Genomic DNA, 68,601 nt, shown 5'->3' on the forward strand with positions numbered 1-68,601 from the left:
ACCTCGGCGCTGGGCGCGGGCGACGTGCGGGCGCTGGGGCTGCAGCTGGCGCTGGAGCTGCTGGCGGCCCGGGAGCAGCGGGATTCCATCTCCGGCCTCCGGAGCCGCACCCGGCCCGGCCGGCCCGACTGGGACAAGGTCAGGGAGTGCGGGAGCCGCGGAGCGGGAATGCTGCGCGGGCCGGAGAGCGTGAGCGGAGCCAAGGGAGGGAGCGCGGAATCGGGGAATGGAGCGGGGAATCGGGGAATGGAGAGCGGAATCGGGGAATGGAGTGGGGAATCGGGGAATGGAGCGGGGAATCGGGGAATGGAGGATGGAATTGGGGAATGGAGTGGGGAATCGGGGAATGGAGTGGGGAATCGGGGAATGGAGGATGGAATACGGGAATGGAGGAGGGAATTGGGGAATGGAGGATGGAATCGGGGAATGGAGCATGGAATACGGGAATGGAGGAGGGAATCGGGGAATGGAGGATGGAATCGGGGAATGGAGCATGGAATCGGGGAATGGAGCATGGAATCGGGGAATGGAGCATGGAATCGGGGAATGGAGCATGGAATCGGGGAATGGAGCATGGAATTGGGGAATGGAGCATGGAATTGGGGAATGGAGCATGGAATTGGGGAATGGATCATGGAATTGGGGAATGGGATCAGAGAACCAGGGAATGGGCTGGGAGAGAATGGGAAGATGATCTCATTCCAAGCCTCTCATTCTGGGTCAGATTCTGGAATCATGGAATGGGATCATGGGCTCGTGGAATGGGGTCAGAAAATCATGGAATGGGATGAGAGAATCATGGAATGGGGTCAGAGAATTGGAGGATGGGATCAGAGAACTGGGGAATGGGATCACAAAATCATGGAATGGGATCACAATCATGGAATGGGTTGGGCTGGAAAGGACTGCAGAGATGGCCTCGTCCCAAGTGTCTCCTCTAGCCCGGGATGACGGGATGGGATCCGGGATGATGGGATGGGATCCGGGATGACGGGACGGGATCCCGGATGACGGGATGGAATTCTGGGATGACGGGATGGGATCCGGGATGACGGGATGGGATCCGGGATGACGGGATGGGATCCGGGATGACGGGACAGGATCTGGGATGATGGGACAGGATCCGGGGTGGGATCCAGGATGACGGGATGGGATCCGGGATGACAGGATGGAATTCCGGGATAACGGGATGGGATCCGGGATGACGGGACGGGATCCGGGATGGGATCCGGGATGACAGGATGGAATTCCGGGATGATGGGATGGGATCTGGGATGATGGGACGGGATCTGGGGTGGGATCCGGGATGACAGGATGGAATTCCGGGATGACATGACGGGATCCGGGATGACGGGACGGGATCCGGGATGACGGGATGGGCAGGGAGGGGAGGGAGCGGCAGATCCCGGCGCTCCCGCCGCAGGTGTTCGGGAAGGTGGCGGCGGAGCGGCGCGGGAACGTCTCCGTGTTCTTCTGCGGCCCCGCGGCGCTGGCCGGGCTCGTCCGCCGGCACTGCCGCGCCTTCGGCTTCCGCTTCTCCAGGGAAAACTTCTGAGCCCAGCCCGGAGCCGCCGGGGCCGGGAGCGAGGGACGGGCTGGGCCACGGAGCCCTGGGAATGTTTCCTTTGGATCCGAGAATAAACTGGGAAAAGACGGGAATGTTTCCATTGGATATGAAAATAAATCAGCAAAAGATGGGAATGTTTCCATTGGATAAGAAAATAAATCAGCAAAAGATGGGAAACTTCACTCTGGATCTGAGGAATAAATCAGGAAAAGATGGGAATGTTTCCTTTGGATTCCAAGAATAAACCAGGGAAAGACAGGAATGTTTCCTTTGGATCTGAGAATAAACCGGGAAAAGATGGGAATGTTTCCTTTGGATCCGAGAATAAACCGGGAAAAGATGGGAAACTTCCCTTTGGATCTGAGGAATAAATCAGCAAAAGATGGGAATGTTTCCTTTGGATATGAGGAATAAATTGGGAAAAAATGGGAAACTTCCCTTTGGATTTGAGGAAAAGATGGGAAACTTTCCTTTGGATCTGAGAATAAATCAGGAAAAGATGGGAATGTTTCCTTTGGATCTGAGAATAAATCAGGAAAAGATGGGAATGCTTCCATTGGATATGAAAATAAATCAGGAAAGGATGGGAATGTTTCCTTTGGATCGGAGGAATAAATCAGGAAAAGGTGGGAATGTTTCCTTTGGATCTCAGGAAAAGATGGGAATGTTTCCTTTGGATCTGAGGAATAAATCAGGAAAAGATAGGAAACTTCGCTTTGGATCTGGGGAAGAATTGAGGAAAAGATGGGAAAGTTGTCTTGGATCCGAGGAATAATTGAGGGAAAGATGGGAATGTTGAGGTTGATGGAAGCAATTCCAGCTCCTTGGCAAAACCAAGGAAAAAGCGGGATGGGAATCGGTGTCCGAGAGGTGCTGCTGCCTCCAACGTGGAATCGGCGCTGGATTGGGATTGGTTTTCCTGGTAAATCGAGGGAATCCAGGAATCAGGAGCTGGCGAGGCCGTGGATAACAATTCCTTGGGAGATTCCCGATTTTCCAGCCTTTTCCAGGCCTGGGATCCGCTCCGAAGCTGCAGCTCCTGGTGGGCAGGGTGCAGAATTCCCGGGGCTAGCGATGGATTGGGATTGAACCGCGTCCATCCTGGCTCTGTCGGGTTTATCCCGAGCTGGGCGGTTTTTAGGGATGGAGGATCCGGAATTTGTCCGGAATCATGGAATTCTTCCTGTTGGAAAAACCCTCGGAGCTCCTGGACTCCAACCAAGCCGCTGTCCCCAGGTGCCACATCCAAAGGGTTTCAATCCCTCTGGGATTCGACTCCAGCCCTGCCTGGCGGCTCTTCCACGCCTGGAGCTTTTTCCAGGTGGGAATTTTCCAGGCGGGAATTTTCCAGGTGGGAATTATCCCGACATTCCCAAACCTCCCCTGGCGCAGCCGCTCCCCCAGCCCCGCCGCTCTCCCGGCTCCTTCCATCCATTATCCATCGATTATGCATCGATTGCTCATTAATTATTCATTAATTAATTATTCATTAACCCGCGTTAATTGCCACCACCCAAGCCGGCGGCTCCCGCCCCACGCGGCCCTGCCACGTGACCGCGCAGTGGGCGCGGCCCCCGCCAGCCAATCAGCGCCGCGCGCCGCCCGCAAGCCCCGCCCATTAAACGCGCGCTTCTGATTGGCCGCCGCCGCTCTCGCGGGAATCCGGGGCGGGGCCGCCCCCGCCGCTCCCCCCCCCGGTACCACCGGAGGCCGCGCCGGTGCCAGCGGGGCCTGCGGCGCTGCCGGGGCCCCGCGCGGGTGCGAGCGGCGCCCGCAGCGCTCCCGGAGCCGCCCCGGGGTGGCGGCGGCGGCGGCGGCGCCTCCTCCTTCCCGCCCCGCCCTACCCGGCGCCGTTATGGCGGCGGCACCGCCGCGCCGCGCTCTCCTATTGGCCGGCGCCCGCCCCCGCCGCGCGCTCCCATTGGCCGCGGCGCGCGAGGGCGGGGCCTCCGGCGCGCGCCCTCCGTGCTCCCCCCGCTGCCCCGCGCGGGTGGTTCCGCCGCCCGCCAGGCCCCGGGTAAAGGGAGCGGGGCCGGGAATTCCCGGGAATTCCCGGGATAACGGGAGCGGCGGGGATAGCGGCACTGCTGGGGATCATGGCGGCGGCGGGGACACGGGGCAGCGCGATTAGCCGGGGGCCGGGCGTGCTCGGAGCGCCTCGGGGCTGCTGCCGGAGCCTGGGATGAGGGAATGGGAGCGCTGGGAATTATTTGGGAATGCGGGCCGGGAATGTGGGTTGGGAATGTGCGGGAATGCGGGATACGGGCTGGGGGAATGTGGAGTGCTGGAATCCCGGCTCTGGGATTCGGGAATACGGGATCTGGAATTTCCTGGGATCCCCTGAGGGTTTTCCTGGAATTCTGAAGCGTTTCCTGGGAATACCAGGATTTCCCTGGGCATGTCAGGATTTTCCTGGAATTCTGAGGAGTTTCCTGGGAATACCAGGATTTCCCAGGAAAAGCTCCATCTGGCGCTGCTCCAGCTCCGTTTTTCCCGGTTTTCCCTGCAGGAATCCCTAGAGGAATCCGTAAATCCCGGGATTTTTGCCTCTGGAAGCTCGAGATGCGTTAGGATTCCCAGAATTCCCAGAATTCCCTTTCCCTAAGGTAAGAGCAACGCTGCTTTTCCCCATTCCCGTTTCTTCCCGGCTCTGCTGGGATCCCTGGAGTTCCTCTCCCAGCTTGGATCCCACATTTCCCTGATTCCCAGGAATCAGGGGCGCCGTTCCCAGCTGGGAAATCCCAAATCCTTGTCCTGATCCCATTTTTCCGTTGTTTTCCCAGGAATATTCCCCCATGAGTGCCCTTCCCATCCAGGAAATCCCAAATCCCCATCCTGATCCCGTTTTTCCCAGGCCCGCAGGACCGCATGCTGACCTTTCCCATCCAGAACATCCCAAAATCCCTTTCCTGATCCCATTTTTCCGTGTTTTCCCAGGACTGCTGACCATGTGCTGACCATTCCCATCTGGGAAAGCCCAAATCCCTGTTCTGATCCAGTTTTTCTGTATTTTCCCCAAGAATGCTGACCATTCCCATCCAGAACATCCCAAATCCATCTTCTGACCCTGTTTTTCCATATTTTTCCCTATTTTTTCCCAGGAATGCAGCACCATGCGCTGCCTGGCTGTGTAACTCTGACCATTCCCACCTGGGAAATCCCAAATCTATGTTCTGACCCCATTTTTCCATGTTTTTCCCCATTTTCCCCAGGAATGCTGCCCCATGCGCTCCCTGGCCCTGTCACCCTGACCATTCCCATCGAGAACATCCCAAATCCATGTTCTGACCCCATTTCTCCCCGTTTTTCCATGTTTTCCCCAGGAATGCAGCACCATGTGCTGCCTGGCCCATCGAGAACATCCCAAATCCATGTTCTGACCCCATTTTCCCCTGTTTTTTTTCCCAGGAATGCAGCACCATGCGCTGCCTGGCCCATCCAGAACATCCCAAATCCATGTTCTCATCCCATTTTTTTCCCCAGGAATGCAGCACCATGCGCTGCCTGGCCCATCGAGAACATCCCAAATCCATGTTCTGACCCCGTTTTCCCCCGTTTTTTTCCCCAGGAATGCAGCACCATGCGCTGCCTGGCCCGCCTCAGCTCCAAGGCTCTCCTGGTGCTCTGCTCCCTCCTGGCTCTGCTCTCGCTCCTGCTCTGGGCCCGCTGCTCCCATCCCGCCCCGGAACGCCGCGGCGGCGCCGCCGGAATTCCCGAGGGCGAGGAGGCGTCGCCGGGCAGGGTGGCGGGGCCCAGGTACGAGGAGATCGACTGCGTCATCAACGAGGAGCAGACGGTGAAGGGGCGGCGCGAGGGCGCCGAGGTGTTCCTGCCCTTCAGCTGGCTGGAGAAATACTTCCAGGTGTACGGGCGCATCGCGCAGGCCGAGGGCCGCGAGCGCTTCGAGTTCTCGCACAGCTACTCCAAGGTGTACGCGCAGCGCGCGCCCTACCGCCCGCACGGCGTCTTCATGTCCTTCGAGGGCTACAACGTCGAGCTGCGCGACCGCGTCAAGTGCATCAGCGGCGTGGAAGGTGTGAGCACGGGAGTCACGGGGGTTCCAGGGGGTTCCTGGGGGTTCCTGGGGGTGGGATGGTCCTTGGAATGTGCTGGAAGTGTGGAGTGAGCTGGATGTCCTGGTGGGAATGTGGGAATGGCGGTAGGGTCAAGTGCATCAGCGGCATGGAAGGTGTGGGGCACGGGAGTCATGGGGGTTCCAGGGGGTTCCAGGGGGTGGGATGGTCCTTGGAATGTGCTGGAAGTGTGGAGTGAACTGGATGTCCTGGTGGGAATGTGGGAATGGCATCAGCGGCGTGGAAGTTGTGGGAGCACGGGAGTCATGGGGATTCATGGGAGTCATGGGAGTCACAGGAATTCCAGGGGGTTCCAGGGGGTGGGATGGTCCTTAAAATGTGCTGGAAGCGCTTAGTGAAGTGTGCTGGAAGTGTGGAGTGAGCTGGATGTCCTGGTGGGAATGTGGGAATGGCGGTAGGGTCAAGTGCGAAGCATGGGAGTCACGGGGACTCATGGGAGTCACGGGAGTCATGGGAATTCCAGGGGGTTCCTGGGGGTGGGGTGGTCCTTGGAATGTTCTGGAATGGGAGTGGGATGGTCCTTGGAATGTGCTGGAAGTGTGGAGTGAGCTGGATGTTCTGGTGGGAATGTGGGAACGGCGGTAGGGTCAAGTGCATCAGCGGCGTGGAAGGTGTGAGCATGGGAGTCACGGGGATTCACGGGGATTCCAGGGGGTTCCTGGGGGTGGGATGATCCTTGAAGTCTCCTGGAAGCGCTCTGTGAAATGTGCTGGAAGTGTGGAGTGACCTGGATGTCCTGGTGGGAATGTGGGAATGGCGGTAGGGTCAAGTGCATCAGCGGCATGGAAGGTGTGGGAGCATGGGAGTCATGGGAATTCACGGGAGTCATGGGAGTCACAGGAATTCCAGGGAGTTCCTGGGGGTGGGATGATCCTTGGAATGTGCTGGAAGCGCTCAGTGAAGTGTGCTGGAAGTGTGGAGTGAGCTGGATGTCCTGGTGGGAATGTGGGAATGGCGGTAGGGTCAAGTGCGGAGCATGGGAGTCACGGGGATTCATGGGAGTCATGGGAGTCATGGGGATTCCAGGGGGTTCCAGGGGGTTCCCAGTCTTGGGATGATTCTTAAAGGCTCCTGGAAGTGCTCCAAGAAATGTGCTGGAAGTGCAGAGTGACCTGGATGTCCTGGTGGGAATGTGGGAATGGCAGTAGGGTCAAGTGCATCAGCGGCATGGAAGGTGTGGGAGCATGGGAGTCATGGGAATTCCAGGGGGTTCCCGGGGCTGGGATGATCCTTAAAACGTGCTGGAAGCGCTCAGTGAAGTGTGCTGGAAGTGTGGAATGAGCTGGATGTCCTGGTGGGAATCCTGGGGATTCCCAAGGTTGGGATGATCCTTAAAGGCTCCTGGAAGCGCTCTGTGAAATGCGCTGGAAGTGCAGAGCAAGCTGGATGTCCTGGTGGAAATGTGGGAATGAGGGAAAGTGGGAATGGGGTTTTGTGGTGGCACCTCCAGCCTTGGGATCATCAAGGATGGGAGGGATGGGACACAGGGAATGGCTCCCAGTGCTGGAGGGCAGGGATGGACGGGATCTTGGGAAGGAATTCTGGCTGGGCCGGAATTCCCGGAGAAGCTGGGGCTGCCCCTGCATCCTGGGAATGTCCAAGGCCAGCTTGGAGGACTCTGGGATGATGGAAGTAGCCCTGCCCTTGGAAGGGCTGGAATAGGATGAGGTTCCCCTGCACCCAGCCCATCCCACAATTCCATAAAAGTCAGGGAGACCACGCCAGGAATTCCTCTGCCACCTAAACCCACAGAATTCCCGATTTTAGTGGGAAAAGACCCAACCCCCTCCTTCCCCAGGACTTCCCTCTCGCCTCCAACCGCGTCGATGGCGCTCCGGGAATTCTGGGGCGCAGAGGAGGAGTTTCCCCCTCATTCCAACGCCTTTTTCCATGTTTTTTTCCGGGCAGGAGTTCCTCTCTCCACGCAGTGGGGCCCTCAGGGCTACTTCTACCCCATCCAGATCGCCCAGTACGGGCTGAGCCACTACAGCAAGAACCTGACGGAGAAGCCGCCGCACGTGGAGGTGTACGAGACGGCGGGAGACGGCAACGGCAACGGGAACGGGAACGGGGAGTGGACGGTGCCCAAGGGCTGCTCCCTCACCACCGTCTGGGACAAGTCCCGCCTCACCAGAGTCAAGCAGTTCTCCTGCCCAGGTGGGTGTCGGGAATTCCGGAGCAGGGAATGGGAGTTGTTGGGGGGCTGGCGTTTCGTTCGGCGTTTGTTCCCAATCCTTGATTCCGGTCTTTCGTTCCCAGTCCTTCGTTCCCAATCTTTTTCATTCCCAAGCCTTCACTGCCAGTCCTTTGTTCCCCATCCTTTCAATTTCCAGTCCTTCATTCCCAGTCCTTCGTTCCCAATCCTTTTTGTTCCTTATGCTTCATTTCCCGTCCTCTTCACTCTTCATCCTTTTCATTCTCCATCCTTTTCCTTCCCCATCCTTTTCCTTCCCAGTCCCTTCATTCCCAATCCTTCATTCCCAATCAATTCTCCATATCCCATCCTTTTCATTTCCCATCCTTTCTTTCTCAATCCTTCATTCCCAGTCATTCCTTCCCCATCCTTTTCATTCCCAGTCCTTCATTCCCCATCCTTTTCATTCCCAGTTCTTCATTCCCAGTCCTTCATTCCCCATCCTTTTCATTCCCAGTCCTTCATTCCCCATAATTTTCATTCCCAATTTTTCATTCCCAGTCCTGCATTCCCAATCCTTCATTCCCCATCCTTTTCATTCCCAATTTTTCATTCCCAGTCCTTCATTCCTCATCCTTTAAATTCCATATCCTTCATTCCCCATCATTTTCATTCCCAGTCCTTCATTCTCCATCCTTTTAATTCTCAATCCTTCGTTCATGGTCCTTCATTCCCCATCCTTTTCATTCCCAATTCTCCATTCCCCATCATTTTCATTCCCAGTCCTCCATTCCCCATCCTTTTCATTCTCAGTTTTTCATTCCCAGTCCTTAATTTCCCATCCTTTTGATTCCCAATCCTCCATTCCCATTCCTTTCATTCCCAGTCCTTCATTCCCCATCCCTTCCATTCCCAATTCTCCATTCCCCATCATTTTCATCCCCATCCTTTTCATTCTCAATTTTTCATTCCCAGTCCTTCATTTCCCATCCTTTTAATTCCCAATCCTTCATTCCCCATCCTTTTCATTCCCGATTTTTCATTCCCAGTCCTTCATTCCCCATCCTTTTCATTCTCAATTTCTCATTCCCAGTCCTTCATTCCCCATCCCTTCCATTCCCAATCCTTCATTCCCAGTCCAGAACGCCGAATTATTGAAGGGCTGCTCTAAAAACCTTTGGAATCCCTCCCGGGAGCGGGGATGGCCTCTGGAATCCTCCCCGACCCTTGGGAAAGGAGAATCCTCCCCAACCCTTGGGAATGGAGAATCCTCCCCAACCCTTGGGAAAGGAGGAATCCTCCCCAACCCTTGGGAATGGAGAATCCTCCCCAACCCTTGGGAAAGGAGAATCCTCCCGCGCTGAGCCGGCCTTCTCCCGGGCTTTCCTTTTTCCGCAGAAAGCTCCGAGGGCGTCTCCCTGGAGCTGAACAACGGCCGGGATTTCGTCATCTCCTTCGACCTGAAGCTGCTGAGCAACGGCAGCGTGTCCGTGGTGCTGGAGACCACGGAGAGGAACCAGCTCTTCACCGTGCACTACGTGTCCAGCACGCAGCTCATCGCCCTCAGGGACCGGGACATCTTCTACGGCGTCGGCGCGCGCGGCAGCTGGAGCACGCTGACCCGCGACCTGCTGACGGACCTCCGCAAGGGCGTGGGGCTCTCCAACACCAAGGCGGTCAAGCAGACCAAGATCATGCCCAAGCGGGTGCTGCGCTTGGTGGCCAAAGGCCGCGGCCTCCTGGACAACGTCACCGTCTCGGCCACCGCCCACATGGCCGCCTTCTTCGCCGCCAGCCGCTGGCTGCTGCGCAACCAGGACGAGCGCGGCGGCTGGCCCATCATGGTCACCAGGAAGTTGGGAGAAGGCTTCAAATCCCTGGATCCGGGCTGGTACTCGGCCATGGCGCAAGGCCAGGCCATGTCCACGCTGGTCAGGGCCTACCAGCTGACCAAGGATCCGGCGTTCCTGGGCGCGGCGCTCCGGGCCACGGCGCCCTTCAAGCTGCCGGCGGAGCAGCGCGGGGTCAAGGCGGTGTTCATGAACCGGCACGACTGGTACGAGGAGTACCCCACCACGCCCAGCTCCTTCGTGCTCAACGGCTTCATGTACTCCCTGATCGGCCTCTACGACCTGAAGGAGACGGCGGGCGAGAAGCTGGGCGAGGAGGCGCGGCTGCTCTACGAGCGCGGCATGGCGTCGCTCAAGGCCATGCTGCCGCTCTTCGACACCGGCTCCGGCTCCGTCTACGACCTGCGGCACTTCATGCTGGGCACGGCGCCCAACCTGGCGCGCTGGGACTACCACACCACCCACATCAACCAGCTGCAGCTGCTGGGCTCCGTGGACGACGCGCCCGTCTTCAAGGAGTTCGTCAAGAGGTGGAAGAGCTACCTGCGGGGAGGGCGGGCCAAGCACAACTGAGCGCCTCGTCCCCGCGCTTCCCGAAAACGCCGGCCCCAAAACCGGGAGAGCTCGGCGCCGAGGCCGGGCTGTTGGTGGGATCGGTGTCTCCTCCTGCGAGGAGAACCTTTGTGGAAGCCATAGGAGCCCCGCGGGGCGCGGCCGCTGCCCGGACGGGACTGTGCGTCCGCGGCGCCGGAGCGGCTCGGAGGCCGGGAGCGCGAAGCGTGGCTTTAAAGCGGTGAGGTGGGGAGGGGGGGGCGGGTTTCCCTAGGGATTGGCTTTTGCGGGATGGAAAAATCCCCAGTTGGAATTTTTTGCCGGCTCTCTGCCTGGAGGTCCTGGAGCTGGAGGGTTTTTTTCCTTGGAAAACACGTGCCGGCAGCATGGAAGCACAACTGGGAGCCTGGAGCGCACAGCCCCAGGCCACCAGCACCGGTGTCCCCTCGGAGCTGGGATCCTTATCCCGGTCACCGGAATTCCCTCGGAGCTGGGATCCTTATCCCGGTCACCGGAATTCCCTCGGAGCTGGGATCCCTTATCCCGGTGACTGGAATTCCCTCGGAGCTGGGATCCCTTATCCCAGTCACCGGAATTCCCTCGGAGCTGGGATCCCTTATCCCGGTCACCGGAATTCCCTCGGAGCTCTGATCCCTTATCCTGGTCACCGGAATTCCCTCGGAGCTGGGATCCCTTATCCCGGTCACCGGAATTCCCTCGGAGCTGGGATCCCTTTTCCTGTAGCTCCGTGTTTTCCGTGGGATTTTGGAATTCCATCTGGGAGGTTCCTCAGAGCACTGGGGGCATCTTTGGGAATTGCTGAGCGGGAGACGGAGCTCGTCCGGAGTTCCTCAGGAAGTTCAAGAATTCGGGAATTTTCATTTTTTCCCCTGCTCCAGCCCATCCGGTGTTTTAACAATTCCATCCCAGAGGTTTTTCCAGGTTTTCCTGAGCTGGAATTCCCAGAGAAGCTGTGGATCCCTGGAATGTCCAAGGCCAGCTTGGAGCAGCCTGGGACAGGGGAAGGCGTGATCGCCAACTCCGGGATGGACTTTGGGAATTCCCACTGCTCCCGTCCCGTGGTGGAGCTGATCCCGATCCCAAAATCCTGGGCACGAGGACAACACCCATCTCCATCTTTCCATTGCTTTCAGTTTTTGAGGCTTTTCCTTCATTTCCCACCGATCCCGCAGCGACTTTGTCCCGGCTTTAATCCGCGCGCTCCGGTCGGATCCGGCAGATGGCGGAGGAGAAATTCCAATTCCAAAGGCAGCAGCGGGGAATTTTTTCCAAGCCCATGGAAACGCAACGGACACAAACGCACCCCAAACCTGGGATCCCTTCCCAAAAATCCGCTCCGTCCTCCCCCCGCCTGTTCCTTCCATCGTTTTCCCAGCTGGAAAAGCGGGAGAGCTCCTTGGGTGCTGCTCCGGGATGGTTTTGGTGCCTTCCAGAGGCCGGAATTCCTCTCGGATGGGTTTTTTTGGGAATTGGTGCCGACGGCGGGGTTGGATTTTCCCGCTTCGGAAGCGCGGGATGGGCGTTCCAAGGTTGTCCCTCCTGTCCCACCTCTTGTCCTTCCGTCACCTTCTGGTGGCCTCAGGCAGGTGGAGCTTCCAGGAATCCCCAGAGGCCGGAAACCCATGGAGAATCCATGGGGATATTCCTGATATTCCTTCAATTCCTTTGTGCGTTGGAAGAGGATCTTTGGCCGTGCCAGCGGCGCCCAAAACTCCGTGGAATTCATTCCAGTTTGGGATCTTTTTGTTCATTTTTCCACCTTCAAGCTCCCGAGATCAGCTTCGATCCCAGATTTTCCTCTGGAGATCCATTGGCCCTTCCCATGGGATCCTTTCTCCATGGACGCCGCTGGAAGTTTGGGGTGCAGCATTCCAAGGTTGTCCTTCCATCACCAGAGGCTGTGAATCCGTGGAGAATCCATGGGGAATTCCTGGTATTCCTTAAATTCCATTTGTGCACTGGAGGAGGGCCCTTGGCCGTGGAGCCGATCCCCAAAAGTTCTTGGAATTCATTCCAGTTTAGGATTTCCTTGTTCCTTTCCATCTTCAAATTCCCAGAGATCTTTGGGACCAAGATCAGCTTCGATCCCAGATTTTCACCCGGAGATCCACTGGCTCTTCCCGTGGGATCCCCTCTCCGTGCTCCCCCACCCCAACAGCACAAGCACAACCCTCCCTGGGATCCGGCATTCCCAGGAATCCAGGTGTTCCCTGGAATCCTGCATTCCCAGGAATCCGGCATTCCCAGGAATCCAGGTGTTCCCTGGGATCCTGCATCCCCTGGGATCCGGCGTTCCCTGGGATCCGGCGTTCCCAGGAATCCAGGTGTTCCCTGGATCCCGCATTCCCTGGATCCCGCATTCCCTGGAATCCGGGCATTCCCTGGAATCCGGGCATTCCCTGAGATCCGGCGTTCCCAGGAATCCCGCATTCCCTGGAATCCTGGCATTCCCTGGAATCCTGGCATTCCCTGGGATCCGGCGTTCCCAGGAATCCAGGTGTTCCCTGGAATCTGGTGTTCCCTGGGATCCTGCATTCCCTGGGATCTGGCATTCCCTGGAATCCGGCATTCCCAGGAATCCAGGTGTTCCCTGGAATCCTGCATTCCCAGGAATCCGGGTGTTCCCTGGGATCCCGCATTCCCTGGGATCCAGCGTTTCCTGGAATCCAGCGTTTCCTGGAATCCTGGCATTCCCTGGAATCCCGCATTCCCTGGATCCCGCATTCCCTGAATCCCGCATTTCCCTGGATCCCGCATTCCCTGGATCCCGCATTCCCTGGAAGCCGCTCATTGCCGTTCTCCTCCCCGGGCGTGGCTTGGCTGGGATTTCGTTGGATTTCCCGGGATTTTCCCGAGGATCCCGATGGAAAATATGCAATAATTTGTTTACAGGATGCTCCGGGCAGGGCGCTCCTTTAAGCACAATGTGCACAGGATAGTTTTGTATTCCGCCCCTCCGGAATTTTTTGGTGGGAAGAGGTTCTCCTACGTTTCTATGGGACATTGGGAATGCTTGGAAAGCTTTCTAAGACTGGGAAAAAAAAAATAAATTTTTTTATCTTAAGGAAAAAAACCTCGGGATGTCTCTGTTTATTTGGGCATTTTCCAAGTATTTTGGTTTTTTCCAAATGTATTCCAAGTTTTTGGGTTTTTTTTTTCCTGTGGTGGCTTTGTGGTGGTTTTAAGGAGGTTTTTTCCTGGAAAAGTGGGAAAAATGTGGATTTTTCCCGTTAATGAAGGGTTTGGTGGTTGAGGGAGGGGAGCACAAGTGGTGGATTCCTGCTGGGAATTATTCCTGGTAAATCCAGCTCCTTTGGAGGTTTTTGGGATTCGTTGAACGAGGATTTTTACGGAGCACTCCGAGCGTTGGGAATGGGGAATCCCAGAGCCGCTTCCAGGGATCCAGGAGAGCTGGAGAGGGATTGGGATCAGGGATGGAGCGGCAGCACCCAGGGAACGGCTGGAAAATGGAGATTTGATGGATCCTGGGAAGGAATTCCCGGCTGGGCCAGAATTCCCAGAGCAGCTGCGGCTGCCCCTGGATCCCGGGAATGCGCGAGGCCGGGTTGGAGCAGCCTGGGATCGGGAAAGGTGTCCCTGCCCATCCCACCCAAAATATTCCGGGATTTTCCCGAGTGCCGCGATTGAAAAGAGCCTTGGAGCATCCCGGAAGGTGGGAGCGGAATTCCAGAGCCCTGGGAGGCCGTGGCCAGGGAAAAGGCAGGGAAAAGCCCAGTCCCAGCCGGCAGGATGGGCTTAATTCCCAGGAATTCCCAGGATTTTCCTGTGGGATAGCGCTGGGAATCCACCAGCCCTGCCCAGCTCCGCTCCTCCCACTTCCTGAATAACTAAGGGATAATAATTAATAATAATAACAATTAATAATAATAAACTAAACCCGCTCATCCCTCCCCATCCCACTCTCTGAAATTGGGGGAAGCCGTTCCCAGCGGGAAAAGCAGCGGATTTTTGGGAAGCAGAAGGGGAAAGTCTCCGGGCTGGGATTTGTTCCGGTCCAGCCGGGAATAATTGGGAATGGGCGGGCGGGGAGGGCTGGAACAGCCGGGCGGCTCTGCAGGAGCTCCGGGATTTTCCAGAGGCGCGGATGCGCCGCGGGGCTGGGATTTGCTCTTTTTTCCTGGTTTTTTCCCACTTCCTCGCCGCTGGATCCGATCCCGGCCGCGTTTGGCCGCGCTGATTTCCGGGTTGATCTGGGAACAGTTTTTTGGTTTTTTTTCCAGGCTCCGTTCCCTGCCAAAAGCCGGGAATCGGCGGCTCTGGGAGCGGGCGCTTCCCGGCGGGATCGCCCCTGGCAAAGCTCCGGGCGGGAGCGGCCGGTCCCGCTGCGCGATCCCGGGACTCGGAGCGCCGGCTCTTCCCGCTCCGGCATTCCCGGATTTCCCGCTGATCCCGAGGCCAGGGAGGTCGGGAATACGGGAATGGGAACGGGAATGGGAACGGGAACGGGAACGGGAATGGGAATGGGAATGGGAATGGGAGTGGGAACGGGAACGGGAACGGGAACGGGAATGGGAATGGGAATGGGAGTGGGAGTGGGAACGGGAATGGGAACGGGAATGGGAACGGGAATGGGAATGGGAACGGGAACGGGAATGGGAGTGGGAACGGGAACGGGAATGGGAACGGGAATGGGAACGGGAATGGGAATGGGAGTGGGAACGGGAACGGGAATGGGAATGGGAATGGGAACGGGAATGGGAATGGGAGTGGGAACGGGAACGGGAATGGGAATGGGAATGGGAACGGGAATGGGAATGGGAGTGGGAATGGGAACGGGAACGGGAATGGGAATGGGAACGGGAACGGGAACGGGAATGGGAATGGGAATGGGAATGGAAATGGGAATGGGAATGGGAATGGGAATGGGAACGGGAACGGGAATGGGAACGGGAATGGGAATGGGAATGGGAATGGAACGGGAATGGGAGTGGGAATGGGAACGGGAATGGGAATGGGAATGGGAATGGGAACGGGAATGGGAACGGGAACGGGAACGGGAACGGGAACGGGAATGGGAACGGGAACGGGAATGGGAACGGGAATGGGAACGGGAACGGGAACGGGAGAAGCGCCGGGGCAGCGGGAGCATTCCCGGCCCGCCCGCGGCTCCCGGCGCGGGGGATCGCGGAATTCCCGGGAAGTTTCCCTCGGGAGCGGGATGGGGTCCGGGATCCCCCAATCCCGGGGGGAAGCTCGGGTGGGAGCGGCGCGTTTCTGGCGTGGAAAAGCCGCGGATCCCGGCGGATCCCGGCGAATTCCAGCGGCAGCAACAACAACAACTCCCCAAAGCCGCCGTTGTCCCGCCGGGAGCGCTCCCGGCACGGCCCGCGCCGCTCCCGCAGTTTCCCAGCGCCGCTCCCGCAGTTTTCCAGCGCCGCTCCCGCAGTTTCCCAGCGCCGCTCCCGCAGTTTTCCCGCAGTTTTCCAGCGCCGCTCCCGCAGTTCCAGCGCCGCTCCCGCAGTTTTCCCAGCGCCCCGCTCCCGCAGTTTCCCAGCGCCGCTCCCGGAGTTTTCCAGCGCCGCTCCCGGCCAGTTTTCCAGCGCCGCTCCCGGAGTTTCCCAGCGCCGCTCCCGCAGTTTCCCAGCGGGTTTCCAGCGCCGCTCCCGGAGTTCTCCCGGCGCCGCTGGAAACGCGTCCAGGGCCGCCCGGGAATTCCCGAATGTTCCCGGCCCCTGGAAAAGCGCCGCTGGAGCTGGCACGGAGCGAGGGATGTGCCACGGGGTGGGATCTGCCGTGGGGAGGGACGTTCCATAGGGAAGGACATTCCATAGGGAAGGACATTCCATAGGGAAGGATGTGCTCTGGGGAAAGGGAAGGGAAGGGAAGGGAAGGAAGGGAAGGGAAGGGAAGGGAAGGGAAGGGAAGGGAAGGGAAGGGAAGGGAAGGGAAGGGAAGGGAAGGGAAGGAAAGGAAAGGAAAGGAAAGGAAAGGAAAGGAAAGGAAAGGAAAGAAAGGAAAGGAAAGGAAAGGAAAGGAAAGGAAAGGAAAGGAAAGGAAAGGAAAGGAAAGGAAAGGAAAGGAAAGGAAAGGAAAGGAAAGGAAAGGAAAGGAAAGGAAAGGAGAAAGGTGCCATGGGAGTTGTGCCATGGGCAGAGGACGGTGACAAGGGGCCGGGCTCCTGGCAGCAGGACGGGTGCCAGGTGGGGACAGCGGTGCCAGGTGGGGACATTGGTGCCAGGGTGGGGACAGCGGTGCCAGGTGGGGACAGCGGTGCCAGGTGGGGACAGCGGTGCCAGGTGGGGACGGGTGGCGACACCGGGGCCGTGCGGGGACAGCGGTGGCGGGTGGGGACATTGGCCGGGGCCGGTGGGGCCCGCCCGGAGCTCCCGGCCGAGCTGCGGCTGCGGGACCGGGACAGCCCCAGAGGACCGGGGAACCGGGACAGGAGGAGGAGGAGGAGGAGGAGGAGGAGGAGGAGGAGGAAGAAGAGAAGGAGGAGGAGGAGGAGGAGGAGGAGGAGGAGGAGGAGGAGGAAGGGCAGGCCCGGTGACTCCCTGCCCTCCCTGCGCTCCCAAATCACAAATTCCTGCCTGAGGCCTGGAGCCTCCTCCTGCTTCCCACTGGGAACAGGGAACGGGGAATACGGAACAAGGAATAGGGAATAGGGAACAGGGAAAAGGGAATTGGGAACGGGGAATTGGGAACAGGGAACAAGGAACAGGGAAAAGGGAATTGGGAACAGGGAACAAGGAACAGGGAATTGGGAACAGGGAAAAGGGAATTGGGAACAGGGAACAAGGAACAGGGAATTGGGAACAGGGAAAAGGGAATTGGGAACGGGGAATTGGGAACAGGGAACAAGGAACAGGGAATTGGGAACAGGGAAAAGGGAATTGGGAACAGGGAATTGGGAACAGGGAAAAGGGAATTGGGAACAGGGAATAGGAAAAAAGGAACAGGGAATTGGGAACAGGCACGGCCTGCACCGCTCCCTGGAGTTTTCCATTCCCCATTCCCCATTCCCCATTCCCAGTTCCCCATTCCCAGTTCCCCATTCCCCATTCCCCATTCCATTCCCATTCCCATTCCCCATTCCAGTTCCCATTCCCATTCCCATTCCCCATTCCCAGTCCCCATTCCCAGTCCCCCATTCCCCATTCCCCATTCCCCATCCCATTCCCCATCCAGTTCCCATTCCCATTTCCCCATTCCCATTTCCCCATTCCCCATTCCCCATTCCCCATTCCCCATTCCCAGTTCCCAGTTCCCCATTCCCCATTCCCAGTTCCCCATTCCCCATTCTCAGTTCCCCATTCCCCATTCCCCATTCCCCATTCCCCATTCCCCATTCCCCATTCCCCATTCCCCATTCCCCATTCCCCGTTCCCCATTCCCAGTTCCCCATTCCCCATTCCCCATTCCCCGTTCCCCATTCCCAGTTCCCCATTCCCCATTCCCCATTCCCCATTCCCCATTCCCCATTCCCAGTTCCCCATTCCCCATTCCCCATTCCCCATTCCCCATTCCCAGTTCCCCATTCCCCATTCCCAGTTCCCCATTCCCCATTCCCAGTTCCCCATTCCCAGTTCCCCATTCCCAGTTTCCCATTCCCAGTTCCCCATTCCCAGTTTCCCATTCCCCATTCCCCATTCCCAGTTCCCCATTCCCAGTTCCCCATTCCCAGTTCCCCATTCCCCATTCCCCATTCCCCATTCCCCATTCCCCATTCCCCATTCCCCATTCCCAGTTCCCCATTCCCCATTCCCAGTTCCCCATTCCCAGTTCCCAATTCCCCATTCCCCGTTCCCCATTCCCAGTTCCCCATTCCCAGTTCCCCATTCCCAGTTCCCCATTCCCAGTTCCCAATTCCCCATTCCCCGTTCCCCATTCCCAGTTCCCCATTCCCAGTTCCCCATTCCCAGTTCCCCATTCCCCATTCCCAGTTCCCCATTCTCAGTTCCCCATTCCCAGTTCCCCATTCCTGTCTAATCTTTAACCGGAGGCGTTTCCAGCTGGGTTTTGTTGGTTCATTGCTCTCCTGCCTCATTAATTTTTCCCTCCCTCTCCGGCCATTCCCGGCGTTCCAGGGCTTTTCCTGGAGCTGCCTCACACCGGAGCTGGCAGAGGTAGGGCTGGGATGGGAGTGAATCCAGGGAATTCCAGGGGCTGGGAGAGGGGTTCTTTGGGAATGGCCCTGTGGCACGCCCAAGGGCTGGATCCCGCCGGGAAGCTGGGACGGCCGGAGCAGCTGGAACGCTGCAGAGCTCCGGAATCCCTCGGGATCCCGGGAATCCAGGACCTTGGATCCCCCCGGATCCTGGTGGGACTGAGCTGAGCAGGAGCTCCCTTCCCGCTTTTCCTGCTCCGGGCGGGAGGGAAGGAGGGATCCGGGATTTTTCCCTTGATTTCCCAGGATCAGGTAAGAGCCGGAGCCGGGATATTCCGTGGGAGCGGGAAAGGGGATCCAGCCGGGATCCCGTGTCCCACCCGCTTCCCGAGGGACCTGCCTGCATCCAGGGATCCTGAGGGATCCACATCCCTCTGGATCTGTTGGAATTCCCGTCCCTCTGGGAAGCGGGATCGGCCTTCTCCCGCTGCTCCCTTGGGATCCCAGCAGCCCTCAGGGGATGGGTGCTCCCATCCCGCTGGGATGCAATTCCCCTTGGCATTTGGGATTTGGGATTTGGGGTTTGGGATGGGAATCCCAGGAATTCGGATCCCGCGCAGGCCGTCCTGACCCTGGGAAGCGCGGGAGCAGCCGGCTCCGAGGCTTTGAGGCGCCGTCCCAAGGGAAGCAGAGCCGGAGATTCCCGGGATCCGGAGCCGGCCATGCCGAGCGCCCGGGCCCGGCTGCTCCGCGCCCACCAGGTGCCCGAGGTCAGCGGGAATTCCATCCCTGATCCCGGGGATCAGCGGGATCTGGGGTCTGACACACGGGGGGGGTCACAGCTGTGTCCCGACTCCGGAATTCTGGGGGTGCTCCTCATCCATCCCCATTCCTATTCCCATTTCCCATTTCCATCCCCATTCCTGTTCCCATTTCCCATTTCCATCCCCATTCCCGTTCCCATTTTCCATTTCCCATTCCCATCTCCATCCCCATTCCTGTTCCCATTTTCCATTTCCCATTCCCATCTCCATCCCCATTCCTATTCCCATTTCCCGTTTCCATTACCATTTCCCATTCCCTTCTCTATTCCCATCCCCGTTCAAATTGCCGTTATTCTCATCCCCATTCCCATTTCCATCCCCATTATTTCCATCCCCATGACTCCCATTCCCATTATCCCCATTCCCGTGATTCCCATTATTTCCATTCCTGTGATTCCCATTCCCATTATCCCCATTCCCATGATTCCCATCCCCGTGATTCCTGTTCCCGTGATCCCCATTCCTGTGATTCCCATCCCGTGATTCCCATCCCGCGATTCCCATCCCCATGATTCCCGTCCCCATTCCTGTGATCCTCATTCCCATCCCGTGATCCCATCCCGTGATCCCATTCCGTGATCCCATCCCGTGATCCCATCCCGTGATCCCATCCCGCGATTCCCATTCCCGTGATCCCATCCCATGATCCCATCCCGCGATCCCATCCCGCGATCCCATCCCGCGATCCCCATTCCCGGGATTCCCGTTCCCAGAGTTACCGGGAGCCGGGGATTCTCTCCGGGTACCGCCGGCCCCGGAGCTCGGTGCGCGAGTGTCTGCGCAGCGTCCTGGCCATCAACAACGAGACCCTCAACGTCTGGACACACCTGCTGCCCGCCGCGTCAGTGCCCGCGCGCCCCGGGCACACCTGCCACACCTGGGCACTCCTGGGCACACCTGGGCACACCTGGGCACACCTGCCACACCTGGGCACACCTGGGCTCCCCTGGGCACACCTGGGCACACCTGGGCACACCTGGGGGCACACCTGGGCACACCTGGGCACACCTGGGCACACCTGGGCACTCCTGGGGGCACACCTGGGCACACCTGGGCACACCTGCTGCCCGCCGCGTCAGTGCCCGCGGCGCCCCGGGCACACCTGCCACACCTGGGCACACCTGGCACACCTGGGCACACCTGGGCACACCTGGCACACCTGGGGGCACACCTGGGCTCCCCTGGGCACACCTGGCACACCTGGGCACACCTGGGCACACCTGGGCACACCTGGGGGCACACCTGGGCTCCCCTGGGCACACCTGGCACACCTGGGCACACCTGGGCGCACCTGGGTGCTCCTGGGCACACCTGGGCTCCCCTGGGCACACCTGGGCACCCCTGGGCACCCCTGAACACCCCTAGGCTCCCCTGGGCACACACCTGGGGCACACCTGGGCACACACCTGGGCTCCCCTGGGCTCCCCTGGGTTCCCCTGAACACACCTGGGCACACCTGGGCACACCTGCAGGCACCCCTGGGCACACCTATGGGCACCCCTGGGCTCCCCTGGACACACCTGGGCACACCTGGGCTCCCCTGAACTCACCTGCGGGCACACCTGGGCTCCCCTGGGCTCCCCTGGGTTCCCCTGAACACACCTGGGGCACCCCTGGGCACACACCTGGGCACACCTGGGGCACCCCTGGGCTCCCCTGAACACACCTGGGGGCACCCCTGGGGGCACACCTGGGCACCCCTGTCGCGGGCCCGTTGCCCACCGGTGCCGCGCGGTTCCCGGGCAGGTACCTGCTGTGGCTGCTGGCGGCGCGGCTGCGGGAGCCCGCGGGGCTGGCACCGTTCCTGGCCTACCTGGGCACGTGCGCGCTGTACCCGCTGGCGTCGAGCGCGGCACACGCGCTGGGCGCCATGGGCGGGCGCGGCCGGCACCGCGCCTTCTGCTGCGACTACGCCGCGCTCGGCCTCTACGGCCTGGGTCTGTGCCAGCGGGCTGGGGCCAGGGGTCTGGGGGTGCCAGGGGGGCTGGGGGTCTGTGCCAGCGGGCTGGGGCCAGGGGGCCAGGGGGCCAGGGGGTCTGGGGGACTGGGGGGTCTGGGGGTGCCAGGGGGGTCTGGGGGTCTGTGCCAACGGGATGGGGCCAGGGGTGCCAGGGGGTCTGGGGGTGCCAGGGGGGCTGGGGGTGCCAGGGGGGTCTGGGGTGACAGGCTGGGGGTGCCAGGGGGGCCAGAGGGGTCTGGGGTGCCAGGGGGGCTTTGGGGGGTCTGGGGGTCTGTGCCAGCGGGCTGGGGCCAGGGGGCCAAGGGGGCTGGGGGTGCCAGGGGTGCCAGGGGGGTCTGGGGGGCCAGGGGTGCTAGGGGTGCTAGGGGTGCCAGGGAGGCCAGGGGTGACGGGCTGGGGGTGCCAGGCGGGCTTTGGGGGTGCCAGGGGTGCCAGGGGGGCTGGGGGGTTTGGGGTGCAAGGGGTGCCAGGGGGGCCAGGGGTGACGGGCTGGGGGTGCCAGGGGGTCTGGGGGTGCCAGGGGGTCTGCGCTGTGATGGGCTGGGGTGCCAGGGGGGCCAGGGGGGCCAGGGGGTCTGGGGGGTTTGGGGGTGCCACGGGGGTTTGCGCGGTGACAGGCTTTGGGGTGCCAGACGGGCTTTGGGGTGCCACGGGGGTCTGTGGGGTCTGGGTGGTGACGGGCTTTGGGGGTGCCAGGGGTGCCAGGGGGGTCTGGGGGGTCTGGGGGTTTGGGGGTGCCAGGAGGTTGGGGGGTTTGTGGGATTCTGGGGGTCTCTGGGGTTTGGGAATACCAGGGGGATTTGTGGGATTTGGGAGTTGAGGGGATTTGTGGGATTTGGGAGTTGAGGGGATTTGTGGGATTTGGGAGTTGAGGGGGATTTGTGGGATTTGGGAGTTGAGGGGGATTTGTGGGATTTGGGAATGCCAGGGGATTTGTGGGACTTGGGAGTTGAGGGGGATTTGTGGGATTTGGGAGTTGAGGGGATTTGTGGGATTTGGGAGTTGAGGGGATTTGTGGGATTTGGGAGTTGAGGGGATTTGTGGGATTTGGGAGTTGAGGGTGTCTCTGGGGTTTTTGGGGGTTCTGGGGCTCTGTGGGGTTCGGAGATAATGAGGGATTGATGGGATTTGGGGAACGGCAGGGGAATTGCGGGGAATTCCAGGGAATTGCGGGGAATTCCAGGGAATTGCAGGGAATTCCAGGGAATTGTGGGGAATTGCGGGGAATTGTGGGGAATTGCAGGGAATCCCAGGGAATTGCGGGGAATCCCAGGGAATTGCGGGGAATCCCAGGGAATTGCAGGGAATTCCAGGGAATTGCAGGGAATTCCAGGGAATTGCGGGGAATCCCAGGGAATTGCAGGGAATTCCAGGGAATCCCAGGGAATCCCAGGGAATCCCAGGGAATTGCGGGGAATCCCAGGGAATCCCAGGGAATCCCAGGGAATCCCAGGGAATTCCAGGGAATTGCAGGCTTTGGAGCCCACGGCCCCGCTGTGCCTCCAGGCTCGGCGCTGGCGTATTCCGCCTACGCCTTCCCGCTGGAATGGGTCGGGAGCACATTCCATGAGTTCTACGTTCCCGTGGCCGTGCTCAACTCGGCGCTCAGCACCGGCCTCGCCTGCTATTCCAGGTGGGATCGCCGGGAATTCGGGATCAGGCCTTGGCTTGGCCAGCCGGGACGTGGGGAAGGGGAAAGAGGGAATTTTTCCGTCGGGAAACGGGGAGGATTCGATGAGGAAAACGCGGAATAACGGGAGGAGTTTCAATCTTTGGGAAGTTCCGAAGGGGATTTGGGGGATCCTGGAATGTTTGGGTTGGGAGGGAACTTGGAGATGATTCAGGTCTGCTGTCCCAGATTCCCGGAGAAGCTGTGGAATTCCCTGTGTATCCCGTGTGGAATTCCCAGAGCTTCCTGGTGTATCCCATGTGGAATTCCCGGTGTATCCCATGTGGAATTCCTGGTGTTTCCCTGTGTATCCCGTGTGGAATTCCCTGTATATCCCATGTGGAATTCCCAGTGTATCCCATGTGGAATTCCTAGTGTATCCCATGTGGAATTCCCAGTGTATCCCATGTGGAATTCCTAGTGTATCCCATGTGGAATTCCTGGTGTATCCCATGTGGAATTCCTGATGTTTCCCACGCGGAATTCCCGATGTTCCCCACGCGGAATTCCCGGTGTATCCCACACAGAATTCCCGGTGTTTCCGATGTGGAATTCCCAGTGTTTCTCTGTGTAATGCCATGTGGAATTCCCGGCGTTTCCCACGCGGAATTCCCGGCGTTTCCCACACGGAATTCCCGGTGTATCCCACACAGAATTCCCGGTGTTTCCCATGTGGAATTCCCAGTGTTTCTCTGTGTAATGCCACGTGGAATTCCCGGCGTTTCCCACGCGGAATTCCCGGCGTTTCCCAGGTTTCTGGAGGCGGAGCGGCCCGGCCTGAGCAGAGCTTTCCGAACCCTGGCCTTCGTGTATCCGTACCTTTTCGACAGCATCCCGGTTTTCTACAGGGTGCGTGTCCCACAAAATCCCGGGAGGTTTCAGCTGCCTCGCCGGGAATTCTGTGGGAAAGCAGCCCCAGCTCGGGGCTCGAAAGGCAAACAGATTCCGGCAGGAATCGGCTCGGGAATAGATTTTCCGGAGGATTGCTCCCACTTCAAAGGGCTGGAAAATTCCTGCCTTGGGAAGCGGGGAGGGGCCTTTTCCAGGGATTCAGCTGGAGCAGGGTGGGAATTTGGGGAGGCGGGAGTGGAGGTGATGGCGGCGGGGAGCTGGGAAGGGCTCCTTGGGATGGATGGATCAATCCTGCTTTTTCCTGGGAAGCGGGGCCGGAGTGAGGCTGAGAGGAGTGGGGAACTGGGAATGGCTGCGGCTCCTTGGGATCCATGGATCCACGGATGGGATGGGATGGATCCATGGATCTATGGATGGATGGATTCATGGATGGATTGATGGATGGATGGGATGGGATGGGATGGGATGGGTGGATGGATGGATGGATGGATGGATGGATGGATGGATGGATGGATGATGGATGATGGATGATGGATGGATGATGGATGATGGATGATGGATGATGGATGATGGATGATGGATGGATGGATGGATGATGGATGGATGATGGATGATGGATGATGGATGATGGATGATGGATGGTGGATGGATGATGGATGATGGATGGATGATGGATGGATGATGGATGATGGATGATGGATGGATGGATGATGGATGGATGGATGGATGATGGATGGATGGATGATGGATGGATGGATGGATGATGGATGGATGGATGGATGATGGATGGATGGATGATGGATGGATGGATGGATGGATGGATGATGGATGATGGATGATGGATGATGGATGATGGATGATGGATGGATGATGGATGATGGATGGATGATGGATGGATGATGGATGATGGATGATGGATGGATGGATGGATGGATGGATGATGGATGGATGATGGATGCTGGATGGATGGATGATGGATGATGGATGGATGATGGATGATGGATGGATGATGGATGGATGATGGATGATGGATGATGGATGGATGGATGGATGGATGGATGATGGATGGATGGATGGATGATGGATGGATGATGGATGATGGATGATGGATGATGGATGGATGATGGATGATGGATGGATGATGGATGGATGATGGATGATGGATGATGGATGGATGGATGATGGATGGATGGATGGATGATGGATGATGGATGATGGATGGATGGATGGATGATGGATGGATGATGGAGGATGGATGGATGATGGATGATGGATGGATGATGGATGGATGATGGATGATGGATGGATGGATGGATGGATGGATGGATGGATGATGGATGATGGATGATGGATGGATGGATGGATGGATGGATGATGGATGGATGATGGATGGATGGATGATGGATGGATGGATGATGGATGGATGGATGATGGATGATGGATAGATGATGGATGATGGATGATGGATGATGGATGGATGGATGATGGATGATGGATGGATGGATGATGGATGATGGATGATGGACGGCTGAAGGATTCATGGATGCACCGCCGGCCGGTGTCTCCCGTTGTTGCGGCAGCTGCTCCGGAGCGCGGCCGGGAGCTGCTCCGAGCTCTCGCTCCGGCTGCATTCCCGGCACAGCCTCTGCGCCCTCCTGACCTTCCTGAGCTTCACCTCCCGCCTGCCCGAGCGCCTGGCGCCGGGGAGCTTCGACATCATCGGTGAGCGCGGCCAGAACGCCGGGAATGGAGCCGGGAATGTCGGGAATGGACCTGGGAATGCTGGGAATGGACCACGGGATTCCAGGGAATGAACCCCAGGGATGCCGGGAATGAACCCTGGGAATGCTGGGAATGGACCCCGGGATTCCAGGGAATGAACCCTGGGAATCCAGGGAATGAAGCCCAGGGAATCCAGGGAATGAATCCAGGGAATCCAGGGAATGAACCCGGGAATGCAGGGAATGAACCCCAGGGAATCCATGGAATGCACCCTAGGGAATCCCGTGAGTGATCCCAGGAGAATGCTGGGAGTAACCCCATGGGATCCCAGGAATGAATCCAGGGAATGCCGGGAATAACCCCATGGGATCCCAGGAATGAATCCAGGGAATGCCGGGAATAACCCCATGGGATCCCAGGAATGAATCCAGGGAATGCCGGGAATAACCCCATGGGATCCCAGGAATGAATCCAGGGAATGCTGGGAATAAAGCCCGTAGATCCCAGGAATGAATCCAGGGAATGCCGGGAATAAAGCCCATAGATCCCAGGAATAAACCCCCCCGGAGCCAGAGGCATTGGGAATAGGAAGCACGAGGATAAAACCCCGGGAATTGGGAGTAGGAATTCGTAGGATGATAAAACCCCAGGAATCAGGAATTTGTGGGATAAATATTCCACGGATGCCAGGTGAAGTGGGCTGAGTGGGAATCAGTCCTGGAATCCTGGAATTCCGGGATGTTTGGATGGGCAGGGACACCTCCCGCTATCCCAGAGCGTTCTGGGGACGAGGAAGCCACCTGACCCAGCTGAACACCCATGGAATTCCCATGGAATTTCCATGGAATTCCCGGAGTTTTCTGTCGCAGGGCACAGCCACCAGGTTTTCCACATCTGCGGGATCCTGGGAACGCTTTTCCAGCTGGAAGCCGTCTCCGTGGACATGGCGGAGCGGCGCGGCCGCCTCCCACTCCCCTCTTCCCTGGAAACCTTCGGATCCCTGGGAATGGGAGCGGCCGCCAGCCTGGCCATCCTCGGGGTCTGCTTCTGCAGCCTCCACCCGGAGCCTCCTTCCCGGGAAAAACCCCACTAGAATCCGGGATTGCCTCGGATTCCTGGCAGCGGTCCCGTTCCGGGGGTGTCCGTGGGGGAATTGGATCGCCTGGAAATATTTCCTTGGGAATTTCCCAACCGCACCGGTTTTCTCCGCGGGTGGGCTGGGAAACGCTTCCCATCCGGCTGTTGTCCACAGGGAAAGCGTCGAATCATCGGGATTTGATCCCTGAAAAGGGAGGGAAGCACTCCTGCTTCCCAAAGAATCCGGGATCCCTCAGGTCTGCCCCGCGGAGAAATCCAGGGAATGTGGCATCGCCAGCTGGGAGATTCCTGGTGAAGCCAAGCACTCCCTAATTCCTGTTTTTCCCTTGGAATTCCTTTGGAATTCCTTTGGAATTCCAAGCCTTAGCTCAGCCCAAGTGCCTGGAAAGGTGGGGTGGAGGGACTGGAGTTTCCCTCCCGTTTTGATTCCCACTGTTTTCCCTCTTTTATCCGGGAAAAGGGATTCCAGGAGAGCTCCGACGGGATCTTCCCGCAGGAAAGCTCTCCCAGGGTCTCGTTCCCGGAAATCCGGAGAAGTTCCTTGCCGTGGGAATTCCGAGTTTCCACGGAGCGGGGCTGGAATTAAGGAATTCCATCCCGTCCTGGCAATTCCCAGGATGGATCCCGGGACTGGGAGTGGGAGACAGGAGAGCTCCATGCCCCGACGCCCCAGGATCTGGGATCCTTTAGGAAAAGTTTGGAATGTTTCGGGATTGGGAGATGCCAGGAGAAAAGCAGGATTTGGGACAGCCCAAGGCTTAAAAGCGCCCTGGAATTTTAAAGAATTCCCAGGAGTTTCCCTCTGTTGTTCCTTGTTTTCCTTCCCTGGTGCCCCTGGATTTTGCAGGAAGAGCCTGGAGCTCCAGGCTTTTCCAGGATCCAGCTTTTCCTCTTGGATTTCCCTGCGGGAACACGGCGCACAGCTTCATTCTTTGGGAATATTCTGGATAATCCCACGGCTCTTCCATTAATTTCCTTTAATTGCCTTTGCCGAGGTCTGACTGCTGCACTTTGGGAGCTGCTGGAATTTGGGATATCACAATAAAATCTGGGATGAACAGCTTAAACAGGGAATAAATCAATCCTTGGAAACGCTGACGAGATTTTCGGGATATTTATAAGCACTGGAATTGTTTTTCCGACGGTTTGATTAAATGAATATAAATCACTGATTTTAATCTGCTCGATAATAAAGCTATTCCTGGGAAAACAAATTCCTTTGGAGATCATCGCTGAGAATTCCAGAGTTTATTTACTTTGGGAGCTGCCGTGACCGGGGAGGAATCCGGCTGGGATTGGCGAGCCCGCGGGAAAAACATCGGGAATCATCCCGGAATTTATTCCAGGTTGTTCAACTTCTGAACTGAAATCCTCCCGTCCTCTCCAGCGCCGGGAATTTTGGGAAAGCTGCATTCCAGAGGGGATGGAATGCCAGAATTCCACGGGATCCTCTGGCTGAACCCATGGAATGGCCGCTGCTGGATCTTGGAGCGGCACAAGGAGAGGATTTTTCCTGCTTTTTACCAAAAATCTCTGGATTTTCCTCAATTCCCTTCCCAGGAGAAATGAAAGCTCCGTGCCCAGTTGTTCCAAGGAAAAAATAAACCGGGATATTTACTTGTGGAATGTTGATCCACACCAAATGCCAAAGGAATTTGGGATGAAATTCCCGCAAACCTCCCTCATCCCTCCTAAGCCACGTGGATTTGGAAAAATAGGAAAAAAGCAGGAATGTCAGGCTCCTTCCGGTGATTTTATCCCTTTTATTTTATTTTTTTTTAATATCCTTGAAGTGGAAACGTTCAGGAATTTGGACTAAACATGGGAATTCCCTGGAATTTAAAAGGAATGGAATCCTCTCGCCAGTTCCCCGTTGGAATCCATTCCCTGGGCAGGACGTTTGCTTTTCCCTGGATTCGTTCTGCCCGGTTTTTCCCACACGTCCCACATTTCCACGGTTATTTTCCACCACGGATCATTTCCCCCAGGTTGGGAATTAACTCATTTCCATCGGGTTGGGAATGAACTCGCTCCCTTCAGGTTGGGAATTATTTCCAGCAGGTTGGGAATTAACTCATTGCCAACAGTTTGGGATTCATTTCCACCGGGTTGGAAATTAACTCCTTTTCCACGTGTTGGGAATGAACCCCTTTCCACAGTTTGGGAATTCTTTCCAACAGGCTGGGAATTCACTTATTCCCTGCAGACTGGGAATTCACTTATTCCCTGCAGACTGGGAATTCGCTCGATCCCGTTGGGATGGGAATTAAATCAGTGACTGAATCACCTCCAGGAAGGCCCTGAAAACGGTCTGAATTCCACGTTTTTCCTGAAATATTGGAATTAAACTGATAAAAAGTAAAAAAACCGCAGAAAAACCGGGATCAGCCAGGGGTGGGATTCAAACGGTCTGAATTCCAGCCTTTCTCCTGAAATATTGGAATTAAGGCAATAAAAAGGAGGAAAAATCCCGGAAAAACCGGGATTGGCCGGGGGCGGGATTGGAACGGTCTGAACTCCACCGTTTCTCCTGAAATATTTGAATTAAACCGATAAAAAGGGGGAAAATTCGGGATCTGCCGGGGGTGGGATTCGAACGGTCTGAATTCCACCATTTCTCCTGAAATATTGGAATTAAGGCGATAAAAAAGGAAAAAAAAACCGCAGAAAAACCGGGATCAGCATTTGAACGGTCTGAATTCCACCATTTCTCCGGAAATATTGGAATTAAGGCGACAAAAACGGGGGAAAATCCCGGGAAAATCGGGATCGGCCGGGGGCGGGATTGGAACTGTCTGAATTCCACGTTTTTCCTGAAATATTGGAATTAAACCGAAAAAAAGGGGGAAAATCCTGGGAAAACCGGGATCTGCCGGGGGCGGGATTCGGTCTGAATTCCACGTTTTTCCTGAAATATTGGAATTAAGGCGACAAAAACGGGGGAAAATCCCGGGAAAATCGGGATCGGCCGGGGACGGGATTGGAACGGTCTGAATTCCAGGGTTTCTCCTGAAATATTGGAATTAAACCGATAAAAAGCGGAAAGATCCCGGAAAAGCGGGATCGGCCGGGGGCGGGATTCGAACCCGCGGCCCCTGCGCCCACCGCCGCCAGCAGGGGGCGTCGCCACGGGGACCGCGCCGTGCGTGGTGACGTCGGCGGCGGCGCGCGCGCTGATTGGCCGGATTTGAACGCGGCGGGCGCGCGCGCGGCCGGTGCCGCCAGCCCCGGGCGCTGTCGCGACAGAAGCGAGCGGCCGCGACATGAAGGCGGCGTGAGTGGCTCGGGAGCCCCGGGCGGGGAGGGACGGGCCGGGGAAGGTGGGTCGGGGCTGCCCTGAGCGGCTGCACGCGGCTCCCGGCGCTGCCGGTGTTCCCGGTGCCCTCCGGCGGTGCCCGCGGCTCCCGGTGCTCCGGGCGCTGCCGTTGCTCCCGCGGCTCCCGGTGCTGCCGGTGAACCCGGTGCTCCTGCAGCCCCCGGTGTCCTCCGGTGCTCCCGCGACTCCCGGTGTTCCCGGTGCTCCCGGTGATCCCGGTGCTCCTGCAGCTCCCGGTGTTCCCGGTGCCCTCTGGTGCTCCCGGTGCTCCCGGTGTTCCCGGTGCCCTCCGGTGTCCCGCTCCGCCGTTCCCGGTGTCTCCTGACTCTCTCCCCTCGGCAGGGCCAGGACGCCGCGGCGGCCGAGGAAAGCCACGAACCCCGCGCAGAAGGACCCGGTGGGGGTGAGTGCCGGGATGGTCCCGGGATCCCGATTCCTACAGCCAGAAATTCCCGGTTTTACTGCCGGGATGGTCCCGGGATCCCGATTCCTACAGTCAGAAATTCCCGGTTTTACTGCCGGGATCATCCCGATTCCCACACCGGGAAATTCCCGGTTTTACTGCCGGATCATCCCGAGATCCCCGATTCCTACAGCGAGAAATTCCCGGCTTTAACCCAGGCTTCATTCCCAGGTGTACTGCCCGCTTGATTCCTGTTTTTTCCTGGTTTATTCCCACTCTCCCAGGTGTACAGCCGGGTTGATTCCCGGCTGATTGATTCCCGTTTTCCCCTTCTCCCAGGTGTACAGCCGGGTTGATTCCCGGTTGATTCTTGGTTGATTCTCGGTTGATTCCCGGTGCATTCCCGGTTTATTCCCGGTTTGCTCCCGGCTGATTGATCCCCGTTTTCCCTTATCCCAGGTGTACAGTGGGTAGATTCCCGGTGCATTCCCGGTTTATTCCCGGTTTGTTCCCGGCTGATCCCTGTTTTCCCCTTCTCCCAGGTGTACAGCCGGGTTGGTTCCCAGTTGATTCCCGGCTGATTCCCGGTGGATTCCCGGTTGATTCCCGGTTTATTCCCGGCTGATCCCCGTTTCCCCTTCTCCCAGGTGTACAGTGGGTTGATTCCCGGTGCATTCCCGGTTTATTCCCGGTTTGCTCCCGGCTGATCCCCGTTTTCCCTTCTCCCAGGTGTACAGTGGGCTGATTCCCGGCTGATTCCCGGCTGATTCCCGGTTGATTCTCGGTTGATTCCCGGTGGATTCCCGGTTGATTCCCGGTTTATTCCCGGCTGATCCCCGTTTCCCCTTCTCCCAGGTGTACAGTGGGTTGATTCCCGGTGGATTCCCAGTGGATTCCTGGTTTATTCCTGTTTTCCCCTTCTCCCAGGTGTACAGCGGGTTGATTCTCGGTTGATTCCCGGCTGATTCCCGGTTGATTCTCGGTTTATTCCCGGATTCCCGGTTGATTCCCGGTTTATTCCCGGCTGATTGATCCCCGTTTTCCCTTCTCCCAGGTGTACTGCCGCGTGCGGCCGCTCAGCCGGGCGGACCAGGAATGCTGCATCGAGGTGCTCAGCGGCACCACGCTGCAGATCCACCCTCCCGAGGGATACCGCGTCTTCCGCAACGGCGAGTACCGCGCGGTACGGCATTCCCGCCGGGAATCCGCCTGGAATTCCTGCCCCGGCCCTGGAAGCGCCTCGGAGCAGCCTGGCTTAGCCGGAGCTGTCCCAGCCTTCCAACCCAAAGTTCTGCAATTCCGTGAATCCCATCCAGCTCCTCCTCTCCCAAGTTTTCCCATGATTTGTGGCACTTGCGGAGTGCAGAATCCCGAGGTTTTCCACCCCAAAAATCCGTCTGGGATTAAAAAAAAAAAAAAAATCACTTCCTGATCCGTCAAATCCGTGGGAACGCCTCAAACTCATGGCATTCCATGGGAATCCATCATCCCACACTGCTCCAACGTGGCCTTGGGACATCCCAGGGAAAAGGAACCCACAGCTTCTCCCGGTGGGAATCTCAGCTGGGATGTGGAATCTTCTGTTTGCAATTTCAGCTGGAAAATTCCTGTGGGAAGGGCGTTAAGGGGTTTTCAAAGGTTTAAATATAAAACAGGCAAAGCTTAATTAATGGAATGTTAATTTAATTAAACAAGGTTTTGTTCAGCAATTTGGAATTCAGGTATTGCCCCAAGGAAGAGTTTTGGTGGAAAAACAACCATCAACAATTAAAATAAGTTTTAAAATTTATTAAAATAATTTATTAAAAAATAAAACCGGTTTGAAATTTAGGGCTATTAAAATTAATTTAAAAATTGATTAAAATAATTCACGAAAAAAATAAAACCAGCTTGAAATTTAAGACTGAAAACTTGAGGCTGGACTGGAAAAAAGCCCAAAATAACCAAAATTCCATGAGGGAACAGCTCCACTTTGGCCACGGTGGATGTTCCTTTGCTTGGATTCTGGGGGGAGCTGGAAGGAAATTCCAGTTTTCGCTGTGCTTTGGGAATTCTCCGTTCCGTGGGATCCTTCTGGCCACTGCAGGCCGTGGAGCTGGAATTCCAGGGTGGCTTTCCCTGTTTTGGCAGACCCAGTATTCCTTCAAGGAGGTCTTTGGCACGCTGGTGGTGCAGAAGGAGCTTTTTGACGTGGTGGCCAAACCTCTGGTGGAGGATCTGATCCGGGGCAAGAACGGTGAGCAGAGCTCAAATTCCCAGGATTTCAGCGCTCCCGGGGTTTGGTTGGAATTGTGGCTCAGCTCCTCACAGCTCACCCCTGGAAGCTCTTTCTGGAATGGGAATCCAGGGATGGTTTGGGTGGGAATGGATGATCCAAGGCTCCTGAGGTTTGGGTGGAATTGTGGCTCAGCTCCTCACAGCTCACCCCTGGAAGCTCTTTCTGGAATGGGAATCCTGGGATGGTTTGGGTGGGAATGGATGATCCAAGGCTCCTGAGGTTTGGGTGGAATTGTGGCTCAGCTCCTCACAGCTCACCCCTGGAAGCTCTTTCTGGAATGGGAATCCTGGGATGGTTTGGGTGGGAATAGATGATTCCAAGGCTCCTGAGGTTTGGGTGGAATTGTGGCTCAGCTCCTCACATAAAATGGGATTTAATTTCCATTGGGCTCTTCCCTTGAAGAAATGAAGGAAAAATTAGGGAAATAAAAGGGCAAATACTTAATTAATGAGGTAATTTTATCCCACTGAAATTCCCAATCTGTTCCTGCTGTTCCAACAAGAGATTTGAGCTTGGAGGAAGCCGTTCCCCTGGAAGCTCTTTCTGGAATGGGAATCCTGGGATGGTTTGGGTGGGAATAGATGATTCCAAGGCTCCTGAGGTTTGGGTGGAATTGTGGCTCAGCTCCTCACAGCTCACCCCTGGAAGCTCTTTCTGGAATGGGAATCCTGGGGTGGTTTGGGTGGGAATGGATGATCCCATGCCGTGGAAGTGTCGATGGAGCGGCCTGGCTTAGCAGGAGGTGTCCCTGCCTTTGGAATTCCATGAATTATGCATCCAAATCCTTCTCCCCGCTCTCTCAAGTTTTCCCATGGTTTGTGGGAGTTGCAAATTGCGAAATCAGCATTTTGGGCTTTTAGCAAAGCAGGTTTTGAACTCCCAAAAAAAAAGCAGCAAACGGCAAAAAAGCATCACTTCCTAAACCATCACATCAATGGGAAGGACATTAAAGCTCATCCCATTCCATGGGCAGGGAAACCTTCCGGTATCCCAGGGTGCTCCAAGCCCCAGTCTGGAATATTCCAGGGATGGCAGAACCAGTGCCAGGGCTGGTTTGTGGCTCCTGGAGAGGATGACGGATGTTCCCAGCCCTGACCACCAGCCAGAGCTGCCAGCACTTTGGATGCTGTGGAATATTTGGGTAGATGTGGCAGGCACGTTCTTCTCCCTCTCAGGATTTTCATAGAGGAGCACAGAGAGAAGAAAGAGAAAACAATTTCTATTTCTGCTCCTTGTTTTCCCATGTGGAATGTGTTTGGAGAATTGTTTACCTGGGGTGATGCTGGGTTGGATTCTGGTGAGGATTGTTTGAGCCTGGTGGCCAATCCAACCCAATCCAACCCAACCCAATCCAACCCAATCCAACCCAACCCAATCCAACCCAATCCAACCCAACCCAATCCAACCCACCTGGGGTTGGGCTCTCAGAGAGGGGCATGAATTGTGAGTGAGTTAGATGTGGGAGTTAGAAAAAGCAGGTTTGTAGTTTTAGTATCTCCTTTAAATAGTGTATTAATGTATTTTAGCACAGTTATAAAGAAATCATGCAGCCTCTGAGCTGGGGTCAGACATCAGCGTTTCTGCCCAGCGGGTTCGTCTCCAAGAGGTTGGTTTTGTTTTCCCAGCCCTGCTGATTCCTGCCTTTTCCCTGCGTTCCCAGGTCTCCTGTTCACCTACGGAGTGACGGGCAGCGGGAAGACCCACACCATGACAGGATCTCCTGGGGACGGGGGGCTCCTGCCCCGCTGCCTGGCCATGATCTTCAACAGCATCGGCCCCTTCCAGGCCAAGAGATTCGTGAGTGGCTCCCCTGAGCCTCCCCGCAGCCCCACATCCGTGGATTTCTGCTCCAAACCTGCCACTGGAGGGCTTGGAAGAGGAAAAAAAAACCCAAAAACCCAATGCCAGGGGGCTCGTTCCAAAAGGATTTGAATTTCTGGGAATGCTTTTAAAGAGTTCAGTGGTTTGGTGCTTATTGCCCAAGCCCATCCTAGGAAAAATCTGTTAAAAACACATGGGAAGGAATCCAGCCAGGAATATTTCAGTACGGATGGCCAAGGTGTTCCCTTCCTCGTTAGGATGAGTGATTAATGAACATATTTAATTAATTAGGCAGTTGTATCCCTCTGAAATTCCCAATCTATTCCTCCTGTTCTAAACGGTGATTTCAACATGGAAGAAGCCATTCCATAGCTTTTTTTCCCCACTGGAAACAGTGGAAAACACTGCTTTGGTGCCGCATTTTTCCATATTATTCCACTTCATTTCAGTAATTCCCATAAAACCAAAAATTAATTGTCTCCTCATGAAATTAGGGATATTTTTCCAAAGGCGTGCATTTGTGGTGCCTAAAATATACTGAAATAACCCTGGAATTCTCATCCTTGGGAGCTTTTCTAAAACATTATTTTGCAAATTGTTCTTGTGAGATCTTGCTGGGTCAGAGTGTCTTTGAGTGGCATGGTATTCATAAATTAATACCAGCCTAATCAGACTAATTAATTAACCAAATAATGCCTAGTTGGCCAGCACCTGGATGTTGGAATGGGATGAAATTCCTGGTTTTTCCCTCAGGTTTTCAAGCTGGATGACAAGAACGGGGTGGATGTGCAGAGCGAGGTGGAGGCTCTGCTGGAACGCCAGAGGAGAGAGGCGCTGCCCACCCCAAAAACTCCAGCTGGGAAGTGAGTGACTCTGGGAATAGCAGAGGGAATTTATTCCCTAGAAATGGCATTCAACTTCTCTTGGGCTCTTCCCTTGAAGAAATGGAGGAAAAATTGGGGAAAAAATTGACAAATATTTAATTAATGAGGTGGTTGTAGCCCACTGAAATTCCCAATCTATTCCTGCTGTTCTAACAAGAGACTTCAGCTTGGAGGAAGCTTTTCCCCCTCAGAATTTTGGGGCTTTTCCCCCTCAGAATTTTGGGGCTTTTCCCCCTCAGAATTTTGGGGCTTTTCCCCCTCAGAATTTTGGGGCTTTTCCCCCCTCATAATTTTTGGACATTTTTCCCCCTCAGAATTTTTGGACCTTTTCCCCCCTCAGAATTTTGGAACTTTTCCCCCCTCAGAATTTGGGACATTTTCCCCCTCAGAATTTGGGACATTTTCTCCCTCAGAATTTTCAGACATTTTTCCCCCTCAGCCATGGAATTCCCTCACTTGGATCCTGGAATTTCCACCACAGAATTCCCTCAGTTGGATCCTGGAATTCCCACCATGGAATTCCCTCAGCTGGATCCTGGATTTTCCACCACGGAATTCCCTCAGTTGGATCATGGAATTCCAACCGTGGAATTTCCTCAGCTGGATCATGGAATTTCCACCAAGGAATTCCCTCAGCTGGATCATGGAAATTCCATAGTGGAATTCCCTCAGCTGGATCATAGAATTTCCATCATGGAATTCCAACCGTGGAATTCCCTCAGTTGGATTACAGTCTTCCAACCATAGGCATTCCTCAGTCGGATCCTGGAATTCCCACCATGGAATTCTCTCGGTTGGATCATGGAATACCCACCATGGAATTCCCTCAGCTGGATCCTGGAATTCCCACCATGGAATTCCCTCATCTGGATCCTGGATTTTCCACCATGGAACTCCCTCGGTTGGATCACGGAATTCCAACTCCTGGCCCCGCACAGGACCCCCCAAAATTCGGGAATTTTGCCGAATATTGCGCGTTTCCCCACCCAACCGCGCAGATCCGTGCCGAGCCGCCCCCGGCGCGTTCGGGCTGCCGGGAATTCTGTTCCCAATCCCTCCGTTTCCCGCAGGAGGCAGCTGGATCCCGAGTTTGCCGACATGATCGACGCGCAGGATCGCTGCCGGGCGGAGGAGGTGGACGAGGACAACGTCTACGGCGTCTTCGTGTCCTACATCGAGATCTACAACAACTACATCTACGACCTGCTGGAGGAGGCTCCCTGTGACTCCATCAAACCCAAGTGAGTTGGGAAATCCGGGATTTTCCCCGCCTGGGCTTGGAAGAGGTTTGGGATGAGAGCGACGGCTGCGTCCTGGTCCGACATCCACCATCTGCTTGGAGCCCACCAAAGCCGAGGGAGTTTGGGAATTCCCGTGTTCCCAGTCCTGGGAGGCTTTCGTAGGATCCTCCACCCTGGTTTTTTGGTTGTAACCATAGGGAGCTTGGCTCAGAATTCCTGGGAATCACTGTTAAAAACACATGGAAAGGAGTCCAGCCAGGAATGTTTCAGTACTGATGGCCAAGGCGCTCCCTCCCTCGTTAGGCTGGGTGATTAGTAAGCAAATATTTAAATAATCGGGCAGTTGTATCCCACTTAAATTCCCAACCTATTCTAACAGGTGATTTCAACTTGGAGCAAGCCATTCCATAGCTTTTTTTTCCTTGGAAAAAGCGGAAAACACTGGTTTGGTGCCCCATATTTCCATATTATTCCACTTGATATCAGTAATTCCCATAAAACCAGAAATTTGGGACATTTTTTCCAAAGGTGTGCACTTGTCTAAAATCTATAGGAAAAGTCTGCAAATTCCACTTGGAATCCATGGATTGAAATTCCAACTCCATTAAAGAAGCCTCTCAGTCCTGTGTTAATTAGGGAGTGGTTGATTAACAAAGACTAACGAAGGCAAAGCAAACTGGGAGCTGTCTCCAGGGTCCTCATTCCAGAAGGGTTTGAAACTCTGGGAATGCTTTTAAACCATTCAGTGTTTAAACAATGAATGGTTTAAAAGCATTTTAAAATAAAATGGCTTTTTAAACAGTAAAATTTTAAACACTAAAATAAAATTTTTAAAAAAACATTTAAAAATTAAAAGGTGTTTATTCCCAAAGCCCACCCTAAAAAATAAAAAAATCTGGGATGATTTCTTCCTCTGAAAGCTGCAGCGTGGAAAGATTTGAGGCAGAAATCAAGGATTTAATATTTTTCCCCGTTTTTTTGGTAGGTGGAACAATTGCAACACTCCTGTGAGAAATGGAGACTTTGTGTATGTGTCCAATGTCTTATTCCCATTATTCCAGTGCTGTTTTCCTTGAGTAGAAGCAGAAAATTCCCTGCTTTCCCTTGCTTTCCTAGGAACAACTAGGATGCTCTCCTTGCTTCTGTGTGCTTGTAGAAAAGCAATAGCTGCCACCAAAGCAATTAATTGCAATTAAATAGCTGCTAATTAGAGCGGTAGCTGGAGCGTCACTAATCCTGGCTGTGTGTCCATGTCCTGTATTCCGTCTTCCATATTTTAGATGGATAATTGACCTTTTCCCTCTGAATTTTTGATGCTTTCCCCTCAGAATTTTGACTTTTTCTCCCTGCATTTTGACCATTTTTCCCTCAGAATTTTGGATGATTTTCCCTCAGCATTTTTGACCTTTTCCTCTCAGACTTGTGACATTATCCCTCCAAATTCTGAGTTTTCCCTCTGAATTCTGGACATTTTCCCCTCTGAATTTTTGGGCATTTTCCCCTCAGACTTGTGACATTTTCCCTCCAAATTCTGAATTTCTTCCCTTGGAATTTTTGGGCATTTTTCCCTCGGAATTTTTGGACATTTCCCCCTCAGAATTGTTCGCCTTTTCCCTTCAGAATATTTGGACATTTTTCCCTCAGAATTTTGGATTATTTCCCCTTCAGGATTTTGACCCTTTTCCCCTCAGAGTTTTTTTATATTTTCCTTCAAGATTTTGGACATTTTCCCCTCAGACTTGTGACATTTTTCCCTCCAAATTCTGAATTTCTTCCCTCGGAATTTTTGGACATTTTTACCTCGGAATTTTTGGGTATTTTTCCCTTGGAATTTTTGGGCATTTTTCCCTCAGAATATTTGGACATTTTCCCCTCAGAATTTTTCACCTTTTCCCTTCAGAATATTTGGACATTTTTCCCTCAGAATTTTGGATTATTTCCCCTTCAGGATTTTGACCCTTTTCCTCTCAGAATTTTTTTATATTTTCCTTCAAGATTTTGGACATTTTCCCCTCAGAATTTTTGGGCATTTTCCCCTCAGACTTGTGACATTTTCCCTCCAAATTCTGAATTTCTTCCCTTGGAATTTTTGGGCATTTTTCCCTCGGAATTTTTGGACATTTCCCCCTCAGAATTGTTCGCCTTTTCCCTTCAGAATATTTGGACATTTTTCCCTCAGAATTTTGGATTATTTCCCTGTCAGGATTTTGATCTTTTTCCCCTCAGAATTTTTTTTATATTTTCCTTCAAGATTTTGGACATTTTCCCCTCAGACTTGTGACATTTTTCCCTCCAAATTCTGAATTTCTTCCCTTGGAATTTTTTGGCATTTTTCCCTTGGAATTTTTTGGCATTTTCCCCTTGGAATTTTTGGGCATTTTCCCCTCAGAATTTTTGGACATTTTCCCCTCAGAATTTTTCGCCTTTTCCCTTCAGAATTTTTGGACATTTTCCCCTCAGAATCTTTGGCCTTTTCACCTCAGAATTTTTCGCCTTTTCCCTTCAGAATTTTTGGACATTTTCCCCTCAGAATCTTTGGCCTTTTCACCTCAGATTTTTTGAGCATTTTCCCCTCAGATTATTTGGACATTTTTCCCTCAGACTTGTGACATTTTTCCCTGCAAATTCTGAATTTTTTCCCTCTGAGTTTTGACCTTTTCCCACTGAATTTTGCCCTCCAAGAAAATCTGCATGGCAGGAATCTGCACAGAGAATTCCCCTCCAGTGGGATTTACTTATTTTCCCTCTTTCCCGCCATCCCAAAGACCTCCCCAGTCCAAAATCCTTCGGGAAGACCAGAACCACAACATGTACGTGATGGGCTGCACCGAAGTGGAGGTCAAATCCACAGAGGAAGCTTTTGAAGTCTTTTGGAGAGGTAAAAAAATCTTGGAATTAATTCGGGGCTGATCCCACATCCCAGCACCTTAAACATTATCCACGAGCGAGGAAATTCCTCTGGATCAGCTCCATCCTTGGGATGGAGCATCCACAGCTTCTCCGGGCATTTAGGACCTCCCCATTCCCAACCCATTCCCAACCCATTCCCAACCCATTCCCAATCCCAATCTCCTCACACCCTGATGCTGGAGGAGGTGGGAACGGGGGGAAAGCAGCAGGATTTTTGGGAATTTGGGATGTCTGAGCAGGGCAGAAGAAGCGGCGCATCGCCAACACGCAGCTGAACCGGGAATCCAGCCGCTCCCACTCCGTGTTCATCATCAAACTGGCGCAGGCTCCTCTGGATGCTGATGGGGACAACGTGCTCCAGGTGAGTTCCAGGGAATTCCAGGAGAATTCCAGAAGAATTGAATGGAATCTACTTTGGTAACAGCTCCCTGTGCCTCAGGTTTGGAGGTGACAGAGTTAGTCATAAAGCTCGGTGTTAAAACAGAGGGTGGAGCTGCTGATTCCTTTGGTTTTCACCTCTTCCTTTCTTTGGGAATCTCAAATTTGGGAATTGGAATGATCCAACAGCTTTCAGTGCCGTGGCCCAAGGCAGAAGGGATCTGCCAAACATCCCAAAAACAGCTTTTGGCTGTCCCAACCCCTCTGAGCTCGTATCCGACACATCCTTTGGAAGTGTGTTTTGGGATGAGGTGTCCCCCAGCCCTTCAGAGGGAATCTGGAGGGATCCAGGATTTCTTCTGTGTCCCAGGAAAAGGAGCAGATCACCCTGAGCCAGCTGTCCCTGGTGGATCTGGCGGGAAGTGAGAGAACCAACAGGACCAAAGCCGAGGGGAACAGGCTGCGGGAGGCAGGTAGGAACCCACCCGGGAGCACCCTGCTAATTAACCCTGCTAATTAAGCTCCTGCTAATCTTGTCTCCTAGGGAAGAATCCCAGGAATTCTTGAAGCGCTCTGTTAGGATCAGTTAGGATTTGATGACCTCAAATTGTGTTTGGAAACCGCAAGTTCGCTGCAGCACTTCTGCCACTTCAGTTAATTAGAGCAGTTATTAACAAATATTGTTAATTAGGCAATTTATTCTTCTGGCTAATCTGGGAACGTGATCCAAGGGCTGCTCGTGGAGTGATTTTTTTCCTCGTGTTTGCTTTTTTTAGGGAATATCAACCAGTCATTGATGACATTGAGGACGTGCATCGAGGTTCTGCGGGAAAACCAATTGTACGGAACAAACAAGGTGGGCAGCCCTTCCCTAATTATCCTTGGATTTCATCACCTGGATAAGGAAAACTCAGGGGATTTTCCCTGGCCTTTATTCCCAGATGGTTCCATACAGAGATTCCAAACTGACTCATCTCTTCAAGAACTATTTTGATGGAGAAGGGAAAGTTCGGATGATCGTGTGTGTGAATCCCAAGGCTGAGGACTATGAGGAAAGCCTGGTAAATTCCCTTTTCCCATTCCCTCCTGCTCTTCTTTTCCTGTTTTTCCCTGGATTCTTGTACTCCAAGAGATATAAGGCATTATAACTGTTGTTTGAGCACTTCAGTTTTGTGGGATAAATCTGCTCTCCAAGTCCTGTTTTTCCTGTTCATATTACATCTTCTCCTTGCTTGGGAAGTGGGAAAGGTTTTCCTTCCTCACAGAATTCTTGGTAAATTCCCCATTCCCTCCTGCTTCTCTTTTTGTGTTTTTCCCTGGATTCTTGTACTCCAAGAGATATAAGGAATTATAATTGTTATTTGAGTGTTTCAAGTTTGTGGGATAAATCTGCTCTCCAAGTCCTGTCTTTCCTGTTCATATTACACCTACTCCTGGCTTGGGAAGTGGGAAAGCTTTTCTTTTCTCACAGAATTCTTGGTAAATTCCCTTTTTCCATTCCCTCCTCCTCTTCTTTTCCTGTTTTTCCCTGGATGCTTGTACTCCAAGAGATATAAGGCATTATAATTGTCTGAGCACTTCAGTTTTTCATATTACACCTGCTCCTTGCTTGGGAAGTGGGAAAGCTTTTCCTTCCTCACAGAATTCCACGGAGCCCCATTTGGCCGTTTAACCCCTCCTATTCCAAGAATTCCAGCTGTCTCTGCCCAAGCTTTTGTGGCACCTTGTGGGGGAGGCTCCTGGATGATCCCAAACCGCTGCCGCTCGCGATTCCGGCCGGATCATTCCTCCTTTCCCTCTTCGGTGCCTCAGCCCCGCCGCCAGCTCCCGGTGCTCCCGGTGCTCCCGGTGTTTTTTCCCCGTTTTCTTGCAGCAAGTGATGCGTTTTGCGGAGATGACCCAGGAGGTGGAGGTGGCCAGGCCCCTGGACCGGCCCCTGTGCGGGCTGACGCCGGGGCGGCGCCTCCGGAACCAGGCGTTCCGGGAGGAGCTGTCCCGCAGGCTGGAGCTCCGGGGCGGCCCCGTGGCGCCAGGTGAGGCCATTCCGCCCTGGGAATCTTCACCCGGCAAAGGGAAGGGCTCGGGGAAAACTTCCGGAGCCTTCCGGGGCTCAGTAGGAAGGGATTGGGGTAAGGGATGGACGGACGTCGCGCAGGGAACGGATTCGGGTTGGAAAACGGGGAATTTGGATGGGATCTTGGGGGAAACATTTCTGTCTGTGAGGGTGAGGAGGGGCTGGGATGGTATTCCCAGAGTATCTGTGGCTGCCCCTGGATCTCTGGAAGTGTCCAAGGCCAGGCTGGAACGTGGGACGGTGAGAGGTGTCCTTGCCCATGGAACAGGATCACCTGGAGGTCCTTTCCAGCCCAAACCATTCCATGATTTTCCAGCAGAGTTTTTCTGTTAGGAATTCAAGGCTGGGAATTAAATTTTAAATCAATTCCACTGAGCCTTAACTGTACCTGGCTGAACCTCAGTGCCCTGGGAGCTGCTGCTCTTCCTTCTTCAGCTCCCTGTGGAAGTTTCCAAGGAATTCCACGGGATTGGGATGAATCCATGGCCCCAGCATTGCAGCTCCTGACAGGAAATGGTGCCAAGGGAACTGTGGGATGTTCCTGGATGTTCAGAACCTGCTTTTAGTAAAACAAGGAATCGAGGATGTCACATTTAATCCTTTCCCATCCATCCTCTCTTTGGAAACCCGTGGATCCCATCAATCATTCCCAGTTTTCCACGGTCCTGCCTCTTTCCCTTTGGAATTTTCCCATCCTGCTGACGGATTTTCCCATCCCGCAGGACCGGAGGAGCCATCTCCTGCTGAGCTGTTCTTCCAGAGCTTCCCACCCCTGCCTTCCTGCGAGCTCCTGGATATCAACGACGACCAAACCCTCCCAAAACTGATCGAGGCCCTGGAGCAGCGCCACAAAATGAGGCAGATGCTGGCTGAGGAATTTGCCAAAAACGGTAGGAATTTGCCCCAAATTGGAACATCGGGGCAAAACTCAGATTTGGTGCCCTTATTATTCCTCAAAGGATCCCCCTTGCCCCAGTTTTTTTGTTTAGATTGAAGGTTTCAACCTTTTTTTTTTTTTTTTTTTTTTGAGGAACTTTAGGGTTTAAATCTGTTGGGAAAAACAGAGGTTTGGATGTTCTGGGAATAAGGCAGAAAATCAAAGAAAAAATATTAAATATCCCATTTCTCTTCCAGTTCTTGCCTTTAAAACAATGCTGCAAGAATTTGACTCCAGTGTTGCATCCAAGGAGAATTATATCCAAGGAAAACTGGCTGAGAAGGAGAAAACCATAACGGGGCAGAGGTCGGAGCTGGAACGGCTGGAGAAGAAGATTAAAACCTTGGAGTACAAGGTCAGCTGGGTCATTTTGGAGCACAAATCCCTTTTTTTTTTTTTAAATGGATCATTTGGCAAATTCCTTGCCATCGGGAATAAATATTTTGGGGGAAACTACTGCAAATTTGTTGTCTTTTCTACAAGGTGAGGTTTTTTTAAAACAGCAGGACGAGCGATTTAGAACTGAAAATTGCGATTTCCTGGGAAATACCAGCAGGAATTGCTGGATTGGAAGGTCGTGTTGCCACCCAAATCCTTCCTCTCCTCCTGCAGATTGAGATTTTGGAGAAGACAGCCACGATTTACGAGGAGGACAAGAGGAACCTGCAGCAGGAGCTGGAGAGCAAGAGCCAGAAGCTGCAGCGGCAGGCGTCGGACAAGAGGAGGCTGGAGGCCAGGCTGCAGGGAATGGTGGCCGAGACCTCCCTCAAGTGGGAGAAGGAATGTGTGAGTGCAGGAATGGGGGGAAAAGCGGGATCGGCTTATCGGGAATTTGGGGATTTGGGGTGTGGGGTGCTCTTAAAGGAGGGATCTGTTGGTCTGGTTGGTGTTTGTGGGAATTCCGGGTAAGGGGAAAGGGAATTGAAGGGAAGGGAAAGGAGGAAAGGGATGGAACTGAAGAGAAGGGAAAGAAGGAAAGGGGTGGGATTGAAGAGAATGGAAAGAAGGAAAGGAATGGAATTAAAGAGAAGGGAAAGAAGGAAAAGGATGGAACTGAAGAGAAGGGAAAGAAGGAAAGGAAAGGGATGGGATTAAAGGGAAAGGAAAGGAAAGGAAAGGAAAGGAAAGGAAAGGAAAGGAAAGGAAAGGAAAGGAAAGGAAAGGAAAGGAAAGGAAAGGAAAGGAAAGGAAAGGAAAGGAAAGGAAAGGAAAGGAAAGGAAAGGAAAGGAAAGGGATAGAATTGAAGAGAAGGGAAAGAAGGAAAGGAAAGGGAGGGTGTTGGGCTCTGCTTCCAGGGAACAAGGACAGCAGGAGAGGGAAAGGCCTCAGGCTGTGCCAGGGCAGGCTCAGGTGGGATCCTGGGAAAATTCCCTCATGGAAAGGGTTGTAAACATTGGAACTGCCCAGGGAGGTTTGGAATCCCCATCCCTGGAGGTATCCAAGGAACACCCGGCCATGGCACTCAGGGCTCCAGGCTGGGTTCAGAGCCAGCTTGGCCTCGCTGATCCTGGCGGCTTTTCCAGCCTCAGCAATTCCATGTTTTGCACTGCCCTCCCCGTCCCTGCAGGAGCGGCGGGTGGCAGCCAAGCAGCTGGAGATGCAGAACAAGCTGTGGGTGAAGGACGAGAAGCTGAAGCAGCTCAAGGCCATCGTCACCGAGCCCAGAGCCGAGAGGCCAGAGAGGCCATCCCGGGAAAGGGAGCGGGAAAAGGCTCTCCCGAGATCCGTGTCGCCTTCCCCTGCGCCCGTGAGTCACTCCCAAACCTGCTGGGTTGAGGAAACAGCGGTTTTAGGGATGAAGCTCAGGGATTTTAGTCATTAGTAGCCCCCAAGCACAGAGCTGGAGCAGCTTGCTTTGAGTTCTTTGTCTGCTGTTTGTTCTTCATCCATCCTCCCACCTCCTGATACCCGCAGGATTAAAAATCCCTGGATTTTTCTGTCCCTGTTTGCTTGGAGTCTCCTGTATTTCACTGCTCTCTCCCTTTTCCAGAGATCTGAGGTTTCAGCCCAGAGTTGGAGCAGCTTGACTTCCTTTAATCCTGTTTGTTCTCCATCCCCTTTCCCACCTCCTGAGATCCACAGGAGCAGGAAATCCCTGGATCTGTCTGTCCCTGTGTCTCACTGATGCTTCCCTTCTTCCCAGAGCTGGGATGTCCCTGCTGGAGTTTGAGCCCCGAGTTGGAGCACCTTGAATTCCTTGTCCGTTGTTTATCCATTCTCCCACCTCCTGATATCCACAGGAACAGAAAATCCCTGGATCTGTCTCTCCCTGCATGGCATCCCTGTTTGATTGCTCGACACCTCACTGATGTTTCCCTTCTCTCCAGAGCTGTGGTGACCCCGCTGAGCTCAGGGGCAGAGCTGGAGCAGCTTGAATTCTCTGTGTCCTGTTTGTTCTCCATCCATTCTCCCACCCCCCGATATCCACAGGAACTGGAAATCCCTGGATTTGTCCCTGTCTGACCCCTCCTGTGTCTCCCTGCTCTCTCCCTTCTGTGACATCCCTGCTGAAGTTTGAGCCCTGAGTTGGAGCAGCTCGAATCCCTTGTTCCTCTGTTTGTTCCTCATCCATTCTCCCACCCCCTGATATCCAGAGGAACTGGAAATCCCTGGATTTGTCCCTGTCTGATCCCTCCTGTGTCTCCCTGCTCTCTCCCTTCTTCCCAGTGCTGTGACATCCCTGCTGAAGTTTGAGCCCTGAGTTGGAGCAGCTCGAATCCCTTGTTCCTCTGTTTGTTCCTCATCCATTCTCCCACCCCCTGATATCCAGAGGAACGGGGAATGCCTGGACTGGTCTGTCCCTGTTTGCTTGGAGTCTCCCGTGTCTCACTGCTCTCTCCCTTCTCCCCAGAGCTGTGGTGACCCCGCTGGGCTTGGGGACAGCCGGGCGGCCCCGCAGGCGCCCAGGCGCTCCAACTCCTGCAGCAGCATCTCTGTGGCCTCCTGCGTGCTGGAGTGGGAGCAGAGGGGCCCTTCCTGCGAGCCAGCCAGCATTCCCAAAGCCAGGAATAAAGCGGGAGCGGAGCCGGGCTCGGCCTGGCCCAGCCCTGCCAGGAGGAGAGGGATGTGCTGGAGCCGAGTGCTGGAGGTGCCCAGGGATAGAGAGGAGCTAGAGCAGGAAGAGGATCCGTGCTGCAGGGTTAGTCCTGGCCCAGTGGGGCTGAGCCTGGCTTAAAGGTTCTCTGTCCTCGAGCCCATCGTAGAGTAGAGCTGTTCCTAATGTGTCCTGCTGGTCCCACACTCAGCCTGGCTGCTCTCAACGCCCTCTTGGTCTTTGGAGCTTCCTTGCAAGTTGAGAATTTCCACTTTTAGGGAGCTCGGAGGTGGCCACACTCTGCTCTAGCCATGGGTGTCCTCATGTTTCTCCCGGTGTTTCCCTTTTCCTGGTGTTTCCCTTTTCCTGGAATTTCCCTTTAACCCGGCGTGTTTCCCTTTTCCTGGCGTTTCCCTTTTCCTGGAATTTCCCTTTAACCCGGCGTGTTTCCCTTTTCCTGGTGTTTCCCTTTTCCTGGAATTTCCCTTTAACCCGGTGTGTTTCCCTTTTCCCGGCGTTTCCCTTTTCCTGGCGTTTCCCTTTTCCTGGCGTTTCCCTTTTCCTTTCCCTCATATCTCCTCCAATCCCTCCTGCAATTTCCCAGCTTCCAAGGTGCTTCTGGGAGCTTGTCCTGCCTGGAAGCATCCCTTGGATAAACCTCTTGTGTGCCTCAGCTTTAACTCTCTTCCCTAATTCCCATTAAACTGGGAGCTCTGGAATTATTTGGCTCCTGATGTTGTCTTCAGGATTCAGTCCCAGAGCACTTTTGGAAAGCAGATGGGGATGGGGACAATCCCTTCCTTTGTTCCCTCCTTCCTCAGTGTGGAATGCAACAGATTGGACCAAAATTCCCAAGAAATATGACTTGACGTGGAATATTCCGTGGATATTCCGATGCCAAGCTCATGGTGGTGCCTTCAGGATTCAATCCAAGAGCACTTTAGGAAAACCAAGCAGGACAATCCCTTGGGCTGGTGCTGTTGATTTGGAAATTTGGGAGGAGCTTTCCCAAACTTGAGGAAACTTAATGGAATGTGGCAGATGGGACAACACTGGGGTAAAATTTCCATGAAACTGGAGTTGGCCCGGAGTATTCCATGAATAATTTGATGCCCAAAAAATAGGAGTTGGCCCGGAATGTTCCATGGATAATTCGATGCCAAGCTCTTTGTGGTGCTCTCAGGATCCAACCTAAGAACCGAACCATTGCCTTTCCTGTGCTCATTCCCAGTGCCCATTCCATGTTCTCATCCCCAGTGCCCATTCCCTGTTCTCATTCCCTGTGTCCATTTCCCATTCCCATTCCATGTTCCCATTCCCATTCCAGGCCGCTCCGGTGGCGCCGCTGCGGCCGCGGCGTTCCCGCAGCGCCGGCGAGCGCTGGGTGGATCACCGGCCCCTGTCCCTGCCATTCCCTGTGCCCATTCCATGTTCTCATTCCCATTTCCCATTCCCATTCCCATTCCATGTTCCCATTCCCCATTCCCATTTCCCATTCCCATTCCATGTTCCCATTCCCGTTCCAGGCCGCTCCGGCGGCGCCGCTGCGGCCGCGGCGTTCCTGCAGCGCCGGCGAGCGCTGGGTGGATCACCGGCCGCCATCCCTGCCATTCCCAGTGCCCATTCCCATTTCCCATTCCCATTCCATGTTCCCATTCCCGTTCCAGGCCGCTCCGGTGGCGCCGCTGCGGCCGCGGCGTTCCCGCAGCGCCGGCGAGCGCTGGGTGGATCACCGGCTGCCGTCCTTGCCATTCCCAGTGCCCATTCCCATTTCCCATTCCATGTTCTCATTCCCATTCCCGTTCCAGGCCGCTCCAGTGGCTCCACTGCGGCCGCGGCGTTCCCGCAGCGCCGGCGAGCGCTGGGTGGATCACCGGCCCCTGTCCCTGCCATTCCCAGTGCCCATTCCCATTCCATGTTCTCATTCCCATTTCCCATTCCCATTCCATGTTCCCATTCCCATTCCCCATTCCCATTTCCCATTTCCCATTCCCTGCTCTCATTCCCGTTCCAGGCCGCTCCGGTGGCGCCGCTGCGGCCGCGGCGTTCCCGCAGCGCCGGCGAGCGCTGGGTGGATCACCGGCCGCCGAGCCACGTGCCCACGGAGACGCTGCTGCAGCCGCGCGTGCCCAGGGCCATCACCGTGGAGGCGCCCAGCGAGCGCGCCCTGGCCCGCTGCGACCGCTACCTGCTGACCCACCAGGAGCTCGCCTCCGACGGGGAGATCCAGACCAAGCTCATCAAGGTGACCTCGGCAATCCCGGGAATGTTGGGAATGTTGGGTTGGAATGGACGGAATTCGGTTTAAATTCAATTTTGTTTAAATTACCCAAGGAATTCCTGGATGTGGCACTCCAGGCTGGGGGCGAGGTTGAGATCCAGAGTGAACTCATCAAAGTGACCTTGGGAATGTTGGGTTGGAATGGCTGGAATTTTGTTTAAATTCAATTTTGTTTAAATTACCCAAAGAATTTCTGGATGTGGCGCTCGGCACTCCAGGCTGGAGACAATGTTGAGATCCAGAATCAGCTGGATCAAAATGACCTTGGGAATGTTGTGTTGGAATGGCTGGAATTTTGTTTAAATTACCCAAGGAATTCCTGGATGTGGCACTCGGCACTCCAGGCTGGAGACAATGTTGAGATCCAGAATCAGCTGGATCAAAATGACCTTGGGAATGTTGTGTTGGAATCACTGGAATTTTGTTTAAATTACCCAAGGAATTCCTGGATGTGGCACTCGGCACTCCAGGCTGGGGGCGAGGTTGAGATCCAGAGTGAATTCATCAAAGTGACCTTGGGAATGTTGGGAATATTGTGTTGGAATTGCCGAAGTTTGGTTTGGATCTTTCACGGTTAGGTCCAGAGGTTTTCCATAGAAACTCTTGGTTTGGATCTTGGTTGATGTGTGCTTGGGGCTGTTCCAGGCTCAGCTAGCTCAGTGTTTTCCATCAGAAATTCAGTGGGAATTTTTTCATGGAAAATGGTGGTCAGGCAGTGGAGTTGCCCAGGGAGGTTTGGAGTGCCCATCCCTGGGAAATTCCCAAGGAATGCCCAAGGAATTCCCGGATGTGGCACTCAGTGCTCCAGGCTGGGCGCAAGGTTGAGATCCAGACCGAGCTCCTCGAAGTGACCTTGGGAATCTTGGGAATGTTGCTTTGGAATCTCTGAAATTTAGTTTGGAGTTTTCACAGTTCCGTGATTCGTGAATCGCACGATTTGTGGAATTCCATGGGTTGTGGGGTTCCATGGTTTGTGAAACCCACAGTTTATGGGGTTCCATGATTTTTGGGATCCCGTGATCCGTGGATCCCACGATTTGTGCATTTTCCTGTGGAAAAAGGCAACAATCCATTGGCAGTGAAATGGGAGGAGCTTATTTGTGTCTGTATCTCTTTGGGCTGGAATTCTGGGATGAATCCCGGCGCTGTTCCTCTCCCAATCCCGCTTTTCCTTGTCCTTTTCCCATTCCAGGGGGACGTGTTCAAGACCAGAGGTGGGGGCCAGGCCGTGCAGTTCACGGACATTGAGACCCTCAAGCAGGAATCTCCCACCGGGTGAGTCCGGCCTCTGGAATCCTGGAATTCCCAGAATTCCAGTCGTGGTACCTTTCATTTGAGCTTCTGGAGTCCTGGAATTCCCAAAATTCCACTTGTGGAACCTTTGAACTTGAGCTTTTGGAATCCTGGAATTCCCAGAATTTCAGTCGTGGTACCTTTCATTTGAGCTTCTGGAGTCCTGGAATTCCCAAAGTTCCAATGATGGAGCCTTTAATTTGAGCTCCTGGAATTGTGGAATTCCCGGTGTGTGCATGGAACCTTTTCCAGGCCAGGTGATCCAATGGGAAAATCCAGCTTGAGATCCCATAAACTTGGAGAAATTTATGGCTGCTGGAGCTGCTGGATCCAAGATTTATTAAGGAACACTAAAGAGGTTTTCCAGTGTTGGAATGCGGCAAATTCCGTGAGGTTTGTGCCGTAATTCCACCAATTCCCGTTCCAGGCGGAAGCGCCGCTCGTCGCCTCCCGATCCCGACCCCGCCGGGGACGCCGCGGACTCGGAATGGACGGACGTGGAAACCAGGGTGAGCCGGGAATGTCATCCTGGATCCTGGAATTCTGGCCTGGCTTGGGCTGGGAGGGAGCTCCAGCTCATCCCAATCCAGCCATTCCCGGGCTGCTCCGTCCCGCCTGGCCTTGGACATTCCGGGCCGGGGGATCCAAACCCCTCTGGCTGAGGATTTGGGAATGCTGGGAGCTGGGAAGGGTGGGAAGCGGCGGATCCTGACTTGGGTTGCATTCCCAGTGTTCCGTGGCCGTGGAGATGAGGGCGGGATCGGCGCTGGGACCGGGATTCCAGCACCACGCCCAGCCCAAGTGAGTGCTCCTGGAATTCTTTCCCGACAACTTCCAAACTTCGGGAATGCTTTCCCCCCTTGACTTTGCTGCCCTTCCCACATCAGGTTTGCATTCCGAAGCGGAATATCAGGAATGGCAGCGGGAACGCCCTGGATTCCCTCTCCTGCCCCTTTAACCTTTTGCTCTCGTTATCCATTGGGAAGTTCCAGTTTCTCGGGATTGGGAAGTTCCAGTTTCCTGGGATTCCAGTTCCCTTTGGGAAGAAGGAATTGCGGTCGAATTCCTGCTAAAATTCCAACTGCATAATTATGGAACCACTAAGGAAGCTCTGGAGAATTCCCTCTTTCCCAAATTATTCATAAGGCATCCCTGGGAATTCCAGCTCCGTGCCCAGCTCAAGGAAGTGCTCCTGGAATTCTTTCCTGACAACTTCCAAAATTCAGGAGTGCTTTTCCCAACTTCACTGCCCTTCCCACTCTGGGTTTTCATTCCTGACTGGAACAGGGTTGGGAATGGCCTGGATTCCCTCTCCTGAACCTTCAACCCCTTGCTGACGTTATCCATTGGGAAATTCCAACTCCCTGTGGGAAGAGGGAATTGAGGAGCCGGAATCAAAACTTGGTTTGCTACTCCTGCCTAAAAATCCAAGGAAAACACTGGATTTCATGGAGTTTCCTTGGATTAAATCTTGGATTATTTAGGAGCTGTGTGTGGGAACTGGGAGTGCCAAAACCTGGGAATGGGGGGTTGGCTGCTCCCAAAATTCCTCTGGATGAATCCTGAGAGTTCTTTGTGTCTCTTTCCCATTGCAGGCGCAGGAAACCCTGAATTTTTCCTGCTGGAATCCCGGATTTTCCCAGCCTGAGGAATGCTCTGCTGCCACTGCTCCTCAGGAACCGCTTTGTGCTCATTCCCGGAGGTTTTTAGGGAAGCTGGGAAATGGTTCCATTGGTGATCCCAAAGAACTTCTGGATGGATCTGTCCTTTTCCATAGGTTCAGGGAAATCCAAAAGGTCCCTCTGGAGTTCCAAACGGAGCCGGATCATTACCGACAGTGCCAGCAGGCTTTTCCCTGGGAGGCTTTTCCAGTGTTTTCCCAGTTTTTTCATCCCAAATCCAACTTTTCCGGTCATTCCCTCTCTTTTGGGAGACCCAACCGCTGCTATTCCGAGCTGCAGTCCAGCACTTTAAGGGTGTTTTTGGCCATTCCCGATTTTACTGGAACCAGGAAAACCTTGGGAATGTGGATTTCTTCTGGCAAGAACGAATTTGGAATATTTAAGTGTGTCACTGAGCTGCCAGAACATTCCAGAGTCACCCAAAATCCCGGGAGCAGTGGGAATTCACATCCCAGCTGCTTTGGGGTGTGAGGGAATTCTGGAATGTTTTCCATGTGGGAATGGGGGGAAAAGGGGATTTCCTCACGGATAGGGTGGGAATTGGCTTTCTGTGTGTCCCTGCAAGATGAACAATAAATACTTTTATTCCAAACCCTCTTCCTGGTTTTCAGGGAATTCCAAGGGGAGCGGCTTCCCTGGCTTTGCAGAAACCCGGGATCTGAGGGGGTTTTTTGGGATGGTAAATCCTGGGATCTGCTTGGATCCTGAGGTGGGGTTGGGGCATTTTTCCTCTCGGTTCTGCAAAGGGAATCTGGCGCCATTTTGAGGGATTGCCTCGATCCAAGGGTTTCCAGCCCCTGGAAAAGCTTTTCTTCCCGAGGTTTGGAATCCTCAAATCCCAGAATGGCTTGGATTGGGTTTGGAAGGGATTTTAAAGCTCATCCCAAGGGCAGGGACACTTCCCACTATCCCAGGCTGCTCCAAGCCTGGCCTTGGATATTCCAGGCATCCAGGGGCAGCCACAGCTTCTCTGGGAATTCCATCCCAGCCAGGAATTCCTTCCCAGTATCCCACCCATCCCTGTCTTCTGGCAGTGGGAGCCATTCCCTGGCTCCTGTCCCTCCATCCCTTATCCCAAATCCCTCTCCAGCTCTCCTGGAGCCCCTCCAGGCCCTGGAATGGCTCTGAGGATTCCCTGGATCCTTCCCTTCTCCAGGGAACATTCCCAGGGCTCTGAGGATTCCCTGGATCCTTCCCTTCTCCAGGGAACATTCCCAGGGCTCTGAGGATTCCCTGGATCCTTCCCTTCTCCAGGGAACATTCCCAGGGCTCTGAGCTCTGCCTGGATCCTTCCCTTCTCCAGGGAACATTCCCAGGGCTCTGAGGATTCCCTGGATCCTTCCCTTCTCCAGGGAACATTCCCAGGGCTCTGAGGATTCCCTGGATCCTTCCCTTCTCCAGGGAACATTCCCAGGGCTCTGAGGATTCCCTGGATCCTTCCCTTCTCCAGGGAACATTCCCAGGGCTCTGAGGATTCCCTGGATCCTTCCCTTCTCCAGGGAACATTCCCAGGGCTCTGAGGATTCCCTGGATCCTTCCCTTCTCCAGGGAACATTCCCAGGGCTCTGAGCCCTCCCTGGATCCTTCCCTTCTCCAGGGAACATTCCCAGCTCTCCCAGGCTGGCTCCAGGGCAGAGCAGAGGAGCTCTGGGATCTCCTCTGGAATTTCTCCCGCTCCTCGCCCTGCTGGGATTCCAGAGCTCGTGGTGGGACAGGGAAAGCTTTTCCAGCCCCTCAGGAATTCCAAGAGCTCCTGGCTGGATCCGTGGGAAGCAGCTCTGTCCCGGAGCGCCGCTAGATGGGGCAGGAAAACCACGGGAATGGCGCCGCTTCCCGAGCCTCCCTTACTTTTATTTTTGTTTTTATTCTTATTTTTTATTAATTTTAATTTTAAATTTTCTTTTTCTTTTAAAATTTTTCTTATTATTTTAATTAATTTTAATATAAATTCTATTTCTATTTTTATTCTTATTTTTAATTAATTTTAAATGTTTATTTTTATGATTTTTTCTTCTTGTTTTAGTTCTTTTAATTTTGATTTTATTTCTATTTTCATTTTTTAAATTTTTATTTTAAATTAATTTTAATTGTTTATTTTATTTTATTTTCGAAATTTTTCTTCTTATTTTAATTCTTTTAATTTTAATTCTGGTTTTATTTCTATTTTGATTTTTATTTTATTTTCCTCCAAAGCCTCGGCAAAGGGCAGAGGTTGAAGGGGAAATGTTGGACTTGCAGCTCCAAGATCTCCCGGTTTTCCCGGGCAGATCCCGGTCTCATTCCCTTTAATTCCAGGGAAATATCCCTTTATCCCAACCACCTTTATCAGGACAAATTGGGCAGGAAAATCCGAGCGTTTATCCCAAAAATCCGTCCCAGGAGAGCTGGAATTGCAAGGAGCGATTTCTCCATGAGGTGTCAGTGCGGCACCGGCGTTCCCATCCCTGTTTTCCAGCAAACCATGGAAAACCCATGGAAAACCTTGGATCAGCAGCGATTCCCGGCTCATTCCAGCTGGGAATGCTCTTCCCCTCGCCCTGGAAAAAACAAGCAGGAAAAGGTTCCCTGGGAAGGGACGAAGGGTCAGGACACAGGGAATGGAAAACAGGATTTGGGTGGGATCCTGGGAAGGAATTTTCCCCCGGGAGGGGCCGGGGTGGAATTCCCAGAGAAGCTGGAGCTGCCTCTGGATCCTGGGAATGTTCCAGGCCAGGTTGGGTGGGCACTGGAGCACCCTGGGATAGTGGGATTTAATCCCTTCCCACCCACGGCATTCCATGACATTCCCATCCATGGATTTGTCCCCAGCGTCCTTAAAATGCCTCCGAGTGTCCCAGAGCCACTGGGAATGACTTCCACATTCCAGCCGAGCCACCCTTGGCCGGAATTCCACATTTTCCCTAAAATCCCAATCCCGAGCCTTCATTCCCAGTAGGATTTCTTTAAAATCCCATCCCAAACCTTCATTCCCAGTAGGATTTCTTTGAAATCCCAATCCCGAGCCTTCATTCCCAGTAGGATTTCTTTAAATCCCAATCCCAAGCCTTCATTCCCAGTAGGATTTCTCCTTGGTGCCAAGGAACGTCACCATCCCGGCTCTTCCCGCATTCCCTGAACTCTCCCGATTGTTCCAAGGGCTCGGGAGCTGGCAGCGCCTGTCGGAGCCGTCCCGGTGCGAATTCCCAGAAATAATCCCAACGGGAAGCGCCGCTGTCGGCTCCCATCCGTCAGCCTGGCAGAGGCAATTGGCTCCGTCCTTCGGAATTATGGAAAGGACGGAGAAAATGGGAATATCCTCAGCTGATGGGAGCTGCCGAGTGGCCGCTCCAAGGGAACGGAGCAGCGGGATGAGGCCGGAGCCGGGAAACTCCCGGTGCCACTGGCAGCTCCCAGGGCTCGCTGGAATTCCACATTTCCCACCCGGGATTCCTGCCTGCCCCTTGTTTTCCAACCCGCTTCCGCTGGGTTTTCCAGCCTTTTGCACTCCGGAATCCCAATTTTCACTCCAAAACTTTGGGCTCCTGATTTTTGCTCCCAAGTTTTCTTCCTAAACCTTGGGTCCGGAATTTTTCCTACCAAATCTGGGCTCCCAATTTTTGCTCCTAACTTTCATTCCCAAACCTTTGGCTCCCTATATTTTGTTCCTAAATCTGGGATCCTCGTCTTTTATCCTAAACCCCGGGCTCCCAGTTTTTCTTCCTAATCCTTGAACTTCTCGTTTTCCTTCCTAAATCTGGGGTCCTGATTTTTGTTCCCAAATCCTGCGCTCCTGATTTTTACTCCTAAACCTTCGATCCCATCCAATTCCAGCCCTGCCGTGGGCAGGGATATTTTTCCCTGTCCCAGGTTGTTCCAATTCCCATCCAACCTGACCTTGGACACTTCCAAGGATTCATCCACAGCTTTTCTGGGAAGCCTGTCCCGGTTTTTCCAAGGTTTCCCTCCAGTGGATATCCTGGGTGAGGATTCTCCTGCCTGGCCACGACCCCTGAGCATCCCCATCCCTTTCCAGCTTCCCTGGGATCCGATTAATCCGTGGGATATTTCACGGATCGCTCATCCCTGCCCTAGGAGTGTTTTCCTAACCCTTCCCGTTGATTCAGCCGCGTTTTTTCCGTGCTGGGCTTCCCCCCCTTCCTCTGTGCTCCAGCAGACAGAGCAGTTTCTCTGGAAAAGCAGGAAAATTTTCCCTAATCCCTCTTGAATCCTGGAATATCAGCAGGTAACAGCTTCAATATGGCAGCGGGGCCCTGGCCGGGGTCACGGGGGGAGCAACAAACCAAGCCTGGATTGAATTATTCCTGGGAAATTCCTTGATCCACACCTGGATAAAGCCTCATCCCGTGGAACCAGGCGGTTCCTTTGGATACGGATCCAGGTCGGATGGAGCTGGAGCCCTGCCCGCCCCACACAGCTCGTAAATTCCTCGGGATGTGCCGTAGCTTTGGAGATGTTTTCCCTCCCTCTGCTCCCTCTGCTCATCCCACTTGGATCCCGAGATCTACCTGGGATGCACCTGGAGATTTTTCGGGTGGAATTTTGGGGCAAAACCCCCTCTGATCCTTCCTGGATGGGGACAAAGTGACTCCGAGACCTCGGTTTTCCAACCGGCTCCTTTGGCAGCGTGTCCAAGAGGGAAAAATATCCCTGCTTTTCAAGTGGAGCCAGGGCCAATGTAAATATTTATGGAATATTTTATTACAATCCCAATTTACCCCTTGATTGGAAACATTTCCTAATAACCCTCTGGAAAATCCAATTAAAGTGCAATTTAAGGGTTTTGCTTTGGGGTTTTTTTGGAGTCGCTGTTTTGCCAGGAACGCTGATCCATAGGTCGGGTGGAGAGGTTGGAATGTCAGCGGGGTTGGATGTCCATGGAAGAGGCTGGATTTAAAAACACGGGGAAAAATAGCTGCTTCCTCGGGAAATCCTGGTTTTCCTTGGGAATGGGGCAGCTCAGCCTTCCCAAGTACAAATCCCTGCTGCTTTTTGTCCCTTTTCTCTTGGTTTGGGGCACATCCCGAGAATCCCACCGGCTCCAGTGGGATCAGCGGTGTGGAAGGACTTGGAAACCCCCTCGGTGAGTGTGGGAGGCTTTGGGATCTTTATCCTGATGGGAATCCCAGGGATAACGATTCCAAAATGATTCTTGGGGTTTGGGCTGCTGCTGCGGGAACTGTGGGATTTATCCTTGGAATTGCCCAGCTCCTGGCTGAATTCCCAACTTTATTTAGCCGGCCCGGAATTTGTTCCCTGATGTCTCCCATCAGCTCCTGTCAAACCTTCCTCTGCTTTCTCCCTTTTCCATCTGAATCCCACATTCCAGATTTTCCCATCCCAAAAGGATGTTCCATTCAGTGAGGATGCCAGGAATCTTTAGGAAGTTTTATTTTTATTATACAGGGGGGAAAAAAACCTCCTCAGGAATTCCTTGGAGAGCCAGGACTTCAAGCAGGAGGCACAGGCTCCTTTTAAATTGAAAATCAGGGAATGCTGGAATTCTAACGAGGCACTAAACGCTGGGAAAGGCAATTATCTGCCTGGAAAACACTGGATTCATTAGGATGAACATAAAGGCAAACTTTGGGAAGATAATTGGATCTTTTAAATCTCCACTGTTCTTGATCCCTGCTCGTCTCATAAATATGGATTTTTGTATAATCCCTAAAAAAAAAAAAAAACAGACTCCTGTGAAGGAGCACAAGAAGTGCAATAAATGCTGGAATTTTTCACATGGAATCAAACAAAAAAGGAACAAAAAGGAAGAGTTTTGAGTCCAAAGGCTCCTCCTGGCACATCCTGGCTGCTCCTGGTGGATATTCCCAGCTCTCCCAGCCTGGCTCCAGAGGGACTCCAGCCCTGGAGCAGCTCCGTGGCCTCTGGAATTGCTCCAGCACCTCCAGGTCCTGCTGGTGCTGGGATCCAGCCCTGGAGCAGCTCCATGGCCTCCTCTGGAATTGTTCCAGCAGCTCCAGGTCCTGCTGATGCTGGGATCCAGCCCTGGAGCAGCTCCGTGGCCTCCTCTGGAATTGTTCCAACAGCTCCAGGTCCTGCTGGTGCTGGGATCCAACCCTGGAGCAGCTCCGTGGCCTCCTCTGGAATTGTTCCAGCAGCTCCAGGTCCTGCTGGTGCTGGATCCAGCCCTGGAGCAGCTCCGTGGCCTCTGGAATTGCTCCAGCACCTCCAGGTCCTGCTGGTGCTGGGATCCAGCCCTGGAGCAGCTCTGCAGTGGGGTCTCACCTGAGTGGGCAGATTCCACGGATTTTCTGACACCAAGGATTCCTCTGGGATCGCTGGAATTCCCCTGGTGCTTCCATGGAGCTGGATGGGACCCACGGGAGTGAGGAGCAGGGAGGGGATGAAGCTCCAGGCATGGAAACGCCCTGGAAAGGCGAGGCCACAAACTCCTCCAGCCCTTCCCAGCTTTTGTGCCATTGGAAATGGAGGCAAGTCGGGCTTAATAATGAACCCAGGCTTATTTAAACCCGCGGCTGCTCTCAGCACAGCAGTGATCCATCAGACACGTTCTCCTCGTGTACCCAGGGCCATTTTTAGCGGATACTTCAGGAGAAAAAGCTGGATATTCCCTGTTTAATTAAAGCTGTCATTAGTCTCCGGATCCTGGGTCAATCCTTGGGAAAATCCGGCGCCTTTCCCTCCCTTCCAATGATTAAACCATCGATCAAGAGCGGCTGTTTAATCTCTCTGCCCATAAACAGCCGTTCTCCGCAGGCCCAGCCAGATGGGCAGATAATTCCCAACATAACTTGGAATCTATTGGAGTTTCTGGAAGCCTGGCTCGGAAAAAGCCTGGAATGTCCCAGGGATGCCCATGCAATCACACGGCCAATTTGCGGGAGTAATTACCTCGATTCCGCGTGTGCTCCCGGTAATTGGCGCCCCAGATGGCGTCGGGATGCATGGATGGCCACTTGTGCACGGAGAGCCACGCCACGGGAATTGCACGTGCACATCCCGCGAGGATCCTGAACATTCCGTGGATCCCGTGGATCCCGACTCTTCCGTGTATCTCCCTGGAGCAGGAAGTGCCGTGGTTGAGGTGGGTGTTTGAAGCATTTCCACAGGATCTGGAACGTCCTCGGCTGGAAGGGAACACAAGGATCGTGCAAGAATTTGGGATCCCTGAGAATTTTGGGAAGCGGCCTGGAGAGAGGGAGGAGCCTGCAGGGCATCCGTGAGTAACTGGAACCGGCTGCGATTCCCAGTTGGGGAATGCCACGGGCAGCTGGAAGCAGGAGGGTGTTGGAGCAGCACTGCCAGCTGTGATTCCCACAGGAAAAATCCACCTTCCAACGCCTTTCCCAAGGCTGTCCTGTAGCGAATCCATGTGCCACTCCATCAATGAATCCGTGTGCCATTCCGTCAGTGAATCCATGTTCTACCCCATCAATCCATCCTTGTGCCATCCCATCAGTGCATCCATGTTCCATCCCATTATTTTATCCCCGTTCCATCTCATCCATCCCATCCATATTCAATCCCATTGCTTTATCCCTGTTCCATCCCATTGTTTTATCCCTGTTCCATCCCATCCATGTTCCATCCCATTATTTCATCCCCATTCCATCCCACCCATATTCCATCCCATCCCTGTTCCATCCCATTATTTTATCCCTGTTCCATCCCATCCATCCCATCCCTGTTCCATCCCATTATTTTATCCCTGTTCCATCCCATTGTTTTATCCCATATTCCATCCCATCCATGTTCCATCCCATTATTTTATCCCTGTTCCATCTCACCCATATTCCATCCCATCCATGTTCCATCCCATTATTTCATCCCCATTCCATCCCACCCATATTCCATCCCATCCCTGTTCCATCCCATTATTTTATCCCTGTTCCATCCCATTGTTTTATCCCTGTTCCATCCCATTCCTGTTCCATCCCATTATTTCATCCTCGTTCCATCCCACCCATATTCCATCCCATCCATGTTGCATCCCATTATTTTATCCCTGTTCCATCCCATCCCTGTTCCATCCCATTATTTTATCCCTGTTCCATCCCATCCATCCCATCCCTGTTCCATCCCATTATTTTATCCCCCATTCCATCCCATCCATATTCCATCCATCCCCATTCCATCCCGTTACTTCATCCCAATGCCATCCCACCCGTGGCTCCGCATTCCCAAGCCTCCATCTCCCTCTCATCCCCGTGGAGGCCGAGCCCTTCCCGGGAGGAGCCGCCGGAGCCAGTCCATCATCCCGACCCGTTATCCCGGTTTCTTGCGGTGCCGGCTCCGGCGCTCCATCGGAGATGAATCCTGAGGATCGCCGGAGCCGCCGGCGCGGCTCAGCGCTGACATTTGCACTGCGCCGGGCTCGATATCCCGCTGATCCCACTCAATCTGCTCCCTGAGCAAACTCCGGGCCGCCTCCCCCCGGATCAATCCCTCCTCCAAAGGTTACGCGAAGGTGGCCGGATTCTTCTAAGCTGTTTGCAGAGCCTCCGTTTGCTCTGCCAACACAGCCTGGAACTGAATCCAAGGATTCTGTTTGCCTTGGATTAGGGCTGTTTGCCCAAACACCTTCCCGAATCCAATCGAGGCCAGGCTTTCCAAACATTTGGGCACATCTGTCAATCAACAGCAGCAATCGGGTTCCTGATCCAAACAGCAAACTCGGCCAAATCCAATATTTATCCAAACTTTTACTGACTCGGGCCGGTTTTAAACAATCCAAAGCCACGGAGCAGCCGTTGGTGCCGAAAGGTCCTGGATAATGTGTAACTCCGGGCAAACAGAGCCCGATCCCAGCAAGGAGCCGAGCGAAACTAAACACTGGAATTATTGTCCCGCTTTTATTGTGGATAATTTGCTTAAATGTCCAGCGATTATCTGCTAATAAGGCCGGGGTTAATTAGGCGGGGCCTAAGAGGGCTTTGGCTGAGCCTCGCTCAAGGGCAGGGTGCAATTCCCGGACTTTGGTCCCCGGGATGGGAGCGTGTTTGGGCAGGTGACTTGGGGGTGTTGTCGGGGTGGAAAACACCTGAGTCCAGACAAAAAAAAAATAGTGAAAAAAAAAAAATCCTGGCAGGACTCCAGGCAGAGCTGGATTGGGGCTTGAAACAAAGAGGAACAGGAGATGCCAAATGTTTTTCGGGAGACGCTGCCAGGCGGGAATGGCCGGCCGGGAATTGGCCCAAGGAGCTGTCGTAAAACCCAGAGATGTTTTTCATCCGCAGCCCAAAGGAGCAGGAACGACACCCAAACATGGGCAGGGCCTGGGTCCAGCCCATGGGGTGGATCCGAGGAGGGAAAGGCATGGAAATGCCTTCCCAAAGCCATGGAATCGCAGCATGGTCGGGGTTGGAAGGGCAGGGACACCTCCCACTGTCCCAGGCTGCTCCAAGCCCTGTTAGCCTGGCCTTGGGCACTTCCAGGAATCCAGAGGCAGCCACAGGTTCTCTGGGAATTCCAGCCCAGCCCCTCCCCACGCCCCCAGCCAGGAATTCCTTCCCAAATATCCCTTCTAAATCTCTCCTTTTTCCATTTCAAACCATTCCCCCTTTTCCCATCACCGTCTGTGTCGGAATTCACTCTCCGTCTGTTTTGGAATTCCCTTTTAGGCACTGGGAGATTAAAAAAGGAGGGAGAGCGTTTAATTCCTGGTGTGTGGAAGGAGAAAAGTGGGACAACGATCCGCTCAATTTTCCCTTTGGCTACCCAGACATATCCCTGTGACAAGTGACAATCCTCATTCCAGAAGCCTTTTTCCAGGAGAGGCACTCCAGCTCCGTGGTTTTCCCAGGAAAAGGAGATTAATTAGGCTCTGATCAAGAGCAAAGAGCGCATGAAAGATGCAGGGAGCGATGTTTTCCCTGAATAACAGCGTTTGGAATTCGGGGAGGAGCAGTGGATGAGGCGTGTTATCCATCTCCAACGCTTTGTTCCTGGCAGAGGGGATAAATATTGGATAAGGGCACTCAGGGAACAATCTGGGAGGGAAAACAGGGAGAATAAAGGAGAGGCTCCTGCAGGCAGCAGCTTCTGGTGGAATCTGGTTGTTTATGAAATGGCAGAGAGCAAACGGGAAAATTCCAGCTTCCTCCTAAGCTGGAGAAGGTTGGAGAGGGATTGGGACAGGGGATGGAGGGATATTGGGAAGGGATTCCTGGCTGGGAGGGTGGGAAGAGGCTGGGATGGAATTCCCAGAGCAGCTGGGGCTGCCCCTGGAGCCCTGGGATGTCCCAGGCCAGGCTGGGCAGGGCTGGGAGCAGCCTGGGACAGTGGGAAGTGTCCCTGCCATGGGATGGGATGATCCTTAAGGTCTCTTCCACCCAAACCATTCCAAGATTCCGTGAAAACCTTCCCAAACTTCTTTTGAAGTGGATCCATGCCATTCCCATCAGCGGAGCGGTGACAATTCCAGCACCACATCCCAGCTCATCCCTGCTGCCGTGGCCTTGCCCCATCCCCATTTTTGACCCCATCCCTGCAGAAATCCCATGGATTCAGGCGGATCCCTTGGTTCCACCTGTGCCAGATCCGTGGCCACCCGCGGGCCCCGAACATTCCCGATCCCGGAATCTCAGCCCTGGACGCATCCCGAGGGAGCCGCAGGGCGGGGGCAGCTCATCCCCGGGGAGCAGCCACGTGTGCCATGCCCGGCAGAAGGGCCACGGAGGGACACACAATTCCCAAAATTTGGCGGATCCGAGGCTCCGGAGCAGCCGCAGCCGGAGCAGATGGCGGTGGCTCCGTGCCCTGCTGACCCTGGCAGCTGATGAACAAATTAAATCCTGGGAGTCCTGGAAGATTTGGGATTTGGGGACCTGGGATGAACTCCCAGCTTTTTGCCCAACGTCACCTGGAAGGGTTTGCGTGTGACGGTGTCGGAATTCCGGCTGGGAGACGGGAATCGCTTCCACGGCGGCTGAGCCCATCTTGTGAGCATCCCTGCGGGGGTTTGGCTCCGTGGGAATGCTGGGCGGGATCCATGCGGGTGGAGGATGGAGGGAATGCTTTGGAAGCTCTGTGTGGATCCTGGCTGGCTCTGGAATTCCAGGGGGGAGCAGGAAATAGAACCCGAGGTGTGGCGTGTGTCCACAGTGCCGTGTCCTTGGCTGGCGAGGCTTCCCAGGAATCCATGAGATTCCCAAGCCTTTCCATGCCCTTGGAAGCAGGTCTGCTGTTTATTTAGGCTGCAGTGTTCCAGATATCCCAGGGGTTTTCCACCGGGCTCAGCTCTTGCCTGGCCAAGGGCAGCCAATGTGGGTGGAGAGGACATGGAATGATGTTGGAAAAGCCCTGGAAGTAAATGACCGGAGCGCTCCAGAATGCTCCAGAATCCATTGGCTGGGAATGCTGGGGGTCAGGGATGGACCCCGCCCATGTGGGGATGCAAAGGGCTGAGCTGGAACCGTTCCCTGGAAAAGGGAATCCATGTGCGGGAACTGTGTCCAGGGAAAACCCAGGTGGAAGCCACGGCAGAGTCTCCTGGAGGAGCACTTCCAGATGAATCCCTGGCTGGGGCTCCCATTCCAAGGACTAATTCCAAGGACTGTTGGGCATTCCTTTGTCCCACCACAAATGTTTCCTTTCTTTTTCCCTTTCCCTTTCCCTTTCCCTTTCCCTTTCCCTTTCCCTTTCCCTTTCCCTTTCCCTTTCCCGATGCTGGGAATCACCAGAAGCCTTGGAATGGGGCCCCATCCCACACAAAACCCTCGGAATGCCACCCAAGGTGACAGGCAGCAGCGGCGCCGTTCCGAACTATTTGCGGAGCGCACAATTCCAGAACCTTGGGATGCTCGGAGCAGCACTGGATCCCGCTCTGGTGCGGAATTTTCCCAGCGGCATTCCGGCGCTATCCCGCGCTGGGAATGGGTGGGATGGGGTGGTACACGCCGTTATCTCCGCCTTGTCCCGATGCTCCCGGGATCCCGCCGGGAACGCCCGGCTCCGTGGGAGCCGTGCTGGGAGCAGAGTCAATATTGGCTGAGCAAACAGTGCCGGAAAAGAGCCGCTGTTTGCAGAGCCGCGGGATTCGGAGGCTCGGCTGCCGCTTGGAAATCAGAATAATCCCAGGAATCCGGGGGTTTTCCAAGGCACGGAGCGGTTTGTATGGAGGGGACAGCGAGCAGCTCCGCGGGAAGATCCCAGTTGCTCCACTTGGGTTGGGATGGGAGGTGGCTCTACATTGGGGGTTCCTGGCCTTGAATCCATAAAAAACAGTGGAAATCCACCAGAGCCGAGTGCTGAAGCAGGAGGTGGCACAGAGTTTTCCATGGAAAAGCAGTTGTGGAGCAGCCGGAGTCTCCCGGCATTGCTGGAGATGCTCTGGAGTGTTGTTCCACCATTGATGGATCCCTGGAATGTCCAGGCTGGATGGGGCCTGGCAGAGCAGGAGGTGTCCCTGCCCATGGAATGGGATGAGATTTAAGGTCCCTTCCCACCCAAGCCATTCCAGGATTCTCCATGTCCAAGGAAGCTCTCCTGCCGTGCGTGGGAGCGCCTGTTCCCATTGGATTCCGTTTGCATCCCCCCGGATAACGGGAATGCCGCGAGCAGCCACCAAACTGAGGCAGAAATCCCAAATTAAAATCCACGTTTAACCATCAATGTCCATAAATATTCCAAGATGGATCTTCCCTTCTTTTGTCCTGATGTTTCCCTTCGGTTTAAAATGTTTCCATTTCTCTTTGCAGGAAGAGGAAAATAGAAATTGAGGAAAAGAAAAAAGAATAAAAACCAGGAAAAGAAAAAAAGGGAATACAAGGAGGCCTTGAGAAGAAGGGATTTGCCCGTTTGTTTTCCCTTTTTTTTCAGGGAGGAAAGGGCAGGAAAAGGGTTCAAATCAGGGAAAAGGGGGATCAAATGAAAGGAAATGCTGGAATTTCCTTGGAAGGTGCCTGGGATGTACTGAAGGATTGTGATCCCAATCCCTGCCTGCTCCAGTCCTCCAGTCCGGGAGCATCCCGTGTTCCTGGGACGCGCATTCCCAGATTTCCAAGCCTGGATTTTTAACCCCACAGCGGCCAGAGCTCTGCCCTTTTCCGGGTGTATTCCTGCAGCTTCCTGCTTCCCACCCATCCCGTTGTGCAACGTCCCCTCCGAACCCATCAGCTCCTGGCATCTCCTGGATGTTTAATTCCCTTTGGACGAAGGAAACGGAAAAATTGACCAACAATTCCATGCATCCAAGGCCGGCCTTTGCAGCGGGTGTTTATGGAAAGCTCCCGTGCCAACCTCTCCTCATTTTTCCTGCTGCTCTGGCACGGGTAAGGACAAATATTTATATTCCAGGCTTTTCCGATTGTTTCCATGTTGAACCGCTTTCCAAGGAACTCTTCATGTGGTTCCAAGGATTTGCCATTAATTTTCATTTCCAATTGGATCCAGCTTTCCTCCAAGATTTTTAAAGTTGGGAAGGATTTGTTTTGGGAATGTGATGCCGGATTGGCACCACTCAGAGGGTGGGAATGTCACATTCCTGTTTTGTTTAAAGGATAATTAAGCTTGGAATATTATATTCCCAACCCCTGGAAGTGTTCCAGGCCAGGTTGGAGCAACCTGGATTAGTGGAAGGTGTCCCTTAGAGGGTGGAATAGGAGGAGCTTCCAAGTCCTTTCCCAAAAGAATTCCATGATTAAAATATTGGTCCTCTTTTGGAGAAATTAATTCAGTGGGAAAGTCCAGCTGAGTGTCCCTCCAGCACCTCCAAATCCTGGGAAATGCTCCATGGGATGCTCAGGCTCATCCCATCCCATCCCATCCCATCCCATCCCATCCCATCCCATCCCATCCCATGGATCCCATCCCATCCCATGGATCCCATCCCATCCCATCCCATCCCATCCCATCCCATCCCATCCCATCCCATCCCATCCCATCCCATCCCATCCCATCCCATCCCATCCCATCCCATCGCATCCCATCGCATCCCATCCCATCCCATCCCATCCCATCCCATCCCATCCCATCCCATCCCATCCCATCCCGGGATTTGCCTTTCCCTCCTCTCCGCCTCTTTTGGGAAAGCAGGAAGAAGGGAAGCATCTCCCTGATCCCTGACTTCCACATTTAATAAAGGGAATAAAAGATCAGAAACCTGGGGAAAATCCTTAATAATTCACCAGCCTGGAGCTGTTTCATTACTTTGACTTTGCGAACATTCCGGCGGTTCCTGACACCCTCCCTCGCTCATGATCCGCTCCCAAAAAACCTGGGAACGTTGGCTGGATCCACCTGCCCTCGTTACGTTAATCAGGGATGTGCCTGGGAGTGGCCACGCTCCCGGGAAAATGCAGCGGATTTGACCCGGAACTGTTGGTAGGAAGAGAAAACCATTCCAGGGTTTTTCCCAGCACCTGCCGGAATCCAGGGATTGTTGGGCGTCCATTCCCAAGGGGTGAATGGAGGCTCCGATCCAGGATTTGATCCAGGGGCTTTTCCTTGCTGAGTTCGGGTCGGGACTGGGGCAGCCCCAGAGCTCGGCTCCTTTTCCTCGCGCTGTTTCCATTCCCGGTTTCGGGAATGGGGGTGGATCCCAGCTCCCAGGGTTGCCTTTCCCAGCTAATTCCAATGCCCGGCAGGTGCCGGAGCTTTGGGATGCGGGAGCTTTGGGCCCAGGTAATTATCCTTGGATTTTAAGCCGATGATGGTGCCTTTGGAGCGGTGTTTGTTGGATTTCCCCACGCTCCGTGTTTGCTCAGCGGCTCCCAAAGTCAACACGGGCCTGATCAAACATTCCCGATTCCTCCCGCCGCCCTTTTCCCAAAGATCCGCTCCCAGGAGCAGCCACGGGGAGCCGGGACCGCGCTGTGTCCAGGTGGCACGGAGGAATTTGGGATCATCCCGAGCTGAGGAGGCCGGGATGGAGGGGCGGCCCTGCTCAGGGATGTCCGCGCATCCCGAGCGAGGCACAGACTCTTCAGGGATGCTGGAAAACCAAAGGATTCCCAGGAAGGGAGCAGGGATGCTGGACAAGCCCGTGGGATGTCCCTGCAGATCCACGCGGCTCCAGAGGGAAGCTCAGGCTCCCAAAATCCCGGGGCCAGCTGCTGCGGCTTGCCAAGGTGGGAAGGGGCTGGCAGGAGCCCAGAATTCCTGTGGGATCCCAAGGTTGGAAAAGCTCCTGGTTCCCGTGGGTGGCTCCCACTGCCCGGGATCCCGGGATGTGGCTCCAGCCCCGTCTTGCATCCCATGGATTCCAGCTTTTCCTCAGATTCCGAAGGAAAAGCTGCTCCTGCCACCATCCCAGGCTGCTCCAACCCAGCCTTGGACATTCCAGGGATCCAGGGGCAGCCACAGCTGCTCTGGGAATCCCAGCCCAGCCAGGAATTCCGTCCCAATATCCCTTCTCTCCCTTCCCTGTGGCAGTGGGAGCCATTCCCTGCATCCTGTCTCTCTTCCCCTTATCCCAAGTCCCTTTCCAGCTCTCCTGGAAGGTTCTGGAAGTGGCTCTGATCTCCCTGGAGCTTCTCTCAGCAGGAATCCACCTTCCACTGGTCAACCACAAACCCCGAAACAACCCATAAAAAGCCAGGAAGCAACCATCCAACCCCTCCAGCGCTCCGGGAACACCAGCTCCCCGGGATTGGCAGGGAATGAAAGCATTCCCTGCTCCCTGCCAGCGCCGCTGCTGCCGAGTGCGATCCCGGCGCCGCTCCTGCCATGCATCCATGATGAGCCAAGAGCCCCGAGGAGCCGCAGCTTTCCCTCAGCCCCACTTCGGAGCCGCCTTCCCGCTTTTCCGTGTTCCCTGGCACATCCATGAATATATATTGACCTTATTAGAGCAGCGGCTGCCAGCAGCGCCCAGGCCTCGTTTGCACAAATTAAAGCTGTCGGCGGGTAATTTATGGAGCAGCGGGAACGCCGAGCGGCACTGGGAGGGAACGGCCTGGATTGGGGAGCAGGTGGGGAAAGGGGATGGATTGTGGGGTAAAACAGGATGGGAATGGTGTGGATTGGGAAGGAGGATGGAAAGGGGATGGATTGTGGGGTAAAACGGGATGGGAATGGTGTGGATTGGGAAGGAGGAAGGGAAAGGGGATGGATTGTGGGGTAAAACGGGATGGGAACGATGTGGATTGGGAAGGAGGAAGGGAAAGGGGATGGATTGTGGGGTAAAACGGGATGGGAACGATGTGGATTGGGAAGGAGGATGGAAAGGGGATGGATTGTGGGGTAAAACGGGATGGGAATGGTGTGGATTGGGAAGGAGGAAGGGAAAGGGGATGGATTGTGGGGTAAAACGGGATGGGAATGGTGTGGATTGGGAAGGAGGAAGGGAAAGGGGATGGATTGTGGGGTAAAACGGGATGGGAACGATGTGGATTGGGAAGGAGGAAGGGAAAGGGGATGGATTGTAGGATCAACATCCCACTCAGGATGGGATGGTGGTGCTCAGGTGGGGCTAGGCGTATTTTTTTAGTGGTTTCTTGCTCAGGATGGTTTTCTCCCTTTCTCCCTTTCCCCTTTTCCCTTCCTCCCTTCCCTTCCCTTCCCTTCCCTTCCCTTCCCTTCCCTTCCCTTCCCTTCCCTTCCCTTCCCTTCCCTTCCCTTCCCTTCCCAGATTTTTCACCTTAGGGCACTCCCAGGGATGGCACATCCATGATTTTCCTGGAAAAGCTGTGCCAGGGCCTCCCCCCCCTCCCTGGAAGGAACTCGTTCCTCCCTGCAGAGCAAAAAGAGACACAAAATCCGAACCTCCATCTCCCAGATCCGCCCAATCCCAGTGGATCCCAATCCCTCCCTGCTGGAGCCGCACTGATCCCGCGGAGCCGCGGCCGGAGCAGCGGCTCCGGGGTTGGATTTGTGCCCTGGGATTCGAGCTGGGGCTAAATTTGTCCCGTTGGCACTCGGGAGCGGTGACAGGCACGAGGAGAGGGAAGAGCCTTCCTTTTCCAGTGCCAGCAAGAGCGGCTGGAAAAACCTTTCCCGCTGGATTAGCACCCTGAGGCCCCCGGAGCTGTCACTTCCAACTGAAAAAAAAGGGGGAAAAGCCATTTTTTAGGGATAGCAACACGTGGCAATCCGCCGATCCCACCTGGAACACGCCAGGAACTCCCTTCATAAACACCCAAGCCCGTGGCTGTCCCTCAAGCCGCAATTCCAAGTTTCCCAGCGGCCTGGGGGTTATTTATAGCAGGAATAAGAGTTGGTGTTTCCTTCTCCAGGAAACTTGGGAAGGGGGTAAATGACCTCAGTGTGAAGCAATGGGATTTTGTGGATTTCTCTGGGAATCTGGAGCAGGATTAGCGCCTCTCCTCCATTCCCGGGCAGGCTGGCAGCTGCTGGAGCAGGGAAGGACCCTCGGGAAGCAAAGAGCTCCAAACTTCTCTGCCAGCCTTAGATCCAGAGCCAAACTCCTCCAATTCCAGGCATGAGGAGCGGGATAACGGGAGCAGGATCAGCGGGAATGGGATGGGAGCCCCCCCGGGTGCCTTTCCCTTGGAAAGGGATCTGATATTTATGGGATCAGCTCTTCCTGCTCAGCGGCAGAGATCCCGGCTTTTCCCAGGGATATTAACACAGGAATGGCTTCGGATCCAGCCCTTGCCGTGGGTTTCCAGGGGAGACCCTCTGGGAATTCATTCCTTTAGGAAAAAGGATGTGGCAGGGAAATAAATGCAGGAATTGCTGCTGGGGGAATGGTTGGAGTTGATGACCATAAAGGGCTTTTC

The 68,601-nt window shown here is 54.3% G+C and overlaps 4 protein-coding genes across 4 annotated transcripts in view; all 4 read left to right on the forward strand.

The window, feature by feature from the left end:
- NOX5 (NADPH oxidase 5) overlaps positions 1–1,697 on the forward strand; it is a 13,217-nt gene extending 11,520 nt beyond the window's left edge. Inside the window, exons 15-16 of the mRNA XM_077785814.1 lie at positions 1–138; positions 1,424–1,697. The exon at positions 1–138 is cut by the window's left edge and continues 29 nt beyond it. Of these exons, the coding sequence (XP_077641940.1) occupies positions 1–138; positions 1,424–1,555 (270 nt within the window). The 3' untranslated portion in view covers positions 1,556–1,697. The remainder of the gene's footprint in view (positions 139–1,423) is intronic.
- Positions 1,698–3,498: 1,801 nt separating this feature from the next.
- Positions 3,499–10,220, forward strand: GLCE (glucuronic acid epimerase). The gene is made up of 5 exons (XM_021543436.2): positions 3,499–3,584; positions 4,077–4,173; positions 5,136–5,601; positions 7,570–7,818; positions 9,194–10,220. Exons 3-5 carry the CDS (start codon positions 5,148–5,150, stop codon positions 10,216–10,218), a joined length of 1,728 nt encoding a protein of 575 aa, XP_021399111.2. The 5' UTR covers positions 3,499–3,584; positions 4,077–4,173; positions 5,136–5,147; the 3' UTR covers positions 10,219–10,220.
- Positions 10,221–19,008: 8,788 nt separating this feature from the next.
- Positions 19,009–26,592, forward strand: PAQR5 (progestin and adipoQ receptor family member 5). Its single transcript, XM_077785815.1, has 8 exons — positions 19,009–19,056; positions 19,752–19,972; positions 20,857–21,047; positions 22,577–22,703; positions 23,492–23,588; positions 25,172–25,313; positions 26,183–26,352; positions 26,566–26,592. Exons 1-8 carry the CDS (start codon positions 19,009–19,011, stop codon positions 26,590–26,592), a joined length of 1,023 nt encoding a protein of 340 aa, XP_077641941.1.
- Positions 26,593–29,674: 3,082 nt separating this feature from the next.
- KIF23 (kinesin family member 23) lies at positions 29,675–51,090 on the forward strand. Its single transcript, XM_077785816.1, has 25 exons — positions 29,675–29,685; positions 30,070–30,130; positions 30,673–30,684; positions 31,185–31,313; positions 32,261–32,366; positions 34,069–34,205; positions 34,983–35,092; positions 36,184–36,354; positions 37,340–37,381; positions 39,120–39,232; positions 39,504–39,625; positions 40,013–40,115; positions 40,419–40,498; positions 40,584–40,703; positions 41,516–41,675; positions 42,439–42,606; positions 42,851–43,008; positions 43,266–43,439; positions 44,222–44,401; positions 45,506–45,793; positions 47,703–47,933; positions 49,162–49,244; positions 49,690–49,771; positions 49,993–50,063; positions 50,858–51,090. Exons 1-25 carry the CDS (start codon positions 29,675–29,677, stop codon positions 50,871–50,873), a joined length of 2,928 nt encoding a protein of 975 aa, XP_077641942.1. The 3' UTR covers positions 50,874–51,090.
- The last annotated feature ends 17,511 nt before the right edge of the window (positions 51,091–68,601 follow it).

Source organism: Lonchura striata, chromosome 11 (assembly GCF_046129695.1).
Source record: "Lonchura striata isolate bLonStr1 chromosome 11, bLonStr1.mat, whole genome shotgun sequence".
NCBI classification, from domain to species: domain Eukaryota; kingdom Metazoa; phylum Chordata; class Aves; order Passeriformes; family Estrildidae; genus Lonchura; species Lonchura striata.

What these genes read in the sequence shown, in the direction of transcription:
- GLCE (XM_021543436.2), top strand. Translation starts at nt 5,148, where the DNA reads ATGCGCTGCCTGGCCCGCCTCAGCTCCAAGGCTCTCCTGGTGCTCTGC. An exon ending in GTGCATCAGCGGCGTGGAAG is followed by an intron (nt 5,602 to 7,569) that starts GTGTGAGCACGG and finishes TTTTCCGGGCAG; the next exon opens with GAGTTCCTCTCTCCACGCAG. An exon ending in CAAGCAGTTCTCCTGCCCAG is followed by an intron (nt 7,819 to 9,193) that starts GTGGGTGTCGGG and finishes CTTTTTCCGCAG; the next exon opens with AAAGCTCCGAGGGCGTCTCC.
- PAQR5 (XM_077785815.1), top strand. Translation starts at nt 19,009, where the DNA reads ATGCCGAGCGCCCGGGCCCGGCTGCTCCGCGCCCACCAGGTGCCCGAG. An exon ending in TCAGTGCCCGCGCGCCCCGG is followed by an intron (nt 19,973 to 20,856) that starts GCACACCTGCCA and finishes GTTCCCGGGCAG; the next exon opens with GTACCTGCTGTGGCTGCTGG. An exon ending in GGCCTCGCCTGCTATTCCAG is followed by an intron (nt 22,704 to 23,491) that starts GTGGGATCGCCG and finishes GGCGTTTCCCAG; the next exon opens with GTTTCTGGAGGCGGAGCGGC.
- KIF23 (XM_077785816.1), top strand. An exon ending in TTTTGAAGTCTTTTGGAGAG is followed by an intron (nt 39,233 to 39,503) that starts GTAAAAAAATCT and finishes ATGTCTGAGCAG; the next exon opens with GGCAGAAGAAGCGGCGCATC. An exon ending in AAGAGGATCCGTGCTGCAGG is followed by an intron (nt 45,794 to 47,702) that starts GTTAGTCCTGGC and finishes TTCCCGTTCCAG; the next exon opens with GCCGCTCCGGTGGCGCCGCT.